Source organism: Anopheles marshallii, chromosome 2, assembly GCF_943734725.1.
Source record: "Anopheles marshallii chromosome 2, idAnoMarsDA_429_01, whole genome shotgun sequence".
In the NCBI taxonomy this organism is placed as follows: domain Eukaryota; kingdom Metazoa; phylum Arthropoda; class Insecta; order Diptera; family Culicidae; genus Anopheles; species Anopheles marshallii.
In genome coordinates this window covers 56242494-56314582 of record NC_071326.1, presented here as the reverse complement: position 1 = coordinate 56314582, position 72089 = coordinate 56242494, and the positions used below count along the sequence as shown (strand labels likewise).

The 72089-nt window shown below is 41.8% G+C and overlaps 1 protein-coding gene and 1 pseudogene across 1 annotated transcript; one reads left to right on the top strand and one right to left on the bottom strand.

The window, feature by feature from the left end:
- Positions 1–33808: 33808 nt before the first annotated feature.
- LOC128718199 (uncharacterized) lies at positions 33809–38941 on the bottom strand. Its single transcript, XM_053811868.1, has one exon. The coding sequence runs from the start codon at positions 38939–38941 to the stop codon at positions 33809–33811; it is 5133 nt and encodes a 1710-aa protein (XP_053667843.1).
- A 7069-nt stretch (positions 38942–46010) lies between these two features.
- LOC128718198 (uncharacterized protein K02A2.6-like) lies at positions 46011–47897 on the top strand (annotated as a pseudogene).
- Positions 47898–72089: the final 24192 nt, after the last annotated feature.

Here is a 72089-nt window from a genome sequence, read left to right as displayed (position 1 = left end):
ATCTTTAATCCAAGGTGCCAACGACGAATCAACTCAAATGTGTTTGTCGTTGGCAGTTTTTCTTAGAGAATTACCACACGATAGCCGCGTTGAAATAGTTGCGAAAATGCACAAACTACTCACAGATGAAATAAGACGCCAAAAGGAACAGCAAAACAAATCCCAAAAAGATGCCACAACACAAACATCAAATAAAAAATCATCATCCTCAGTGCAGCAACCGACCCGAAATGATCCGCCTAAATTATCGTATTTCAAGGACCTATAAGGTGTTATTAATAAATAAATTTTTATTATTTAATTTAAATAACTTGTAATTCATACGGCAATATTTTTCTAACAAAGTTACCCATACGCGCATGAAAATATGCATTAAAAAAAGAGAAATCCGCGTTGTTCATTCATTTGCAAAAAATTCATTTGCAGAAATAGAATAAAATGTTGTGATAATAGTAAATAAAAAAATAAAAAAAAAAATGAAATTAATGTACATTTATTCAGCAACATTTCCGTTAAAATATTCACAAAATTTTTCTCTTACTGCATTTGCCGAATAACAAGAACTTGGGCCAACCGATGGATGTATTACTTCATTTACACTTGATGACGTAGTTGATATGGTTTGCGAATATTCCGGAGAATGCTTTATCAAGTAATTGTGCAAATAACACGTTGTTAAAACTATTTGTGTACTTTTCTCTGGAGACAGTCGTATGGCTTGACGAAATATTTGAAAACGTTTTGTTGTGTGTCCAAACACACATTCCACTACATTCCGGACCCTGGCAGTTCTGTTGTTATGGATGATTCTTTGCGGTGTCAACGAAGCAGCACTGTAGGGTTTCATCAAATTTGGCGTAAGACGAAATGCTTCGTCTCCGATAAAAACATAAGGCACTACACTGTTCGATCTGGGTAGAGTAGAAGGAAGTGGCAAGTTTAACCGATGATTCTCAAGCAACTGTCCAAAACTGGATTCGCGCATCACACCACCGTCAGAGATTCTCCCATTAGTGCCAACATCCGCCGATAAAAACTCGTAGTTGGAATTTACAACGGCAAGAAGTACGATGCTATAAGTGCCTTTATAGTTGTAATATACTGCTCCGGAATGTGCTGGCTTCTGTATTTGTATATGTTTGCCGTCGATAGCTCCCAAGCAATGCGGAAATTGCCACTTGCTCTCAAACTGCTGTGCTTCTTGTAACCATTCATCTGCAGTTTGAGGTAACTGAAATTTGAAATATAAAAATATGAGTTTTAATATTCCTGACAAACACAATTTCTTTAAAACACTTACCTTTATGTAATCGCTTAAGGCCTCTTGAATAGCCACACAGGTTTCAATCACAATTACTCCTATGCATTGCGGTGATACTCTTGAAGCATATGACAAATCTTTGTAGCTTCTTCCAGTCGCCAGAAAACGTAGAGTTATTACTAAACGAGTATGCGCTGGTACAGCCTTTCTCATCGGAGTATCTTGTTTTGAAATAACACGATGCACTTTTTGATATAGGAGTTCAAATGTCTGTTGATCCATTCGTAAATAATTATAGAAATCAGTGTCATCTTCTTCGTATAACTCTTGCACCATTGTCACTTCTGTTCTTTGAATAGTACGATCTTTAAGCCACTTTTTACTCCACAGTCTTCTTCCTGTATTCACATTTTCATTTTCTTCAGCGCCAGCAAGAAGCATGACTCCTGCTGCAAACAACGATGCTGTATAACTATCCATTTCTTATGCACTGAACGCCAAACGGGTAGATTATGGAAAAATAGACACGAAGTAAAGCAACTTCTTGCATGGAAACTCAGCAACCAAATGATGATCGTAACAGAGTTTTGAAAAATTTTCAATTACGAGCAAATAAGCAAAGCATTTACCGATGCATTATTTAGAAAGAGAAAGCGATTAGCTGTTGGCTCTATCTCTATCTCGATCGCTATGTCTGCGTGTATAGACAACAAAGAACAGAATAACACTTTTTTCTTCTTTGCCAGACTAATTTATACTAATAACTTACACAAATTATTATATATACAAGTTGATAACAGATTGTGTTTGTTGTTGATCGATAAATCATCCCTCGAATTAAATCATCTGAAATACTGTCATATCGTACTATGAAATATTGATTTAGAACAGAAAATATTACGATAAACGGAATTAAACATATTAAAAGTTATGTATTTATTAAAAACAGGAGAATATAAACAGTCAGCATATAAACGTATTCGTTTAGTTCAAAACGCAAAGAAAATGTTTATGAAAGGAACTAGGGGGTAAGATCCTAGATCCTCTCTGAATTTTACGTATGCTTCTATTAGAATGACGCGTACGGAGCATACGGGCTGATCGTGCGATAACCGCTATCTCGCTTGTGCGTACGGTAAAGGATAGGCGTTTATGTTCGGATTTGCACGAAGTTCGATGTGGACGTGGGCAGGACGTGGACGTCCCGTGTGGCTGGGCACACACGTACGTCCACTCGACGTCCAAAATCCTCGAAGTCATACAAAAATTAAAAAAAAATGGGTCCTGCCGTGGACGCGTCCACAAGACGTCCACAAAGCACGAAGTGAAAGTGGAATCGGAAATAATTCTCTCGAGAGCAGATCAGTGGACTGGTTCTTACCCGCTTACGCAGCCTTGATGAAATGTTTAAACAACACACATATAATTATGCGGTTATAGTTATATATTTCGAAACTTCTTCCGATGTTGAAAAGTAATACATTTTTTTTATTATATCAATATTTTTACTATTTCCGATTTTTGTATTATGTAAACGTCCAAAACCTATAATAAAAATATTTTTTATTGAGTTTTTTTAAACTAGGCAACATTTCAGCACATGAAATTGCTCGTTAAAATTGTTTATAATGTGCAAAGCACACTTGTGGTTTTATATTACGGCAGAAATAGAAATTAGGAATTTGCTTATTATCTTAAACCATTCCGAACCAAACATTAGTTTCGTACCATTTTAATACATCTTTGACAAAGAGTACCAGACACACACACCCGCTTTAGAATATGATATGTTCATAAACGCATGCTAACCCTAGAGTGCATCAAATTCTAAAGTGGGTGGGTGTGTGTGTGTGTGTGTATGGTATTCTTTGTATAAAGGGTAACTAAACCACTGGCTTAAAACATATGTGTCCATGCAGAACAGTTCCTACGCATCGCGTACGCCGTATATCGCTGTATACCTGTATATCGATATTGTTCTCTCGTACTTTAGTTTTAGGACACATGCTACCTATAGGTGCACACCTGTTTTTCGGAGTGCAAGTACACGTGCTACCTATAGGTGCACACCTGTTTTTCGGAGTGCAAGTACACATGCTACCTGTAGGTACACACCTGTTTTTCGGAGTGCAAGTACACATGCTACCTGTAGGTGCACAGCTGTTTTTAAGAGTGAAAGTTTCAACATATTAAGAGATCAGATTTGCTCTGATCTTGAAACAGGTACTTCCCTGGGTGACCATTCATAAACATATATGCTAGCCCTAGAGCACATCATACTCTAAAGTGTGGGTTTGGTTTTTCTGCACGGAAAACCCGACTTTTGAATATGCAGTGTTGCTCTTTTTTACTTTTTTGCACGTTCCTATTTAAAAAAAGGGGCGAAAGAAAACGCGTACTTAGCAATATGAAATGGAAAGTTCTAACCAACCTGTTTATGTATGCAAATTCATTGACGAACTCAATTCCAATTGATACGTCAAGTTAACAAGAGCTTCTATGGACTAGGACCCGGAACAAATTGTGGAGTTTATAGAAGTTTGGCGCTCCTATCCCGAACTATGGGATTTAAAACATCCGATGTACACCAACAAGTATGAGAAAGTGCGAGCGCTTAATGCACTATTGTTGGTGTTGAAAAGAAACTATCCAGAGGCAACAATTATGAACGTGAAACAAAAAATGGATCGACTAAGGAAAAATTTCAATCGTGAAAATAGACTGTGCAAAAATTCAGTGCGATCAGGTGCCGGTTTGAGTGATGTTCGAAAGCCCAGACTATGGTATTTTGATCAACTCAGTTTTTTAAAAGATTGTTCCGCAACAACCGTGTCGAGAAATACAAACAATAGAGCTTTAACGCTGCCAACAGAGCCAACAAATGCATCCAACAATCCAACTTCAGCTACTCCATCTCCATCTGCAGTGACAAATAATACGGAATCAACGTTACCATCCACATCATTCACTTCCTCCTTAAGGACGGACACCACCACGAACTGTAGTCAAAATATCAGAAATAGAAACAACGTGAGTATGATTAAAATTGTTGTGAGGTCGTAATTAACATTAAGTAGTTAATAACAAAACATTTTCAATCGCAGATTCATAACTCCAATCTGTCAACGCTCATGAATGAAGTATCATCTTTAATCCAAGGTGCCAACGACGAATCAACTCAAATGTGTTTGTCGTTGGCAGTTTTTCTTAGAGAATTACCACACGATAGCCGCGTTGAAATAGTTGCGAAAATGCACAAACTACTCACAGATGAAATAAGACGCCAAAAGGAACAGCAAAACAAATCCCAAAAAGATGCCACAACACAAACATCAAATAAAAAATCATCATCCTCAGTGCAGCAACCGACCCGAAATGATCCGCCTAAATTATCGTATTTCAAGGACCTATAAGGTGTTATTAATAAATAAATTTTTATTATTTAATTTAAATAACTTGTAATTCATACGGCTATATTTTTCTAACAAAGTTACCCATACGCGCATGAAAATATGCATTAAAAAAAGAGAAATCCGCGTTGTTCATTCATTTGCAAAAAATTCATTTGCAGAAATAGAATAAAATGTTGTGATAATAGTAAATAAAAAAAATAAAAAAACAATGAAATTAATGTACATTTATTCAGCAACATTTCCGTTAAAATATTCACAAAATTTTTCTCTTACTGCATTTGCCGAATAACAAGAACTTGGGCCAACCGATGGATGTATTACTTCATTTACACTTGATGACGTAGTTGATATGGTTTGCGAATATTCCGGAGAATGCTTTATCAAGTAATTGTGCAAATAACACGTTGTTAAAACTATTTGTGTACTTTTCTCTGGAGACAGTCGTATGGCTTGACGAAATATTTGAAAACGTTTTGTTGTGTGTCCAAACACACATTCCACTACATTCCGGACCCTGGCAGTTCTGTTGTTATGGATGATTCTTTGCGGTGTCAACGAAGCAGCACTGTAGGGTTTCATCAAATTTGGCGTAAGACGAAATGCTTCGTCTCCGATAAAAACATAAGGCACTACACTGTTCGATCTGGGTAGAGTAGAAGGAAGTGGCAAGTTTAACCGATGATTCTCAAGCAACTGTCCAAAACTGGATTCGCGCATCACACCACCGTCAGAGATTCTCCCATTAGTGCCAACATCCGCCGATAAAAACTCGTAGTTGGAATTTACAACGGCAAGAAGTACGATGCTATAAGTGCCTTTATAGTTGTAATATACTGCTCCGGAATGTGCTGGCTTCTGTATTTGTATATGTTTGCCGTCGATAGCTCCCAAGCAATGCGGAAATTGCCACTTGTTCTCAAACTGCTGTGCTTCTTGTAACCATTCATCTGCAGTTTGAGGTAACTGAAATTTGAAATATAAAAATATGAGTTTTAATATTCCTGACAAACACAATTTCTTTAAAACACTTACCTTTATGTAATCGCTTAAGGCCTCTTGAATAGCCACACAGGTTTCAATCACAATTACTCCTATGCATTGCGGTGATACTCTTGAAGCATATGACAAATCTTTGTAGCTTCTTCCAGTCGCCAGAAAACGTAGAGTTATTACTAAACGAGTATGCGCTGGTACAGCCTTTCTCATCGGAGTATCTTGTTTTGAAATAACACGATGCACTTTTTGATATAGGAGTTCAAATGTCTGTTGATCCATTCGTAAATAATTATAGAAATCAGTGTCATCTTCTTCGTATAACTCTTGCACCATTGTCACTTCTGTTCTTTGAATAGTACGATCTTTAAGCCACTTTTTACTCCACAGTCTTCTTCCTGTATTCACATTTTCATTTTCTTCAGCGCCAGCAAGAAGCATGACTCCTGCTGCAAACAACGATGCTGTATAACTATCCATTTCTTATGCACTGAACGCCAAACGGGTAGATTATGGAAAAATAGACACGAAGTAAAGCAACTTCTTGCATGGAAACTCAGCAACCAAATGATGATCGTAACAGAGTTTTGAAAAATTTTCAATTACGAGCAAATAAGCAAAGCATTTACCGATGCATTATTTAGAAAGAGAAAGCGATTAGCTGTTGGCTCTATCTCTATCTCGATCGCTATGTCTGCGTGTATAGACAACAAAGAACAGAATAACACTTTTTTCTTCTTTGCCAGACTAATTTATACTAATAACTTACACAAATTATTATATATACAAGTTGATAACAGATTGTGTTTGTTGTTGATCGATAAATCATCCCTCGAATTAAATCATCTGAAATACTGTCATATCGTACTATGAAATATTGATTTAGAACAGAAAATATTACGATAAACGGAATTAAACATATTAAAAGTTATGTATTTATTAAAAACAGGAGAATATAAACAGTCAGCATATAAACGTATTCGTTTAGTTCAAAACGCAAAGAAAATGTTTATGAAAGGAACTAGGGGGTAAGATCCTAGATCCTCTCTGAATTTTACGTATGCTTCTATTAGAATGACGCGTACGGAGCATACGGGCTGATCGTGCGATAACCGCTATCTCGCTTGTGCGTACGGTAAAGGATAGGCGTTTATGTTCGGATTTGCACGAAGTTCGATGTGGACGTGGGCAGGACGTGGACGTCCCGTGTGGCTGGGCACACACGTACGTCCACTCGACGTCCAAAATCCTCGAAGTCATACAAAAATTAAAAAAAAATGGGTCCTGCCGTGGACGCGTCCACAAGACGTCCACAAAGCACGAAGTGAAAGAGGAATCGGAAATAACTATTAGAATGACGCGTACAGACCCAAGGAAAGCAATTGGACCTTTTCCATACAAAATCAGAAAGTGCTCGCTCTAACAGCTATTTCGCTCCTGCTTGCACTCTCGCCGAATCGAGCCCCCCCTCGAAAGCTCTCTCAATCGGAGCGAAATTTCTCGTGATGTTCGCTTCTTCGAAATCGTTCCTTCTCGGTCGTGTCCGTTGCAGGCATACACAAACGTCAACAAACGTACACACACAGTCCACTGTTGCAAAAATGCTTCGTTTTTAACCTCACTTTTTGAATGTGAATTCACTTTGCGCAGAGGGATTCATGGCAAAAAACTCATTTTAAACATTGCAGAGCTGTTTTGTTCGCTCAATGCACACATGTATTTCACTCATAGTGAGATTCTCTACATATTTTAATATCCATAACACTATCCCAGAGGATGTTTGATACTTTACCGGTCATTCCACTAGTACAATTATAGTTACTGAAATCTATTGTAGATTTCGTTAACGCGTGTGATGTTTTGTGGTTTGTTTGTTGTTTGGTCATATGTTGTGACGAACTAGTTTTGTTTGTCTTGATGATTGTAAATATGCCATCCGTGCAATTGTAACGGTAAATGCTACAACAGGATCGAACATCAGGATAGGCAACGCACGAGTTCCTTGCCACATGTGTTTGATTCCAGTCATGTTTCTTCTGTTGTGGCTCAGATTCAGATGGTGTTTAGATTCAGATTTTGTTCACGTTATCAGCTAATTTGTTAGCAAATGCTATCGAAGTTATGTTAGAACAGTTAGCTATTTCTGTGCAACGATGATCCCGGATCGCTAGGGATCACAATCCCCATACAAAGCATCACCTTTTCCATGCAATGATGATCCCGGATGGCTAGCGATCAAAAGCGCTATTCAACAGTGATCCCGGATCATTTGATCCCATATTATAGGATTGGATCAGATTTTTCAAGAATGGATCGGCCCTCTTACTTCTCATCACTAGTTGAAGGACTCATCTTGTTTGTAAACTTTATTATGCGTCAGGTTCTGCTCAGGCCAATCGGATGTCCGCAAATAGGTAGCTCTCTCAAGCAGTGACTTAAGGTTTGGGTATGTTAAAGGATAACATTTTACAGAGAAAAAAGATTCCTCCAAACAGCGCTCACAAGCGATGAACATAACTGTTTACTCCCTAACCTCAGACAGATGATTTATCCAACACGTAGAGACAGTTGGTCGCCATGGCAAAAGACTATCCATAGACTGATACTGACTTTTTAATCGGAATTGCATTGCGAGCAAGACGGCGTAAAAATGGTTCATAGACTTGTAGCGCTACATGAAAAGCTACAGGCTTTTGTATACATTACGCTTTCCAGCAGTACGGTGAGTCGTCCTTTTTAAATCAGTCAATTTTTCATCGGTAGGACGTTACCGATGGATTGATAGGATCACTATTTAGCTGAATCTTATTCCATGCAGAACAGATCCATCAAGCTATCTATGCAAAATATAAAAACATGTTTAAAACTACTAAATCCTTCTGTGCGAATGAAAGGTCCACCAACATGCTTCTGTCTATGCCCCTCGACCACAATCACCTCCTGTTATGATTTCACGAAAGGAAAGAAAACGAACATGGTATGTCACCATACACCTAAAGGCTTCATGACAACAACAACAAACATTGGTTCTAGTAAGACCGAACATACACGCTTTTTCCTCAGCTATGCAATCTGATCGGAATCCAAACAAACTAGCAGTAATAGTTTACTCTCGATATACGATTTGTTAACATCTGCGAAAACTAACTCCATAATCCGTCTAGATCTTCTTTGTGCGGTACTGTACCTTATGCGCATGAGTACCGTTATCTTCGTGCGCACGCATATACATCTTCACACTCATCTTGTTTCAGGCTCAACCAATAACGACTAACACGGTACGCAAATTGGTACCAGCCAGATCGGTCATCGAATTTCATTCGGAGTAAAATGGACAGAAACCATGTTAAACCTGCGGTATCCTTTTTTCCTGAATAATGTTTCGACATCAATCATCAAATATCATCAATAGTTTACTTCCTTGCATCGTAATGCAACTGCAGCACCTATCTGCTTGATGGCATTCAAAACCTATTTCTAGTGCTGTTTTTTGTATCAACATTTTATGAGAGGGAATACGAATGTTCGATTGTCATTGCTTCAACCGTAGGACAATAACAAATCAAAGGGCTTGTTCTCAAACACTGATCCAAACCTTACTGAACACATCCTTTTAAAATCATTACATCATTGAAATATTTACATCTTCTATACGCATCATACTTATTTTTTGCTTAGCGCGTTAAAGCCTACTGCGCATCATGACACATTTGATCAAACGACCGAAATGTATTTTCACCAAAGTTGCATACACTCGACGCACTGACCACATAAAACAAAACTCGACGCGGTTGTGTTCCCTCTGACTAGGATTCCGTGGCAACATCGATTCGACGGCGACTTGAGGTAAATTGTAAACATAAGTTCTCTACTCGTTCTCCCAACAGCTGATCACGAAGGAAAAAAACATCTGCCACACTACTCTACACTCCACACGCACTTCCACCTGCGCCGAAACGTGCAAGAAAAAACAGTACTAACGAGCGCAGCGTTGTTATATTTTGTGTACATAACTCGATGGATCTGTTCTGTATGGAATAAGATTCAGCTAAATAGTGATCCTATCAATCCATCGGTAACGTCCTACCGATGAAAAATTGACTGATTTAAAAAGGACGACCTCACCGTACTGCTGGAAAGCGTAATGTTTACAAAAGCCTGTAGCTTTTCATGTAGCGCTACAAGTCTATGAACCATTTTTACGCCGTCTTGCTCGCAATGCAATTCCGATTAAAAAGTCAGTATCAGTCTATGGATAGTCTTTTGCCATGGCGACCAACTGTCTCTACGTGTTGGATAAATCATCTGTCTGAGGTTAGGGAGTAAACAGTTATGTTCATCGCTTGTGAGCGCTGTTTGGAGGAATCTTTTTTCTCTGTAAAATGTTTTCCTTTAACAGACCCAAACCTTAAGTCACTGCTTGAGAGAGCTACCTATTTGCGGACATCCGATTGGCCTGAGCAGAACCTGACGCATAATAAAGTTTACAAACAAGATGAGTCCTTCAACTAGTGATGAGAAGTAAGAGGGCCGATCCATTCTTGAAAAATCTGATCCAATCCTATAATATGGGATCAAATGATCCGGGATCACTGTTGAATAGCGCTTTTGATCGCTAGCCATCCGGGATCATCATTGCATGGAAAAGGTGATGCTTTGTATGGGGATTGTGATCCCTAGCGATCCGGGATCATCGTTGCATAGAAATAGCTAACTGTTCTAACATAACTTCGATAGCATTTGCTAACAAATTAGCTGATAACGTGAACAAAATCTGAATCTAAACACCATCTGAATCTGAGCCACAACAGAAGAAACATGACTGGAATCAAACACATGTGGCAAGGAACTCGTGCGTTGCCTATCCTGATGTTCGATCCTGTTGTAGCATTTACCGTTACAATTGCACGGATGGCATATTTACAATCATCAAGACAAACAAAACTAGTTCGTCACAACATATGACCAAACAACAAACAAACCACAAAACATCACACGCGTTAACGAAATCTACAATAGATTTCAGTAACTATAATTGTACTAGTGGAATGACCGGTAAAGTATCAAACATCCTCTGGGATAGTGTTATGGATATTAAAATATGTAGAGAATCTCACTATGAGTGAAATACATGTGTGCATTGAGCGAACAAAACAGCTCTGCAATGTTTAAAATGAGTTTTTTGCCATGAATCCCTCTGCGCAAAGTGAATTCACATTCAAAAAGTGAGGTTAAAAACGAAGCATTTTTGCAACAGTGGACTGTGTGTGTACGTTTGTTGACGTTTGTGTATGCCTGCAACGGACACGACCGAGAAGGAACGATTTCGAAGAAGCGAACATCACGAGAAATTTCGCTCCGATTGAGAGAGCTTTCGAGGGGGGGCTCGATTCGGCGAGAGTGCAAGCAGGAGCGAAATAGCTGTTAGAGCGAGCACTTTCTGATTTTGTATGGAAAAGGTCCAATTGCTTTCCTTGGGTATCATATCGAGGATAGAAAATTTGTACGGGATAATGGTGCAAAAGGGAAGCAATACGGACTGGCCATTTTTGAAGAAATAAAAAAAAATGGTGCAAGAGACGAGTGAGCCACTTAAAAGTTGTTGAGGGCATTTTTTTTAAATCGCCTATTAGAGTAGACGTAATGATGGCCCTCTCCCTCCCCCACACACTTCCACGTTTCCACTTTTATGTGTAGTTATGAGGTTCCGAATTGCATTGTACAGGGTTTGGTGCCCCAGTTTCCCCTGTAGCAGCTATGTCGCAAACTAATCTTGGAAAGGTGACATATGATACATTACGCTTGTGATCGTCATTTGGTGAAGTAAGCTGTGATCTGTGCCAAGTGCTTTGTAGTGTGTTTTTTTTGCTCTAACAAGCCAAGCTTTTTACTCTATCATTTTAAATTTTAGTTAGTTTTGCTTTCAGGGTTTACTTTTTACTGTTTCTTTATTAAAATACTTTTTACTTTTTATTCTTAGTTTTTAAGTTTTAAGTAAACTATTAGTGTTGTGTAAATTATTACGCTTTGGATCGGTCATTGTAAACGCATACGTCAAACTCGTCGATCGCATGACGTAAACGGGTTTAGAGCCAAAGGGCTAACAGTTACAGGAAAAATAAAGGATCAGTTGCGAACAATCCAGAAGACCACGAGGTTTAAACTTTCTTCAAACATAGTGCTAGTTGAGAAAACCCGTGTTCTACACTACATTTGGTCCTTCGAACCGGATTTAGGCAACCATGAAGACGCTTTTATTGAAACGCGTGTTGTTAGACGAACGGGTGCAGCAGATAAAAGAAGCAACACAAGTACTAATAGCGACCGAGTACGACGGTGTGAAAGTGAGCGTCAACCTACAAAGGGTGGATGACCTCTGGGAGCGATATGAGCAGCTGCAGGAGCAGATCGTAGAAAAGTGTGCTACGGAAGATGAACGGAGCGATTTAATTTCGCACCAAGCGGCGTTTGAAGAAACGATTGTGGCGGTAAAAACAGCTTTACTAACTGTTCAAAATCGTTTTAGCTCACCGCTACATGGTGCTCCAAACGGCGTACAAAATGGTGCGGACGCCATTCAATTATTGGCTGAGCAGCAAGCTGAGTTTTTACGCGTGGTTTCCACCACATTTCAACCACACGCAGAATCGACTTCTGTCGGCAACAGTCTTCCACGGATCGATTTAAAGCTGCCTCGAATGAACCTTCCGACGTTTGATGGAGATATACTGAAATGGGCTTCATTTCATGATCTGTTCGACAGTGCGATTCATCGAAACGTATCGCTACAAGATAGCCAGAAACTATACTTCCTCAAGACGAATTTATCAGGAGAAGCAGCTGCATTGATATCACACCTTAAGATCGAAGATGGTAATTACGAGCCTGCTTTAGAAAAGCTGAAACAACGGTATAATAAGCCACTGGAAGCTGCTGCTAAACATATCGATCGCTTCTTAAACCAGACGCCAATGAATAGACCATCCGCAGACGGCTTACGGCTGTTACATGATGTATCGGATGAGGTGATACGCGCATTGGGTGCATTGCAACAGGACAGTCGAGACATTTGGCTGATACACATACTAGTGAGCAAATTAGATTCGGAAACGAAGCAACTGTGGTGTCAAAAGCGAGCTGAGTGCAATGAGGATGAATTGACGCTAGTAAGATTTTTGAAATTCATCGATGATCAAAGCTCTGCTTTGTTAATGGCAAAGAGGGACCGTACTAATTCCCGATTTGAGAAGGAAGCACCAAGATCTAAAGGAGTAGCTCTTGTTACCAATGTGCACAACAATCTAGCCCGACGATGTGACATCTGTCAGGAAGCACATACCGTTTCTAACTGTGTTAAATTTGGATCTATGACCGTAGCAGATCGGGTTAATGTGGTGAAGTCGTTAGGTTTGTGCTTTAATTGTTTGTTGAAAGGACATCGCTTGTCAGACTGTAAGTCGATGTATAATTGCCGGTCATGTCGGAAAAGACACCATTCACTCTTGCATAAACCTGTTACTGATCCAATATCAACATTGATAACTGATACAGAACACCACGACATGTATATAGAAACAAAACCCCAAAGTGAGCTCAACCACACTAGTGGAATCGAGAAAGCGACTCTGCATGCATCTCAATCTGCTAATAATGTTAGGAATCAAGTGCTATTGTCTACTGCAATAGTCAAGATATGCGACAAAAACGGTAACTCGTATTTAAGTAGAGCGCTCTTAGATTCGGGATCACAGATGAGTTTCATGACAACGCGGTTAGCTGATCTCATGAGTCAACAGAGACAAAATGTCGATTTTGTTGTGAGTGGCTTTAACGGAACGCAAGTTAAGATTAACCAAGCAATGGACGTGAAGATAGCTTCTTGTGTTAAAAATTATGAGTTTGATGTCAACGTACTGATCACTCCAAAGATTTCTACCGACTTACCACAGAGTACATTTGATGTCACGAATTGGCACATTCCAGAGAATATCGAATTAGCGGATGCGACATTCAACATCAGAGGAAAGATAGATTTGCTGATCGGAGCGGAATGGTTTTGGCAGTTGATTGAACAAGATCAGTTGAAATTGGGAGACAATCTGCCAATGTTGACAAAAACTATGTTGGGGTGGACAGCAGGAGGAGTTATCAGCACTGGTGTCCAAGTAATTGCGAAGACATTTTGTGAAACTAATGATGATATACTAGCTGATTTACTATCGAAGTTTTACAAGATAGAAGCGTGTGATGCAGAGGTTCCAACACGAGATGACGATGAAACTATGGCCCATTTTCAAAGTACACACTATCGAGATACTGATGGTAGATTTTTGGTACATCTTCCATTTAAACCCAATCGTGAAACGTTAGGCGATTCAAAAGAGATGGCCACGAAGCGGCTAAACACCACAGAAAGACGCCTAACAAGACACCCAGAATTATACGATCAGTACTCCAGATTCATGCGTGAATACATTCAATTGGGTCATATGAGAAAAATTCCGCATTTGGAAGAAGATAACGGAAAGGAATCATACTACATACCACATCATTGTGTCTTGAAACCATCTAGCACAACCACCAAGCTACGAGTAGTGTTCGACGGATCAGCACCTACATCGAATGGCATAGCACTCAACGATATTTTACGAAAGGGTCCAACAGTACAACGTGAACTGTTTTCAATATTGTTAGACTCCAGAAGCTATAGATATGCCATCACTGCTGATATTCCAAAGATGTATCGCCAAATTCGAGTTGCACCATCAGACACACAATTTCAGAAGATTTTGTGGCGTTTTTCAACGGAATATCCGATCGACGTGTATGAGTTGCAAACGGTGACTTATGGTTTAACGTCTTCACCATTCCTTGCAACTGTATCGTTGATGCAAACCGCAATGGACCATAAGGATGAATTTCCGCAAGCAGCACATGTTCTTCAATATAATACCTACGTCGATGATATCATCACGGGCGCTAATGAGTTAGTGGAAGCCTGCAAATTACAAGCTGACATCCAAAAAATATTGAAAAGGGCTTGCTTTGGTGCGCACAAGTGGTGCTCGAACAACAGTGAAGTGTTAAAAAACATTCCGGAAAGGGATCGAGGTTGTGAATTAGACGTTAGTGATAAGACCATTGCAACAACGGTGAAATTACTTGGAGTAATTTGGAATCCTAGTCAGGATTGGTACTCGTTTTCGGTTTGTCCAAGTGATGAAGAAGTGAATACTCGACGGAAGCTAGTGAGTGAGGTTGCCAAACTGTACGACTTGCTTGGACTGGTTGGTCCAGTCATAACGTGTGCGAAAATAATATTGAGAGAGGTCAATGAACTAAAGGGAGGTTGGGATGATACAGTGCCAGCAGAGATAAGTAAAAAATGGAAACGTTTCAAAGGTGAACTTGCGTGCCTCAATAAGTTACAAATACCCAGATGGATTTTCACATCAGATGCTTACATCGTGGAGTTGCACGGATTTTCAGACGCTTCTGATGACGCATATGGCGCATGCATGTACAGTCGTTGTATTAGTGAAACAGGAAGTATAACAGTGAATCTCATATGCAGCAAATCGCGAATCCTTCCAAGCAAATCGGGAAAGAAAAAAGCAATTACTACTCCTCGTGCAGAATTGCTTGCAGCACGTCTTTTAGCTAGACTCACGGACAAGGTGGTGAGCGCAATAGATTGTCAGTTCAATCGTGTATGTCTATGGACTGATTCTCAGATTGTAGAGTGCTGGATACGCCGTTCACCCGAACAATTGCAATTGTATGTAGCAAATCGAGTTCGTGAAATACAAACGTTGACCCATGGATATATATGGCGATATATATCCACAAAGGAGAATCCAGCAGACATAATTTCACGAGGTGAAATACCGAAACGTCTTCTGCTAAATCAATTATGGTGGAGTGGGCCAGACTTCTTACGAAACAGTAGCGAAGAGGAAATTAGTGTTGTGTCATATGAAGAAGTGGACATTCCAGAACTGAAGATTGGAACAATGTTATCTGTGGTGAAAGGTGTGAAATTAGATTTTTCATCGATAAGCGACTTTAATAAGTTGGTAAGAGTGATGAGCTACGTAGCGCGTTTTGCAAAATTCGTTATATCTAAAAGGACAGTGATTGCGAAAGGACAATTATCGGTGAATGAGTTAGATGTTGGTTTGAAATTGGTAATACGGCACATTCAACAAGAGTCATTTCCTGACATTTTCAAAGCCGTAGATGAAGTATCCTCTAAACATAAATTGGCTAATTTAAAACCGTTTGTTGATTCTGTTGATGGTATAATAAGAGTCGGTGGCAGAATTAAAAGAGCGTGCATTCCGTATGATAGTCGCCATCAAATTTTGTTGCCAGCACATCATCCTGTGGTCGAAATGCTTGTGAGATATTTGCATAACACCAATTTGCATCTCGGACAAAGAGGACTTTTGGCAGTGATAAGACAGCGTTACTGGCCATTGAGAGTGAAATCAACAATTCGTAAGGTGATAGCTAAGTGTGTTACGTGTTTTAGAGCGAATCCAGTCAGCACTGCACAATTGATGGGTGATTTGCCATCATATCGGGTGCAACCTGCACCAACCTTTCATCACACTGGTATTGATTTTGCTGGGCCATTTGGGGTGAAATCATACACATCTGCAAGGAAACCGTTGATTACGAAGGCATATGTTAGCTTGTTTGTGTGCATGAGTACTCGTGCAATCCACATCGAACTCGTGTCCGATCTATCTACAGATGCATTTTTAGCGGCGTTGCGCCGATTCATCAGTCGAAGAGGGTTACCTGTTAGAATATTTTCAGATAACGCCACAAATTTTGTTGGAGCCAGGAACGAGTTGGAAGACTTGGCCAATATGTTTACCAATGAAGCCAACGCACAGATGATCATCAACGAATGTAACAACCATGGGATCCAGTGGTCATTCATTCCTCCGAGGAGTCCTCATTTCGGTGGAATTTGGGAGGCAGGTGTCAAACAAGTGAAGCATCACTTGATTCGAGTTGTCGGTGGACATCAACTGTCTTACGAAGAACTGTACACCACTCTTACGCAGATTGAAGCGGTGCTTAATTCGAGACCTCTAGTACCGTGTTCAGATGACCCTAATGATTTCTCAACTATCACTCCAGCGCATTTTTTAATTGGTAGAGAAATACGTTCTATAGCAGAACCTTCGTTCTTAAATTTGAAATTATCCACGTTGTCTAGATGGCAGTTAGTTCAAAGTATGTTACAACAATTTTGGAAACAGTGGTCGTCAGAATATTTACCAGAACTTCAAAATAGATCAAAGTGGAACGGTAAAACCCAAATCAATGAAGGAGCATTGGTCTTAGTAAGAGAACAGAACTGCCCACCATTTCAATGGCCGTTAGGTAGAATTGTGCAAAAACACCCTGGGCAAGATAGAATTACCAGAGTAGTTACCGTCAGAACAAAGCGAGGAGAGTACAAACGAGCTATCTCAGAAATTTGTTTATTACCTATATCGTAAAAATTGAAATGATCATTTCAACGCGGGGAATATGTTGTGTAAATTATTACGCTTTGGATCGGTCATTGTAAACGCATACGTCAAACTCGTCGATCGCATGACGTAAACGGGTTTAGAGCCAAAGGGCTAACAGTTACAGGAAAAATAAAGGATCAGTTGCGAACAATCCAGAAGACCACGAGGTTTAAACTTTCTTCAAACATAGTGCTAGTTGAGAAAACCCGTGTTCTACACTACAATTAGTAATAAGTTTTTTTCTTCACATATTTTACAATGTTTCATACTTATTATTACTTATATTTACTTGCATTACTACTAACAACGAATTACTACTTTACTAATTTACTATTATTACTATAACTAAAACAACTACTACCACAACATCATGAAACGCTACCAGAGTGGCGCCGAGAAGCGCAAAAGAATAAAAAAAGATCAGGAGTTTGTTCAATCGCAAAAAAATGCGTTCGATAAGTTTGTTGTCGTGCAAGATAAAGCTGAAACAACAAAAACAGATATTTTGCCTAGTTGCGACCACGTTAGCCACGAGGAAAGTAGAATAATTGCACCCATCCGTAATGATGTATCACACGATACAAACGAAACAGGTTCAACGAACTCTACTGTCCCAAAAGATATTTCACTGTGGAAACGTCCTTTTTCAGAGGGGTTTGTTGACTTTATTGTGTAACGCTGTATAAGGACAATGAGCATGTATATTACAGAAGCCTGACACAAGACCATTTTAATTGAAAAAAAAGCAATGGGGTTTTGGAAGAGAGAACTTGGCTCGTATTTTCCTCAACCAATAAATGTGTCTATTGTTATCCTTGCGTGCTTTTTTTCTAATTCAAATTCGAAATTTACAACAGGTCGAAGTAACTTGAAGTCTATTACCGCTCTTTTGTCAGGTCATGAAACAACAAAAGAACACATATCATCAATGTGCAGCTTATATAAAAGATCTGGAATGCTTAAAAGGTCGATTCCGCGTTGGAGTTAGAAATGGACAAGGAAGCGAAATATTGGAAAGAAGTTCTTAAGCGAGTAGTCAGTACAATTAAATTATTGAGTCGTTTAGGAATCGCTTTTAGAGGACACAACGAAAGCGAGCAAAGTCAACGAATGGGAAATTATCTGTCCTGCTTAGAATATTTAGCAGAATATGACGAATTTTTAAAACAACATTTAGAAAAATATGGCCATCCTAGTCGTGGAAAAGTGAACTATTTGTCACATCATATTTGCGATGAGTTTTTAGAAATCAACAATGAACAAATTAAAAACAAATTAGTTAAGGAAGTCATATTAGCACAATATTACAGCATCATACATTCTGCCTCCAACCTCGGATGAGAACGGACGCTCTCCTGATTCACTCCCACGTGCTGAAGAATACTTGGATCATGGACTCAGCGCATTTTCATCCCGGCTTGTAATACCTTGATGGTGTTCAGTGTAGTACTGCTTACTAGCAGCGTGTATCCTCAGTTTCGTTTGTGTGAGTGAAAGTTATACGAAGCTAGTGCTTACACAGCACAAGCAACGCTTTGTGTATATAGTTAACCTGGTGTGTAGCGTTTTGTCATCGTAGTCGTATCGTACCGTCACGATCACGATAAGCGATCACGATAAGCGTTTAGATACGATAGCGATAACCGTGCTGTGAGTGTTATTATCTTTGTCCCGTACGCTGCCTTATTCCCTAGCGAACTAGAGTGGAATGATGGAAAAAGAAGAAACAGATGACCCAAGGAGAGCAATTGAACCTTCTCCACACAAAATCAGAAAGTGCTCGCTCTAACAGCTACTTCGTTCCTGCTTGCACTCTCGTCGAATCGAGCCCCCCCTCGAAAGCTCTCTCAATCGGAGCGAAATTTCTCTTGCTGTTCGTTTCTTCGAAGTCGTTCCTTCTCGGTCGCGTCCGTTGCAGGCATACACAAACGTCAACAAACGTACACACACAGTCCACTGTTGCAAAAATGCTTCGTTTTTAACCTCACTTTTTGAATGTGAATTCACTTTGCGCAGAGGGATTCATGGCAAAAAAACTCATTTGAAACATTGTAGAGCTGTTTTGTTCACTCAATGCACGCATGTATTTCGCTCATAGTGAGATTCTCTACATATTTTAATATCCATAACACTATCCCAGAGGATGTTTGGTACTTTACTGGTCATTCCACTAGTACAATTATAGTTGCTAAAATCTTTTGTAGATTCACGTGTGATGTTTTGTGGTTTGTTTGTTGTTTGTCTGGTCATATGTTGTGACGAACTAGTTTTGTTTGTCATGAGTATAAATATGTCATCCGTGCAATTGTAACGGTAAATGCTACAACAGGATCGAACAACAGGATAAGCAACGCACGAGTTCCTTGCCACATGTGTTTGATTCCAGTCATGTTTCTTCTGTTGTAGCTCAGATTAAGATTTTGTTCACGTTATCAGCTAATTTGTTAGGCAAATGCTATCGAAGTTATGTTAGAACAGATAGCAAAAGTAAAAGATGGCAATCGAAATCAAAGTGATCCCTCCGTTCTTTCTGTTGGTTGAAGGAAGTGATGGGAAATGATCCCAAAGTTGGGATCGGATCGTGTAAATTTACTCGATACCGGAATAGGATGGGATCGAATGATCCCTGATCTCTTGTGGAATGGTTGGCGGGGTGGAGGGGGGGAAGAGGAGGAGAGCTATTTCCGTGCAACGATGTTCCCGGATCGCTGTGGATCACAATCCCCATACAAGGCATCACCTTTTCCATGCAACGATGATCCCGGATGGCTAGCGATCAAAAGCGCTATTCAACAGTGATCCCATATAATAGGATTGGATCAGATTTTTCAAGCCTGGATCGGCCCTCTAACTTCTCATCACTAGTTAAAGGACTCATCTTGTTTGTAAACTTTATTATGCGTCAGGTTCTGCTCAGGCCAATCGGATGTGCGCAAATAGGTAGCTCTCTCAAGCAGTGACTGAAGGTTTGGGTCTGTTAAAGGATAACATTTTACAGAGAAAAAAGATTCCTCCAAACAGCGCTCACAAGCGATGAACATAACTGTATACTCCTTAACCTCAGACGGATGATCTATCCAACACGTAGAGACAGTTGATCGCCAAGGCAAAAGACTATCCATAGACTGATACTGACTTTTTAATCGGAATTGCATTGCGAGCAAGACGGCGCAAATTGGTTCATAGACTTGTAGCGCTACATGAAAAGCAACAGGCTTTTGTATACATTACGCTTTCCAGCAGTACGGTGAGGTCGGCCTTTTTAAATCAGTCAATTTTTCATCGGTAGGACGTTACCGATGGATTGATAGGATCACTATTTAGCTGAATCTTATTCCATACAGAACAGATCCATCGAGTTATGTACACAAAATATAACAACGCTGCGCTCATTAGTACTGTTTTTTCTTGCACGTTTCGGCGCAGGTGGAAGTGCGTGTGGAGTGTAGAGTAGTGTGGCAGATGTTTTTTTCCTTCGTGATCAGCTGTTGGGAGAACGAGTAGAGAACTTATGTTTACAATTTACCTCAAGTCGCAGTCGAATCGATGTTGCCACGGAATCCTAGTCAGAGGGAACACAACCGCGTCGAGTTTTGTTTTATGTGGTCAGTGCGTCGAGTGTATGCAACTTTGGTGAAAATACATTTCGGTCGTTTGATCAAATGTGTCATGATGCGCAGTAGGCTTTAACGCGCTAAGCAAAAAATAAGTATGATGCGTATAGAAGATGTAAATATTTCAATGATGTAATGATTTTAGAAGGATGTGTTCAGTAAAGTTTGGGTCAGTGTTTGAGAACAAGCCCTTTGATTTGTTATTGTCCTACGGTTGAAGCAATGACAATCGAACATTCGTATTCCCTCTCATAAAATGTTGATACAAGAAACAGTACTAGAAACAGGATTTGAATGTCATCATGCAGATAGGTTACGATGCAAGGAAGTAAACTATTGATGATGTTTGATGATTGATGTCGAAGCATCATTCAGGAAAAAGAGACTACTTCAGGTTTAACATGGTTTCTTTCCATTTTACTACGAATGAGATTCGATGACCGATCTGGCTGGTACCAATTTGCGTACCGTGTTAGTCGTTATTGGTTGAGTCTGAAACAAACGTGTGAAGATGTATATGCGTGCGCACGAAGATAACGGAACTTATGCGCACAAGGTACAGTACCGCACAAAGAAGGTCAAGATGGTTCATGGAGTTAGTTTTCGCAGATGTTAACAAATCGTATATCGAGAGTAAACTATTACTGCTAGTTTGTTCGGATTCCGATCAGATAGCATAGCTGAGGCAAAAACGTGTATGTTCGGTCTTACTAGAACCAACGTTTTTTGTTGTTGTCATGAAGCCTTTAGGTGTATGGTGACATACCATGTTCGTTTTCTTTCCTTTCGTGAAATCATAACAGGAGGTGATTGTAGGTGAGGGGCATAGACAGGAGCATGTTGGTGTACCTTTCATTGGCACATGTTGTTTTAAACATGTTATATTTGTGTACATAACTCGATGGATCTGTTCTGCATAGAATAAGATTAAGCTAAATAGTGATCCTATCAATCCATCAGTAACGTCCTACCGATGAAAAATTGACTGATTTAAAAAGGCCGACCTCACCGTACTGCTGGAAGGCGTAATGTATACAAAAGCCTGTTGCTTTTCATGTAGCGCTACAAGTCTATGAACCAATTTGCGCCGTCTTGCTCGCAATGCAATTCCGATTTAAAAGTCAGTATCAGTCTATGGATAGTCTTTTGCCTTGGCGATCAACTGTCTCTACGTGTTGGATAGATCATCCGTCTGAGGTTAAGGAGTATACAGTTATGTTCATCGCTTGTGAGCGCTGTTTGGAGGAATCTTTTTTCTCTGTAAAATGTTATCCTTTAACAGACCCAAACCTTCAGTCACTGCTTGAGAGAGCTACCTATTTGCGCACATCCGATTGGCCTGAGCAGAACCTGACGCATAATAAAGTTTACAAACAAGATGAGTCCTTTAACTAGTGATGAGAAGTTAGAGGGCCGATCCAGGCTTGAAAAATCTGATCCAATCCTATTATATGGGATCACTGTTGAATAGCGCTTTTGATCGCTAGCCATCCGGGATCATCGTTGCATGGAAAAGGTGATGCCTTGTATGGGGATTGTGATCCACAGCGATCCGGGAACATCGTTGCACGGAAATAGCTCTCCTCCCCTTCCCCCCCTCCACCTCGCCAACCATTCCACAAGAGATCAGGGATCATTCGATCCCATCCTATTCCGGTATCGAGTAAATTTACACGATCCGATCCCAACTTTGGGATCATTTCCCATCACTTCCTTCAACCAACAGAAAGAACGGAGGGATCACTTTGATTTCGATTGCCATCTTTTACTTTTGCTATCTGTTCTAACATAACTTCGATAGCATTTGCCTAACAAATTAGCTGATAACGTGAACAAAATCTTAATCTGAGCTACAACAGAAGAAACATGACTGGAATCAAACACATGTGGCAAGGAACTCGTGCGTTGCTTATCCTGTTGTTCGATCCTGTTGTAGCATTTACCGTTACAATTGCACGGATGGCATATTTACAATCATCAAGACAAACAAAACTAGTTCGTCACAACATATGACCAAACAACAAACAAACCACAAAACATCACACGCGTTAACGAAATCTACAATAGATTTCAGTAACTATAATTGTACTAGTGGAATGACCGGTAAAGTATCAAACATCCTCTGGGATAGTGTTATGGATATTAAAATATGTAGAGAATCTCACTATGAGCGAAATACATGCGTGCATTGAGTGAACAAAACAGCTCTACAAAGTTTCAAATGAGTTTTTTTGCCATGAATCCCTCTGCGCAAAGTGAATTCACATTCAAAAAGTGAGGTTAAAAACGAAGCATTTTTGCAACAGTGGACTGTGTGTGTACGTTTGTTGACGTTTGTGTATGCCTGCAACGGACGCGACCGAGAAGGAACGACTTCGAAGAAACGAACAGCAAGAGAAATTTCGCTCCGATTGAGAGAGCTTTCGAGGGGGGGCTCGATTCGACGAGAGTGCAAGCAGGAACGAAGTAGCTGTTAGAGCGAGCACTTTCTGATTTTGTATGGAGAAGGTCCAATTGCTCTCCTTGGGCGAATAGTCAAATGAGACAAACTCATCGTCCGCGTGCATACCCGCCGTCTTGGGAGGGACGATTGGATATTTTCTTCGGGAAAAACCAATGGACATAAGGGTAATAACCAAGGCAATTTTTAAGAAATATAAAGACATTTTTGATGTTTTTCGGGTACGGATGAACAAAATAAGACTAACGGCTAAGGATAGAACACAAGCAAACGCAATTGCCTCGGATCCAGAATTTACGGAACACTACCGAGTTTACATCCCCGGTAGTTCGGTTGAAGTGGTAGGAGTAGTTGAGAACTTTGACTATCCGATCGAAGACATTGCCAAATACGGGAAAGAAGCTTTCCATACCCCTAACATCCCTTTCGTGAAAGTCCTCAAAGCAAATGAATTATTTGCTTCAGTGCTATCTGAAGGAATCAAAACGTACCGCGAAACAACATCGGTACGGATAACATTCGAAGGTACTATTTTGCCGAAGTACCTTATAATTGAGGGGCTTCGGGTACCAGTAACGCGACCGTACATACCTAGGGTGTCCACTTGCACTAGATGCAGTCGAATCGGCCATTCGGAACCATTTTGCTCCAATAAAATTACGTGTGGCAAATGTAAAGGATCACATCTAACGGTTTGTCAAGCTCCAGAGCAGAGATGTCCTCACTGCAAGGAGTCGTGGCATGAAGTATCCTTATGCCCAGTATACCAACTGATAAGCAAAGAACAAAAAAAGACAATTAATGAAAGAACAAGGGGCTCTTATGCTGATGCCCTTAAAGAGACAGACATCAACCATTTTCAGGCCCTTACGGACATGGAAGCAGTAACTTCCTCCATAGCAGGGCCCTCTTCAATACGGGCTCCTTTGCGAGTGGACAGGAAAATTTACCGCACAAGGAGAGGCCTTTCACGAAAACTAATGGGAAAAACTACTCTAAAAAATAAATCACAGAAACTAGCATCATCCCCACTTGCTACCCAATGTAAGACCCTCCCTTTGCAAAACCAATCCCCAGAGCCCAGAATTCAAACCAATCCCCAAAAGCCAAAACATCGTAGATCTAATGAAACTAGATCAAATTTGGCTTTTTCTGATGAACTCCGAGATTACACCCAGCACCACATTCCATCTCTTACAGAGATACTTGTAGCTTTGTTGGAATCGTCTTTCAAGGGGTGGAGGAGTGTAAATTGGGATAAAAAGGAGTCACACCTTCTCCCGAATAACAACCCCTGAACAGGACAACGTGGAAAACGTCGCAATTAAGGCAAACATAGGCGGTCTTGAAATTTCCATTGCATCGATATATATCCCGCCGATAGCCAGGGATGAACGAAGAATGATGGAAAAGATCAAAAAGGATCTTGAAAATCTTGCTTCGGTTTTGCCTGAACCTTTTCTAATACTAGGGGACTTCAACTCTCATGGTATTGTTTGGGGTGGAGACAAAGATGATGTCCGAGCACCAATTATTCAACAGTTTTGCGACGATTTGGACCTAAAAATATTAAACTCTGGAGAGCCAACTAGGGTATCAACGCCTATGACACGACCAAGTGCTCTGGATTTGTCTCTATGTACATCGTCATTAGCCTTTAACAACAATTTAAAATGGAAGGTTATACAAGATCCTATTGGCAATGATCATCTACCGATTTTGATCTCGATCACCAAAGGCATTCACCGAGTCCACACGTTTTCTGCTAAATGTGACTTAGCACGAAACATCGACTGGAAGAGATACGGCGAACTAGTGGCTGCTTCGCTATTACTTACTACTCTCCCTTAGAGGAGTACCAAAACCTCGCTTCGTGTATAAACGAGTGCGCCCTTGAGGCCCAAACAAGGAGCACCCACCAAGCAAGGACTTATAAAAAACCTCCCACTCCTTGGTGGAACAAGGATTGTCAAGCAGCCTTTAAAGCAAAAAGGAAGGCATTTTTAGAATATAGAAACATGGGCTCTAGACATCTTTATGAAAAATATAGAGGTCTTGAATAACATGCAAAAACTTGTCAAAAGCGAAAAAACGTGGATATTGGCGTAAATTAGTTATTAACCTTAATCCTTCCTTTTCGCTTAGTTTGCTATGGAAAACGGCTAAAAGGATGCGAAACTGTAACGTAGAAAATGAGGACGAACATTTTTCTGGTGATTGGCTTGAGAAATTTGCTCACAAATTCTGCCCTGACTTTGTCCCTGCGGATAAGTTGGAACAAAATTCGCTTGGAACTGTTCCTGAATTGGACACATCATTCACCATGGTTGAACTATCGCTGGCCCTCCTATCTTGCAGAAACTCTGCACCAGGGGTAGATCTAATCAATAATAAATTGATTCTAAATCTACCGGACATGGCAAAGAAGCATCTATTGAGTCTCTACAATAGGTTGCTTGAACACAATATCATTCCGCCAGAGTGGAGGGAAGTAAAAGTAGTAACCATCTTGATACCGGACAAACCGGCATCAGATCATCAGTCATATCGACCAATAGTTTTGCTCTCATGTCTTCGAAAGCCCTTCGAAAAGATGATTCTTCTGCGTTTAGAGAAGTGGTTAGAAACAAACAACCTCCTCTCAAGTATGGTTTTCGTAAAGGCAAAGGTACGAATGACTTAGCGTTGCTAGTTACGAAAATTGAACTGGCACATGAACTAAAACAGAATATGAGTTCCGTATTCTAAGATATACAGGGGGCTTTTGACTCAGTCTCTCCTCACATACTGTGTCATAAATTAGAAAATGCTGGAATAAGCCCAAAATTAAATAACGTGTTATTCAACTTAATATCGGAAAAGGCAATGAATTTTGATAACGGTCACGTTCAACTGAGGCAGACCAGTTTTCACGGACTAGCACAAGGGTCCTGTTTGAGCCCCTGTTATACAATTTCTACGTAAGTGACATAAACTCGTGTCTTACACCCAATTGTAGTCTAAGGCAACTAGCGGATGACGGCGTTTTATCAATCGCAAGCAGGGACGCCGATGAAATCCAAGATTCCTTACAAACCACGCTTAACAATTTGTCAGTATGGTCTCATAACCTAGGTATCGAATTTTCTGCAGATAAAACTAAAATGGTTACCTTTTCCTTCTTTAGTGATACTGCGAAAAACAGAGAGAAAAAATTATATAAGCCCGATATCACTATTTTTCTCTATGATAAAAAGATAGACATTGCCGAAGATTTTAGATACCTAGGGGTTTGGTTCAATTCCCGACTTAATTGGAATAAGCACATACGATATTTAGTACTAAAGTGCACGAGAAGAATGAATTTCTTGAGAACAATTACTGGTTTCTGGTGGGGAGCACATCCAACTGATGTATTACGTTTATATAAAACCACAATACGATCCGTTTTGGAATATGGAAGTATATGTTTCCACTGGGCGTCTAAAACACATCTAATAACATTAGAAAGAATCCAGTACCGAAGCTTGAGAATCACCATGGGCAGTATGAAATCAACTCATAACATGTCCTTGGAAGTGATGTCCGGCGTGATGCCCCTAAAACTACGGTTTTTGTACCTTTCGCTCCGACTTCTTATCCGTTTTTCCGTATCAAATCCTTTGGTGATACAGAATTTCAAATCGTTACTAGAGACACAATCCAAAAGCAAAATCATGGATTTATACCATGATTTTGTTTCATTACAGGCACATCCTAGCGCTTTAACAACATCTAATCGTGTCGCGCTTCCAGAGACCTACAATTCCCTTTTAAACATCGATTCCTCAATGACAGAGGAAACTAGGGCTGTCCCGGATAGTCTTCGCTGGATGAAAATTCCCAGCATCTTTGTGGACAAGTATGGTTATATAGACAATCATAAACAGTATTTTACTGATGGTTCATCCTCAGAGAATGGTACTGGTTTCGGTGTTTTTAACGCAACCACGGAAGTTTTTCACAAATTGAGGCAACCGTGCTCAATTTATATTGCTGAGCTAGCAGCAATATTTTTTGCACTACTGCTTATTAGTGCCAGACCGCCAGATGAGTATTTTATCTTCACAGACAGCCTCAGCGCTGTTGAAGCACTCAAAACAGTGAAGTCTGTTAAGAGCCCAGACTATTTTGTACAAAAAATTCTAGAGGTCCTAAGCTCCTTGTTTGATAAAGCGTATCGTATTTCGCTTGTATGGATTCCTTCTCGTTCAGGCATCACTGGCAATGAGAAAGCGGATAAATTGGCAAAAAGAGGTGCTATTGAAGGTGACCTCTATGATAGACCGATCCTCGTTAATGAATATACCCATTCTCCTCAGGAATTCTGTATAGCCCGTTGGCAGAATCTATGGGATACAGATGATCTCGGGAGGTTTTAATACTCGGTTTCACCAAAAATTTTCTTACGACCCTGGTTTGACGGGCTCTTTGAAGGTACAGCTTTCATCCGCATGATGTCAAGACTCATGGCTAATCATTTTGCTTTGAAGGCTCACCTTCAGCGTATAAACCTGGCACCAACGAAGGTTTGCGTTTGCGAGAAAGGCCATCACGATATAGACCATCTACTATGGTCTTGTAAAGACTTCGCCGATGCCAGAAGCTCGCTACTGACGGTTGTTGCGGCAAATAATAGGAAACCAAATGTTCCAATAAGGGACATTCTGGCGTCAAGAGACCTGCCGTACATGAAAATTATTTAAAGATTCGCTAGAGAATACGGGTTGGATGTGTAAATGTCTACCTTGCCTTCTCCTTGGTCTTCCATGTAGTAAGTGTTGTATCGTTTGTTTGTATTATGTAAGTAGTTCTGCACGTAGCGCATAGAAGTATAACAAGCACGAAAGGAGAGACGACTTCAGACAAGACCCCAAAGATACGTCAACAATCGACTGGACTGGACCCCGACCAACATAAAGAAGAACTCTAAAAACCGAGCATGCCCGGGATAAGGCAGTTTGGTAGAAGGAAATGCCTACCAATAAATTAAATGTTTGTAAACCCCAGTTGAGACCCCGCTCGACAATACGGCAACAGACCATAATACTTGAAATAAATAAATAAATGAAATAAATAAATAAATAAATTACAGCATCATAATAGATTCTACCCCGGACGTAGCTCACACCGATCAACTAACTTTTGTAATACGGTATGTTGCTCCTTATGGGAAAATATTCGAACGTTTTCTGGGATTTATTCCAATAGATAGACATAACGCATCTTATCGAGAACAAGAAGTGTTGAATAAATTAAATAAATTAGTTTGAATGTTTCAAACTGCCGTGGTCAGTCATTCGATAATGCGGCAAATATGTCAGGGAAATACTCGGGATTACAAGCACGCATTAGACAACACAGTTCGAGTGCCGTATTTATTCCTTGCGCTAATCATTCTTTGAATCTAGTAGCAAATTTTGCAGCTGAAAATTGCAAAATAGCTGTACTCGTAGGCAAGGGCCCTCCTCGATTCGGGCTCTATATCAAACTTCATCTGTGATTCGCTGGCTCGGAAGCTTCTGGGAACCTCGGAACAACGTTCATGTATCGATCCTGGGCATCGGAAAGGGCTCAATCTTTGCAACTGTGGAATCCCGAAACCTTACACATGCTTCTCAGTTGGAGCTACTCATCTTGGATTCTCCGTTTATGGAAATCCCAACGGCGCCCATTGATGCATCGTCGTGGAAGCTTCCGGAATTGCCACTTGCAGACCCATCGTTTTTTGTTCCTGGCAAGATCGACATCATCATTGGCGGAGGTACGTACTGGGAGCTTCATTCCGGTAGAAAACGTTCGCTCGGCAGAGGAAGACCATGGCTAGTGGAGACGTCATTCGGTTGGGTCATCGCTGGAAACACGTCATCGGGTGCTTCGCATGGTTCGCAGTTGTGTCACCTGGCTGCCAATGAAACGCCTTCATTGGAATCGGTTATGGAGCGTTTCTGGGATACCGAGACAATTGGCGATGATACTGCCTTATCTGCGGAAGAGGATGCCTGTGAGAAGCATTTCGTGGCCACCACAACCAGAGAGGCATCCAGCAGGTATGTTGTTTGTTTGCCGCAAAATGATAATCCCAGTATCGTTTTAGGAGAATCAAAGGCGATTGCTGATCGTCGGCTCCTTGCAGTGAATTCCTCGGGATTTACCATAAACGACAAAATATTGGTGGGACCGGTGATCCAAGATGACCTGTTTTCGATCATTGTACGTTTTCGGTCACATTCCATCGCCCTATCAGCGGACATCGAAAAATGTACCTTAAAATTGTACACGATGATCGCGACCAACGGTACCTTCGCATATGATACAGAGAAGATCCAACAGAGCCCATTCAAATTTACCAGCTACGAACGGTTACATATGGAACTGCGTCCGCTCCGTTCCTGGCAACTAGAACACTGAAGCAAATAGCTCAAGATCATCAAATACAGTACCCCCTAGCAGTTAACGCAGTACTGAACGACTTCTACGTAGACGACTTATTATCGGGAACAGAAGAAATATCGGATGCAATCGAGATGCGTAGGCAGATCACAGGGATGCTCAAGTCGGCTAGCTTTTCCTTAAAAAAATGGGCATCCAACGTTCCATATTCTTTAATGGGCATTCCATCAGAAAAATTGGCAGTTCTCCCGACGCGTGAGTGACAAGATCCTCAATTAGTATCAACGTTAGGACTAGTTTGAGAACCAGCGGTTGATATGTTTAGGTTCCGGATTGACCTACCTCCTCCTGCGACAGTATTGACAAAAAGATTAACTTTGTCCTACATCGCCAAATTCTTCAACCCACTAGGCTTGCTTAGCCCAACTGTCCTCATCGCCAAGCTCTTTATGCAGCAATTATGGTCCTTGAAGGCAAGCGGAGAGCCTTAGGACTGGGATAGTGAGCTACAATCACATCTCCAAAGGGAATGGACGGCGTTTCATTCCAAATTACACTTGCTTGGTGAAGTATGCATTCCTCGATTCGCATCACTCAAAGGAGCAATAAGAGTGCAGCTGCACGTGTTCGCAGATGCTTTGCAACTGGCATACGGTGCTTGTTGTTGCATCAGGGCAGAAACTCATGCAGGGATCGCGGTGCAGCTTTTGGCAGCAAAATCAAAGGTTGTATCATTGTACAACACCAATTCGATCCTCAGGCTAGAGCTGTGTGCGGTAAGATTGACAATACAACTGTTCCGAAAAGTCAATCGATCTCTCAATGGGACATACGAAGCTTACGGTTGAAGTGACTCAATGACAGCTTTATACTGGCTAAAATCTCCACCACGGCGCTGGAAGCCATTCGTTGCCAACAGAGTGGCACAAATTCAAGCACCAAACCAAAATCTGCTGGAATCATGTTCCTGGCGTGGACAATCCGACAGACGATGTATCGCGCGGTCTACTACCTGAAGAAGAACGAGTTATACAACCGCAAGTTGCTGCGATGACAACCACGATCGAATTTCAGCACGTTTAAAAAAAGCGTTTAAGGACGGGCAAATCATCAGCAAACAATACGCATGCCATTATTATTCAACTCATCGCATCAGTGCCACCCCTAACAAGCAAGGAGTTACAGGAATCTGAGCTGCAGTTGTGTTGCTTAGCAGGATTCTTTTTCGGAGGATCGTTATCATATCGCAAGCGGCAAGGATGTGCCGCGTAATTCGAGGCTGAAATGGTTATCGCCCTTCATCGACCAGGCGGGAATCATGCATGTTGGTGGCCGGCTACGGAACGTACAACTCTCAGATTCTGCGAAACATCCAATTCTACTCGCCTCCAAACACCAACTGTCTTCATTGTTGGCAGAAGCCTACCACCAACAATTTTTACATGCGGGCCCGGAACTATTGTTATCCATACTGTGTCAACGGTTCTGGATAATCGGTGGACGCAATCTGACGAAATCTGTTTTCCATCTATGTCACTGATGCTTCAGGGCCAAACCCACACTAGTGAAACAGTCCGTAGCTGATCTTCCTGTTTCAAGGGTTTCACCAACACCAGAAGAGTTTCACCAAGCCATTCGCGGTGAGTGGCATCGACTACTGTGGGCCGGTTTTCCTCAAATCAACGGTGCGGTGTGCCACGAAAGCATACATCGCTATTTTCGTGTGCTTTGCAACCAGGGTGGTCCACATCGAACTCGTGAGTGATCTCACCACTGCTGCTTTCCTGGATGCACTTCGGCGTTTTGTGTCTCGCAAAGGTAAAATCGTAGAACTCCATACCTTTTACATCCAGGAAAGGACGGTGTAGTTAGGGTCGTAACACTACGTACAGGTGCGGGAAAGGAAATCGTTCGAGCGTCAGCTAGAATTGCAATTTTGCCTGATCCTAATACTTTTTCCGCCGAAGAGTGCTAGGTAGGTGCGACACGACACTTACAAAAGTAGGTTTCAAGAATATAAAGAAGTTCCTTCTTTGGTGGCCGGGAATGTGGAAAATTAAAGGGAATAATTTCCAAGAATGGGAAGCAAGAATCTCTTCTTCTTCTTCTTTGGCCCGCTCTTATTGTTGAGCACGTCGTGCTGACATGGCCTGGTCACCAATACGTTTCCAGGAAACTCGATCCAGGGCTGCCGCTCTCCATCCTCTGCTGCACCCGATCTCCGATAGGTTCTGCTCCACCTGATCCAGCCAACGGGCTCGCTGCGCTCCTCTGCGTCTCGTGCCGAACGGGTCGCCGACGAGGACCTTTTTGGTGGGGCACGAGTCCGGCATCCTGATGACGTGCCCCAACCAGCGTATCCTTCCGGCCTTCGCCACCGTGAGGATGTCAGGTCCCCCAAACAGCTCAGCAAGCTCGTGGTTCATTCTCCTCCTCCACCCGTCGTGCTCCAAGATACCGCCAAAGATCGTCCTTAGCACACGGCGTTCGAAAACACCGAGTGCATTGGCATCCTCTGTGAGCATGGTCCAAGACTCATGACCATAGAGGACAGCCGGCCGTATCAATGTACGGTATATTGTGCATTTCGTGCGCAGGAGAAGGTTTCTGGATCGTAGGAGTTTGTGGAGCCCGTAGTAGGCACGATTCCCCTGAACAATGCGCCTTCGGATTTCGCTGCTTACGTTGTTGTCCGAAGTTATGATCGTACCGAGGTAGCAGAACTCCTCTACTACCTCGAGATCATCGCCGTCGACCGATACGCTGCTTCCCAGCATGGCCCTATTACGGTCAGAGCCTCCGGCAAGTAGGTACTTTGTCTTCGTCGCATTGATCAGTAATCCAATCCTTGAGGCTTCGCGCTTCAGTCTGGTGTACGCCTCGCACACCGCCGCAGATGTCCTTCCGATGATGTCGATGTCATCCGCGAAGCCAAGGAATTGGATGGAACGGGTGAAAAAAGCAACCTCAGAACGGTGGGAAGCAAGAATAGTTTCATTAAATTGATTGCACTTATAGTTAGGAAAACGTTTCATGAAATATTTTTTAACTAAGAACTGAACTAGACACTTTGGACAATCGATACCGAGCAATGTAAAAAGAACTATGTATATGAACTCTCCTGACAAGCGAATAAACAGTAGCAAACAGAACGGCGCCCAAGAAAGACAGTTTTTTGTGAAATCAACGATATCGGAAAGTCCGTATCCCAGCCAGTGTTTACGTGAGAAACTCTCATAGCGGGTGATTTGGTTGCCATAAAGCGTACCCAGTTCATAGCTGGTAAGAAATTAGCAAGCGAACTCTTAAGGCCGTACGAAGTAATACAGGTTAACAGAAATGGTCGGTATAAAGTTCGGAAAGTGGCCGAGGGTGAAGGACCATCTAAGGAATACTACAACTAGTGTTGATAACAAGAAATTATGGACAAAGGGCCAACCAGGAAACAGAATCATTGGATGATGAAGATAAAGGAAAGGAAAATTGGGCCTTGTAGGGGACTGTAAACAAGGCGTCAGGAAAAGCCGAATGTAAGGAGGATTTTTGGCAGGTGTAACGCTGCATTAGAACCACTGTACAAAAGTTAGAGAGAGTAGGAGAAAGAGAAGCGACGATAATGAAGATAATGAAGGATAATGAAGAGGAGTCGCGATCACGTAGCGGTAGCAAGACGTTCGTTGTCCGGTTGTCGTTATTCCATCACTAAGATCCAAAACTTTACATTTATAGCAGGACAACTTTTAGGAACCATTGACAAACCTTATTTGTTGGGTGAATTTAGCTTGACAACACCAAGACAATCCTTATGGCACTAGCAAACATTACATGTTACAAGTTCCCGCACACATTACGGCTATAATGCTCCTCCTAAAGCCATGATCCGCCATTTTATTGATCATTCGGATAAATTTTATTTTTACATGTCTCTAAGTCATCAAAGTTCAGTCTATTTTTAATTGCATAAATTATTTTTTATTTAAATTTTACTTATATCTCTTAGCTATCTGTTTTGTTTTCCATCTTTTCATTACTTTTGTAAGACAGGTAGATATATTATTTTCATTTCGTTCAATAAATCTCACATAAGATTTTGAAATTAACACAAGGATACATCATATACTTCATATTACTGGTACTCGTTGACGAATTGTGCTGTAGAGTTCCATCCACGGAATATCTCCATATTGAAACAAGTATTTAAAATATTCCAGAACGATGTCTAATTTATGCAAATCCACAAGTCTGCTCACGGTATTTAGCACAAAAGACAGCCCCGATGATGTTGTGGGATCTATTAGCGTTCGTTCTATCATTTCTTTTGCCATGTCAAAATTGATGTTCAGTATTGCAATTTCATACACACTATTGTCGGCTATGTCTACAGTATCGAAGCGTTCGGTACTCTCTATTGACTTAAAGTACTGATACAATTTCAATGCCCGATTTGTGTAATTTGATTCGCTGGATGCAATATAATGGAATACGTTCCATAGATTTCTTTCGTTGATCAGTGTGCGGTTAAGTCTAGTTTCGATGATGCACAGTACCATGAAATAGCAGCCGTTTTGAATGGTCATGTGTAACAAATTTCGTCCCTCTGCATCAATACTGTCCAGATCGTTTGTTTTTTCCAGCAGATATTTAAAGGCTCGAACGGATTGTTTATGAAGCATACGCTTCCCCTTGGGCAATAATCGCATGACCGTTACAATAGTTCTATTAGTAATGTGCTTTTGAAACTTTTGTATGATGTGACTCATCATGTGAACATGACCCATGTGTGCTGCTTGTGCGAGTAGCGTCTCAAAAAGGTGATCTTTGACCACAACATTTCCACAGTCGTACTCTGGCAATGTCAATAACACATTATTACACTTTCGTATACAACAGCTCTTTGGAAATTGATCATCGAATTCGGCCAACGATGCAGTGTTACTGTTTATGAAGGAATCCTCAACAACAATCATTGTGTCATCGGCAAAGTCGATATTAAGTCGGAAACACAACTGATCGAGAAACATCTGGAATGATTTTATTCGATCCATTTCGATGGCCGATTTTAAAGCCGCAAACAAAGTGGAGGTATTTTTGAATTGCGGAGGATTCAAATTGAATTCATCAACAAGAAAACATACAATATTGTACGCGTTTTTAGCGAACGCTGCTTGAAATAGTTGGTTTGCCATTGTACTTAAATAGCTCATTGGGTTATCTAGGTGTAAAATAAACTGTTTGAATAATTCATATGTTTTTTGCGAAATGCAATACTCAATCATGGTTAAATTCTTTAACTGTTCACGAGGAACATTTATGTCAACTCGCCTTTTATTGTATAAATAAATAACTGTGTTCTTTGCGAACATCTCAGTTTCTTCAACAGACGTCAAATTATTGATGTAATGACATGCTTGGATCAACAGATTATCGTTATCGTTTGACAACAATTGCTCTAGAAGGGCGTCTAAGCTGAGGCTTGCTCCGAGTTCTAATAGAAATTTAATTGCGGATTTGTTGGATGTGACAAATGCGTAGTCGATTGCACTCCAACCAAAAATATCATCCTTTGCATTAATCGAATGGATGGACATCTTTTCCAACAGAAGGCGCATTATCTGATGATTGTCATGTTGCAAAGCTAAATGCAGAGGAGTTCGACCACCAACATCTTTGACAGTTACGCAAGAAGGATTCTCTAAAAGTATAGCCTTAACTTGTTCAAAAGATTTATTCAACACGGCCAAATGAAGGTCTTTTCTAGGATGTTCTCTAACGATTATGTGGTTGAAAAAGTCGCGCGTTCTATCTAATCCATGAATCCAAAACAACTGCGATTTGAAATAGTTGTGAGTTTGAAGTGTTTTCTTATTGTAATACATCCAAGCAGCCGCGAAATATTCTGCAAAAATCCTATGAACAAACAATGGAATGTCGTTTTTGATTCGGACTATGATTCCAGTTTTTTCTTCCCCTTGGATAATATTTTTCTTAATATCAATTAGTTCCTGGCTTGATGGAATGAGCTTTATAAAACTTTTATCGAACATAACTGAAATCGCCATAAGAGCATGTTGTCGTTCAAAATGTTGCATAAATAATTTATGTGTGCGCAAAGCAACCACCGTCTTTAACGAAGTGTCGGTCGATCCTGACTTATCTGTTGTTAAAATTTCCAATTTTTTTTGCACAAAAGATTGAACAATTTCAAATGTATTAAAATGTTCGTTCGAAAAACAAGTTCCAGATATATTTTTTGAGGAAAAGTTTATATGTTGCTCCATGATTGGTAAAAATTGGGCAATTGCCATGTGTAGAAATTGTGGACATGTGATCAAATCTTCCAAACGATTATTTAAAATGGCATAAACAACACCTAGCACAACTGTTTTGTGACTTTCTTCGCAGTGAGAATACTGTGTCACCTCGTTCAAAAAATGTTTGTGTATCGAAAGTATTTGATGGTGACGTGCAAAAGGTTTCAATTGAAAAATATCACAATTTTTAAATGTTGTTTTAACTCTACCTTGAAAATCGGAAGGACGACTGGATAAATATATGAAACGTATTCCATCAAACTTTGCGAACCATTCGAAACATTTGATCACTACATCCGAGTACTCAGGGACGATTTCATCATAAGCATCTAATAACAATATCAGTTGCTGTTCGTTGAATTTGTTGCAGAACAGACGCAATTCAAGTATTTGTTCGAATGTAAGTCCTTTTGTCTTATGGTTATCTAGCCAGACTTGTCCTTTAGAAAAGTTCAACAAATTTGCGCACAACTCTTTCTTTTCGAAGGATGATCGTTTGTAGATATTTGATTCATAAAGAAATATAGATATAAACTGGAATAGTATTCTTACCACGTCTGTATCATCAAGCTGATTTGGCATTTTCTTCAACCGATAAAACTCGGAAGAATATTCAATGGCATGCAGTTTAATGATGAATCGCGATGGCTGTTCGTTCGCTAAATGCCAAGCGAGCCATGTAAAGTAAGTGGACTTACCAAAACCAGCTTCGTCCAGGAAAATTTTAAATTTGCTTGTACTGTTGTTATCAAGAAAGGCAGAGGTTTTACGTTGATCTTCTGATTTTAAAAGGGCTGATTGTACTAAAGAATAAATTGGCCGTGCATTAGGATTTTGGGCTATTTCTTCAAAACTGCAGAATTCATGGGAAAACAAATCTTTAAAATATTTTTTAATATCCCGATTCGTAAGATCATCCGGAGTCATACACGTACCATAAGTCTGAATGTCACGTAGTACATACATCTTTTTAATCTTCTCGTAGTTGTTCAAATTTATGTTTGAACATTCCGTCGGTTTGTCGTTGAATTTCAAAACATTGAATAAAAAGGCCAAATCGTCGGATTCTTGCACTATGTTTTGTAAAGAAATAGTCGTACCAAAGAAACGTAACTGCTCGTTTTCTTTATATAGCTTGTTTCGCGCTTCCTCTGTAAGATCACGCACGAGCAAACACTTTTCTGACCGTGCCTCCGAATTTTCGTTCGTTAATATTATAAGCCTGCGCTGATAACTAGGGTGCAGATTTTTCAATGATTCAGCTGTGGCAGATTCGAATTCATCCAAAACTACTATTATACAGTGTGTCAAGTCTTTAACAACATTTAAGTATTCAAAGACATTATTAAGAACTGTTTGTAATGATTTGGTCGGGGGGAATTTAGTTCCATCGATAAATAAACATTCAATTGCACACAACGTCAGAGTTTGTAGAAGAACGATTGAACTGACATTCAAATCAACGGAACTACAATAATAGTAAATCCCATTGAAAGAGTTAGTGGTAAGATGTTCATAAAAGATGGAATTTTTCAAGCACTCCTGCTTGATGAGATGTTTACCATATAACTTGGTTAAAGACTTGATATATTCCTTGCTTAACTCTTTTAGTTGTGCGTAAGTTGTGTTGCGTTTTACCTTTCTAAACGTGTCGTTTAAAAAGTTGCCGTTAATGTGTAAGGTTTTATTTGTTTTCATAACATTACATACCGAGTTATACAGGCTGTTATAAGTGGCCTCAGGTTCAGCGTCGGTTAATTTGGAAATAAGTTGTTTAGCATTATTACGAAGTATTTCTTCGTTTGGAGTACAAACGAATCTAAACTTGTCGTAAAATTCACCTATTTTCTCATCAATCTTTGAGTATACAGAGCTTGGGTTGTTCATTAAGTTGAAGGCATCGTTCATTGCCGATACTGTAAAATGCCACTCTATTTTGATACCTTTTTCAATAACGTCTTTCCAAACGTCCTTCTTTGTGTGGTCTTTTTTCAAGAGCTGTGTGTACTCAATAATAAATTGCCTACGAAGATCACACATTGCCGAAGACTGTAATGAGTTATTGTTCGCATTTATAAAATCTTGTTTGAACTTGTAGTTGCATGATTGCTGGTTTGATATTGACACTGTCGTTACGTCTTGGGTTGACGGTTCGATAATGTTCATGATTAGGACAGCGTATGCATGATGCAGCTGATTCGTTAGGGTTATCATATACTGATGATAGATGGATTGAGCTAAAGATTTTCCTAGACAGCTGAGACTAGCATTTCTAAGTTTTTCTTCTAGAGATACCCATCGTATTAGCTTGTTGAGTTGATATAAAGTTCTTCCAAAGTTTCTGTAACATGATAATATAAAGGTAGTACTAGGCATTTCTTCCATAAAGTATTGTTTTACTTCATCGTCGATTTCAGCATTGGTACATAACACATAGAGATTTGTCCCCGATTCACTATGATTACTTTCAAGAAATGAAATAAAACATAGACAAATGGAATATGGTTGTGTAGAATTCCAAGGAGCTAGTAAAGCAGATTCAACTATTGTGGGTATTGCTTTCTGTTTTTTGTTTTGATCATTTTGTGTTTTGGAAATAGTAAAATTTTGCGCTGTGTCATATTTGCATTGCATATACACTGCAATGTTTTGTGTAGGACATCGAAGCACTATATCGTCAAACTTGCCTCCTTGTTGATCCTCTAGTGTGATTGTAAAGTTGAACTGCTTATCGTTCTGTTGCTTTTCATAGGCACCAAGCAAGACCAGAAAGGTACAATCGACTTGATACGAATTGTTATGGCGTTCGAATCTATCCTTGGGAACATTTAAGTTTAGGTCCTCTTCGCGATTGGTGGTCGATGTAGAAATTTGCACTCCAATTTTCCTTTTTCCATGCCGTTTCGTATTTTCAAGTTCCACATTTTGGCCGTCCTCTTCCATTTTCATTCCTAAGACAAAGTATAATAACATAGTTGAAAGATGAAAGATAAATATTTGTAGCTATAGTAGCATAGTTGAAAGATAAATATTTTTATAATAATAGAACAAAATATACCTGGCAATACGGCCGTTAATTATCATGAAGTCATGATTTAACAGTTATCATGTTATTTTTTTTTGTCGTTATAACGGCCTGGCCGTATCGACTTATTTTACCACGTAGCCGGATAGTCAGTCCTTGCTACGAGGGATTGGCCCGGATGGGATTTTGGCCCGGTCCGTTCGTGTGAAGACCGGCGCCGCTACCATCATGCTCCCCTGTTATCATGTTATCATGTTATTTATATCAATTAAAAAGTTGTTCAGTATAACATACATACATGAACAAAAATAGAACTCTCCGTTTTAGTGGCACAACAAACTTTGGAGGTCTAGAGGCCTGATTTCTCTGAATTTCATTCACCCTCTCCTCTAAACTTTTTACTTTATTTGAAATATTACAAACACTATATAAACATCATTAAACATTTGTACATTCAAATTACATTTACACAAATTTGCAAATTAACATGAAAACAAACAAAATTTTATGATGCAAATTGAGCTTAATACACATCTCATTTAGTCTTGTTACTCCATATAACATATATACAATATATGCAAACATTAAATCATAATGACATATACAAATTCGCTGCTCAAAATGTTGTGAATTTCTTTCCATACAAACGGGATCAATCGACTGCGTGTATAACATGTTCTTATCGATGTTTAAAGTTTGAATAGTGTTTAAAATAAAATGAATGATATCAAGTATGATGACACGTATTTAAGGAGATAGAAACAGGTAGATAGAGACAGTGTAGAAAAAGAGAAGCTGTCAAAAATAGATTAAAAAAATCTAAGATGACTCAAGTTATGTATATATTTCTGCCATTAGTGATAGCTGGTAATTAGGTAGACTTTTATTGGTTTTTACAGCTGTGAGCAAACAATGTCGAAAAACAAACGCAAATAAAAGTTTACTGAACGTGCTCATTTATTCATTACTATTTCAGTGGATTCTAAGAGAGTCAAAATTAAGATTAAACTAGCAAAAACTAAGAAGGTAGTAAGATATCAAAAATCAAACGCAGAGTGACTTTCTCATTTATTCGTATAACTTTGTCTATCTGAGATTGCCGACAACGCGAAAGAGAAGGAAATTGAAACGCAAAACTAAGTCGCGCAAACTCCACAGTCTTGGCATTACAATTAAAACTCTGTTCTACTAAAGTGCGACGTGTGCTCGTCGACGTCGATACACCGAAATTTCATTAATTTTCTTCACTTGTGCTTTTATAAATGTTCTGTTATTTTCTTTTCAAATTCTTGATTTTACCTTTAATTATCCTTTAACTTTCACTCTTTTTATACTTTTAACTCGTTTCTTTACTTTTTTTAATTTCAAGCCAAATATGTGTAATACTTGACAATCGCCTGGACAGCTCGAAGAAGTATTACTACTTACCTATTCGATCCCCTGGTTTCATTCTACACACTACCTCTATCATTAGTGATGCACGCTGTTAAGGAACTTTGTATTGCAGTTTAATACGTACAGTACTAGTATATGCTAATAGTGTTTGGAATCCTGCTAGTATTGAGGGCTGCTTTTGAATTGAAAGCATTCAACGCTATTTCAATTTGCTTCACTTTAATCGACTGGCCAATCAGGCAACTCTGTTCATTTATTGCGTAGAGTTAGTTCAGAGTATATTTCTACTGGAGCCTGCTAAAAAGTATTCCATCTGCTGCTGTAAAATATTGTATTTATTGCGTGTATAACGACCTCCCTGATGGTGTATACAATGTGTTTGGAAGAAAGTTATTCTTTTAGAATTTTACTCAATGTTAAACATTTTTTAATAACAATTCATAATTAACATTACAATGCACATTATTTTTCCATTTTGTCCTCATTGATGTTTCTTAGCACATTATCAATGTTGCAATCGTCAATATTCCCAACCTCGTCATAACTATCTGCATAAGTTGCAACATCCTCAGTGTCAGAATCGAAAAGTTACTACCCATGAATAACGACCCCCTTAATCTGACTTTGATCATTATTTAACTAAAATACGGTATATGTCTATGCCTTCTAAAAGTATACCATCCGATTTGGATCTTGAGTAAGATAATATCGCTATTTGTTAATTTCATTATATCTTAATATCATGTTCCAATGTGACGGCATTTGTGTTTTAACTGTTAACACCATTTACGAGAGATACAAAATATTAGAAGAATTTGCTTTTGCGATTGGACAAAACCCAGCAAAATCTATTTTTAAATTTGAGATTGGTATTTCTTATCAGTCTGCACATAACACTTCAAAATGCATACAATAAACTGTATAGGTAATAGTCCCCTTTGTAAGTAATGTAAAAGTTTACAATACACGTATTCACGTGGTTTATGTGTGTATGTAACGTATGAAGGTTAAACATAAACTGAAAGGTCAAGAAAAAGAGTATTAAAGCGACGGAAGCAAAAAAGATAAAAATAATGAATACCCTGTAATTTTTGTACGTTCGATGATAATGCTTATCAGTTTACTGATAACAACTTACCGTAGAGCCAAAAAAATCGACACTCGTCAAATGCAAAAGTACGCTTTGTACTCCTATAGGCTGACGCAATCAACTCTGTGAAAGTGGTGAATGTGTTGGCAGAAGTAACATTGGAATATTCTAAAACGAAAATTCTTCGTGAGCATTGCACTTGTCAATTTTACATTGCGGTTGTTGGGTGTTACGAAGTGTCCACTTACCCAGTGTAATGAGTTAATGAGATTTTTTGACGGTGCTGCCCTGTGGAATCTGTGGTTGCCTTATATACCTGGACCCTTCACTTAGAATAACCCTTCAACCCTTCACTAAGAATAAATCCAGTATTCAACAGTAACAGGTATTCAGCAAGAAGGTTTTCTAAACCTAACATAAGAACTTCTTTTGCAAAAACAACTAGCGAATTTACTTTAATATGGATGATCGAACGCACTCACGATGTGTTATGACCTGCGGTCTGTATACAAATGAAACATATATGTGAATTAAATTCGTTCACAGTTACGCCTAGGATCTTATCTTATCTTGTTTTTTTAAATACTCAGTAGTTGTCGTTGTGTTCGAGAATGCTTGACATGCATGCATGTTATGTTTATGATTATTTTTTTTTTTTCATTAATTAATGTTTATTATTATTATTACTTATTGTTAAAGTTTTATTGCCTATAGTAACCTAATTAACTATAATTAATCGATCAACATGTCAACTGTCGATCTTAACATCAGTTCCATGAATTTACAATTTTTAAGAGGGGTCGTTAGAGCCAAATTCTGTTGATCTAAATTCGGTTCTAAAAAGTGGACGTGCTATAGGTACTATGTCGTCATTCGTCTATGTGTAAGTGATTCAAGCCCAAAAAGACATCTTGCACGGTAATATATGTTGCATTATGGGACCAAGGCAAACGACAAAAGAGTAATCTTTCTTGCAAACTTGTAAACTTTCTGTTAGGTTTAGTATGAGTAGTTTTAAATGTTGTTAGTTGATTGGATAGAGCGCGTTGATTTGCACTGTGCAAATCTGTTAAAATTATACACAACCTAGGAATCATCCGAAGTAGAGATGTGCATAATGAGTCAGAATGAATGAATGAATCGAATCTTATTAGTGAGTGAGTTAACTTGAATCATGACAAAGAGTTGTTTTAACTCATTAGTAATACAAATTGCTCGCATAGTTACCAATGTTGTCCTTTTACATGCCCATAAAAAGCAATACGGCATAAACGTTCTGCATGCCTAAAAACCCTGTAAAAATATCCATATATAGGTGGGTTGGTTACATCGAGCAACATCTTTAACACGACATATCACAACACTCTGTGCAACACATTTTCGATAGTCATCAGTTATAACACTTTGTATCGACTATCAACTCATGCATGTGTGGGTAATGAATGTAATGACTCACACTCGTGGGTGAGTTGTTGTTTAACACATGACACTTTGCGGCGACTATCCACTCATTCGTGTGAGTGAGTTGTTACACTCAAGTGCGAATCATGTTAGGCAGTGGTCTAACTTGGTTGCGGGCAACACAGTTCCGCAACATGTTGCTGGCAGGGTGGTCTATGAAATAGAGATGTGCACGATGAGTAAGAGTGAGTGAGTGATTTGAAACCTTCGACAGAGTGAATGAGTATGAATCAACACAAGGAGTTTTTATGACTCCGTTAACCACTCTTTTGCGTTTATACTCATTCTTACTCTCTGTGCCTAATACTCTTTTACTCACTCTTACAGAGTGATTATAATCCAAAGAGTGATAAAACAGTTTTACTCACTCCTGAGTGAGTTTCTAGTCGGCACAGAGAGTGAGAGTGAGTATAAACGCAAAAGAGTGGTAAAAACATAAATGCAGTGAAATATTTTTTAATGAATCTTAAAAGAGCGAGTAAAGGTTTCACATCTTTAAACCCACTCTTTGACTCTGATTCAAATCATTGAAAAGAGTGATTATTCTCATCTCTACTATGAAAGTTGCTGGCAACTTTTAGGATAAGGCAATGGACTAACTTGGTTGCGGGCAACATGTTTCTGGCGAAATGTATGGGATTTGACAGCTTCGGCAACATGTTGCCGAAGAAATTCAATTCAATCTGTTTTTTCCTGTCACACCATTGGCAACATTTTTCTATTCATCTTGGTATGACGTTTCTCAGTGTTGAAATTGTGTTGCTCGTGTACAAAGATAGTATTGCCGTGAAAAATAGATTCAGGCGCTAAATTTAAACAATTGTACGCAATTCCTGCTAATTTTGTTTAAACAAGGGCAGTCAACATCATCATGCCAAAACACAAATTAAGAGGTGAGCGATTGCAGCCCATCGGATTTGATGTCTTATCCTAAAAGTTGCCAGCAACTTTCATAGACCACCCTGCCAGCAACATGTTGCGGAACTGTGTTGCCCGCAACCAAGTTAGAGAACTGCCTATGTCGTGAAAGTTGATGGATCCGATAACGGCTTCAATAATAATGAATTCTTCTTTTTAACAAACTATTAACACTTAGTTATACAAGTTGTAATTACTAATTACTCTCGAATCTATAAAATTTTGATGATGTAATAAATTAAGATTTTAACGGAAGGTGTGCTTCGCACGAGCTTGCAATCACGAATGACCGCGTTGACCGTTTATTTTTTGACATTACTCTTTGTGACAGTTAAGATAAACAGACTATAGTATGACACGTTATTAAATTTGAATTTCTAACTATCTACAAAATCAACCTTGACAACGTTTTCGGTATTTTGGTTATCTTTTGTTTCGGCTTCGTTCGTCGGCGTTCGTACTTTAATGTTGTGTAAGGTGTTTGTTGGCGCTAACGCTTGCACCTACGCCTGTAAACGTGGGTGGGATGGTAAAACGTCAGGACACGCATCCGGTTAAGGAAATGTGCGTGCGCTGCGTCAAGCGATCGTTCTCTTTTCTATCCAACCACCGAGGAGACAGGACGAGTTTTAGTGCTCGCATCACCCCGCTCACACTCAAAACACCTGTCGCAGTAATAAACGTAACAGTGTTCTATACACCGTGGGCGCGCAGCGTTACTTGCCGTTACTCGGTCCTGTTGTAGCATATCTGTAGAAAAACATATGCTAACAGTTAAAAGTAACGGCATACCCATCAGGCGACCTAAAACTTGCAAATAACATAGGAACCAAAATAAACCACAAGCCCGACCTACAGCAACGAAAAAAGGGCAAAACATGTAACACAAACCTAACGCAAAAACAAGCGATGCAAGCATTACATTGCGTAACCCATGCATCGCTAAAAGCCAGAAAGCGACGCATTCGCAAAACATGCGTTTGACCAATTGCAAGCATTTTCCCGAGGACAACTTTCTCCTAGTAAGAACAACTTCCTCCAGAACCATGATATAAATGAAGAATCCAGAAATGGTCAGTCAGTCAGTCCGAATCAGAGCACGAGAGTAAATCTGTGACCGACGCTGTCTGAGTCAAGACATGTAAATCGAGTCTCTTATTTCGCGTCTTTAGAACTATCAAAGTCCCCCTACCCAAGGTAAGGCTCGATAGCTTCCAACCGAAAACGCTGTGTCCGAAGGTTGAAACCTCTCCACCTCGTCCGTAACAGAATTGCACCCATGCAATATGTACGTATCGTTTCGGCGCGACAGTGACACATATCGGAAGGTAACGGAATTCCGCTGACGTATTGTATCAAAAGTGAGGCACTGCTTGCCCCATTACTAGAACCCCTGCAAAGAACACCACACTGTCATCGTGTTGACACGTGACAGCTACCGATGTATGCATTTTCGTTCGGCTACCTTCGGCTGCACGCGCCTCCATTTATGTAAGCTCTTTTCTAACGCGGCCCCCCTAGCGGGCAGACGTGTTCTGTAACGTCCTGACGTCCTGTGATAGTGTAATATATCTGTCATAAATTTTATGTGTTAAATTTAATTTTATATAATTTTATGTTTATTTTATTTTATGTTTATGTTAATGTGTTCTTATATTACGAATGACTGACTCGTCTTATGAGTATGTAGCGACCAGGACGCCACCTGGCGCACAACACGCGTAGCAGGCAAAAAAGATCCTTGGGGAGTTAGGAGACAGGGACAGCAGAAATACTTAGAATAGTACAGCTAGGGGGTGCACGTTGCACTGTGCGTATAAAAGCGTTGGCGTGCTCAACCAAGCACTCTCTCTGCTTCTTCCCACGTTCGAACTCGCCGCTACTATTGTACATACCACTTCGCACCGCGTGTTACCGCTGAGGTAAAAAATAAGGTAGAAATATACGTTTCAAGTAAACCCTAAAAGTATTTTACCATCCAACGCAAAACACAAAAGTGGCGACGAGGACTAAAAGTGATAACTAAAGTTTTTAGTGAACATACAGTGAAAAACGCGGTGCAAAGATTCCGTTTCCGCGGTTGTAAGCGGCGTCGTAAGAACACGAGCCTGAAGGACGCAGAAATGGAAGAGGATCAGCGTCATCTCTCGCAGCTATTTGATGTTCCGGGTGCCGCGCATCTACAGCCCGGGTATGGTCAGCCGTTCCAGCCGAACGGTGCAACGTTGGATCAGCATGCGGGAGCCCCTATATCGCCAAGCCAGAATCCGCCATCGCTCTCGACGGCGTCTTCGCCGTAATGCTGCAGTTATTACGATTAATGCAGCAGGTTATGGCTAGGTTTGAGCAGCAACCGGTATCACAACCGCAAGTGGCATCACAGCAGCATCAGCCGGTATCACAACCGCAAGTGGCATCGCAGCAGCAGCAGCAGCAGCTCCCCTCAATCCTGAGCAAATTCTGGATTCATTGGTCAGAAACATCACCGAATTCCGCTTCGAGCCCGACGGAGGTGTAACGTTCGAGAAGTGGTATTCGCGATACGAGGACCTATTCATCAGGGATGCGGCCAGGATTGAAGATGCGGCGAAAGTGCGTTTGCTTTTGCGGAAGCTGGGCCCCTTAGAGCACGAAAGGTACGTGAATTATATATTACCCCGAAATCCCCGTGAATATACGCCCGAATCAACGGTTACTAAGTTGAAATCAGTTTTCGGAAAGACAGAATCCTTGCTAACAAAGCGTTATAAGTGTATGCAGCTTATCAAGAATAAGAGCGAAGATTTTTTGATATACGCATGCCGGGTCAATCGGGCCTGCGTAGATTTCGAGCTGGGTCGGATGAACGAGGTTGAGTTGCTCTCAAGTGTTTAGTTTTCGTCTGTGGGCTGAAGGAGGAGACTGATAGGGATTTTCGAGTGAAGCTGCTCACTCGCATTGAAGAGCGCCCCGATAGCACTCACGAGCAAATATCGGCGGAATGCAACCGTATTGCAAACCTTAAGAGTGAAAATGCGATGATAACTGGTGGGGCAGAAGAGCGTGTGGCAATAGAAAATGGCGAACGGAACCATCTTAAATTTTCCGGTAGGGGATCGCGCTCGCATCGCACGTTGCGTGATGATTGATCAAAGAGCGATAAGCCAAGTAACGCTTGCTGGCTATGCGGTGGTTGGCATTGGGTGAAGGATCGTCCGAAATCCATCCATAAGTGTAAAGTGTGTGGTGAAACGGGTCATCGGGAAGAACGTTGTCGCAAGCGGAAGAGTCACGCTGGTCGGGGAAGCTACCGACCCCCACGGTCTATTAAAACCGTCAGAGTACGCAGCGTACGAGCCAGCCGTAAGTTAGTGGAAGTTTCCATCAATGGAACGAACATTCGTTTCCAGTTGGACACGGGTTCAGACATATCGATCATAGGTCGGACTGCATGGGAGAGTTTGGGGAAACCATCATTGGTAACGCCGTCCGCGTGTGCGAAAACTGCCTCAAATGAGAAACTAAAGCTGCTGGGCGTGTTTACTGTATGTCGCGTCACCAAGCCGGCGATCATTCGTGTGGTTCAGGTTGATCTGCTCTTGCTGGGAGCAGATTTGGTGGATCGTTTTGCCCTTGGCTCCGTCCCTATGGACAAGTTCTGTGCTAACATCTCAACGAATACGCGCGTTCCAAAAACGTTGCAAGGCAGTTTTCCCGAAGTGTTTCGTGGTACAGGGCTTTGTACAAAAGCGCAGATCAAGCTGCAGCTTAAGGAAAATTGCAGTCCAGTTTTCCGTCCAAGACGGCCCGTGGCGTATGCTATGCAGGCCACTGTTGAGGAAGAGCTTGACCGATTGGTCAATATCAACGTGATCACTCCCATCGATTACTCTGATTGGGTAGCCCCAATCATGGTCGTAAGTAAGAGCAACGGCAGTATTCGAATCTGCGGAGATTATTCGACGGGGCTGAATGCTGCGCAGCAGCCTCATGAGTATCCGTTGTCGTTGCCTGATGACATTTTTGGATAGGACTGAAAGAGAGCACGATGAGAATGTCAGCAAGGTGCTTCAGCGTGTAAAAGATTTCGGGTTTACAATCAAGGCCGAGAAATGTGCATTCAAGATGCATCAAATAGAATACCTCGGGCACATCATTGACAGAGTAGGTTTAAGGCCGAACCCAAAGAAAATCGATGCCATAATAAACTTTACAGCGCCATCAAAGTTAAATGAAGTCCGTTCGTTTTTGGTCGCGATCAACTATTATGGCAAATTTGTTCGCAGGATGCGGGATTTGAGGTACCCCCTGGACGATTTATTGAAAAATGAGAGCCAGTTTGTGTGGACGAAGCGGTACGAAAACGCATTCAACAGGTTGAAGGAGATTTTGAAATCAGATCGGATCCTAACCCACAGTGACCCGAAAGCCGAAATCATCGTAGCCGCGGACGTATCTTCAGTTGGACTCGGAGCCACCATTAGCCACAAATTTGCAGACGGATCAATAAAAGTGGTACAGCACGCGTCGCGGACTTTAACAAAAGCAGAGGCAGGGTGGTATAGTCAGATAGACCGCGAAGGATTGGCCATTTTCTTTGCCGTAACTCGTTTTCACAAAATGCTGTATGGCAGGCATTTTAAACTCCAAACAGACCATAGGCCACTGCTTCAGATCTTTGGCTCAAGGAAGGGCATTCCTGTATATACTGCTAATCGGCTGCAACGGTTCGCGCTAATGCTGCAGCTATACGACTTCGAGATAGAGTATATACCGACGGACAAATTCGGGAATGCGGACCTACTATCGCGGCTTATCAACAAGCATGCGAAGCCGGAGTACATGATCGCAAGCTTTGAACTGGAGAAGGTTGTAAGTTGCGTAGCCATAGAATCACTAAAACCATTTCCGATTCGTTTTAGAGAAGTTGCAACAGCTACAGGAAATGATGTTCTGCTATGCCAAGTTTGCGAGTACATCCAAGCGGTCAAAACATGGTTTATGGTGCGGCCCGTTTTCATAGGAGAAAAGATGCGCTTACGACCGTTTAAGGATGCATTCTTTTCCGAGAACCCTCTCTCCGTGGGCCCGCTGTTTAGCAGAAAAGATGCCTGAACCAGTTACATCAGGGACATCCAGACATCCAGCGGATGAAGGCGATCGTGAGCAGTTTCGTTTATTGGCCATCACAGGACAACGATGTCGCCGATGTTGTCGCTACTTGTGGGGCGTGTCAAGTCGCAGCCAAATCCCCTCAAGCGGAGGCACCATCATTTTGGCCAAAATCGTCCGGTCCTTGGCATCGGGTACTCATCGACTACACCGGTCCGGTGGATGGAGTATATTTCCTGGTTGTGGTAGACGCCTTCTCTAAGTGGCCAGAGATCGTAAAAACGGCAATTATTACTTTTATGTTCTTTCGTCAGTTGAACACAAATTTAAGTAAAGTCGCAAACATTTGTTATTTACACTTTTAATTAAAATAAAGAACTAACATAAAACCTGAGCCTAGCCTAACCGCACGCACCCTGCTGATCGCTTGCCTGCTTGTCGCCGTGTGTGCTCATCCGCACACGCGATCGTAAATATGGCTGCGCCCTGACGTCGCACGTGGACCGATGACAGCCTAAGGTCTGACGGTTGTCAATTGTAGCGACAACCCAGAGTGGCATGTCGCGCGACGTTCTGTCCACAACAATTACCTCATCGTCTACAATTACCATCTTGCGAGGAATATTGTTAGCACCAGCATGCACCCAAGACCAGCAAAGACATCGACGCCATCTCTACTACGAATTTATATTTTTCAGCTCATTGAAAAATCTGTGTTTTGACATTATCACATATCACGTAAAATGAATTTACTATAAATTTTTCTCGTACTGAAAATAGACATTCATTATCCCCAAATTTCAATGAAACAATTTTTGCTTTTAAACTCGTATTTCTGCTGAAAACAATGAATACAAGCCAGAAAATTCTTTAGCTTCTTCTTCAATTTTTGCAAAATCTCCTCGAAAACTTTCTATGAATGTAATGAATGAATTTAGTAATGCTGCTCCTTTTAATAGTTCACATTCAACAGTCTGGAGTGATTTACTTGTAGCATTAATCCTTTGAAGAAGTTGGTTCCATAAAGCAGTCATTAAAGTCGGTTTCTGGTTTTTTCATTTGCTTCTGAAAAGAATTTGCTTCATCCGATGTCGCCAACTTTCATTTCTATCATTGCATATTTCAAACAATGCATTCTAAATAATTTTAAAACCCACTTTTAAAGCGAACACTGAATCTGCTCTTGCTGACCACCTGGTAACTGAACATCTTTTCAAGAATAAAGGTGGTTGATTTTCATTTTTCTTCAAGCACTCGGTTAAAACTTTCCATCGGTGGGTTGAAGACGAGAAATATGTGTATATTACAAAAGTTTCTGTATGAAACTGGAATAGTGTACAGCTGTTTTGCAATGCTTCAGCAAACAGCTTTCAGCTGCTAGTAGCTAATTACTAGATTCAAAGAATGATTAACGCAAGGAATAAATACGGCACTCGAACTGTGTTGTCTAATGCGTGCTTGTAATCTCGAGTATTTCCCTGACATATTTGCCGCATTATCGAATGACTGACTACGGTTCAATTCAAACCTAATTTATTTAATTTATTCAACATTTCTTGTTCTCGATAATATGCGTAATGTCTATCTATCGGAATAAATCCCAAAAAAAACGTTCAAATATTTTCCCATAAGGAGCAACATACCGTATTACAAAAGTTAGTTGATCGATGTGAGCTACTTCCGGGGTAGAATCTATTATGATGCTGTAATATTGTGCTAATATGACTTTCTTAACTATTTTGTTTTTAATTTGCTCATTAATAATTCTTAAAAACTCATCGCAAATATGATGTGACAAATAGTTCACTTTTCCACGACCAGGATGGCTATATTTTTCTAAATGTTGTTTTAAAAATTCGTCATATTCTGCTAAATATTCTAAGCAGGATAGATAGTTTCCCTTTCGATGGCTTTCCTCAGTTTCGTCATGTCCTCTTAATGCGATTCCTAAACGACTCAATAATTTAATAGTACTGATTACACGCTTAAGAACTTCTTCCCAATATTTCTCTTCCTTTTCCATTTCTAACACTAACGCGGTATCGACACCATTAAGTAAACCAGAACTTATATAAGCTGCACACTGTAGTTATGTGTTCTATTGATGATTCATAACCTGACAAAAGAACGGTAATAGACTTCCAGTTATTGAAAGCTGCTGTAAATTTCGAATTTGAATTAGAAAAAAAGCACGCAAGGATAACAATAGACACATTTATTGGTTGAGGAAAATACGAGCCAAGTTCTCTCTACCAAAACCCTGTAGTGTAGACGCGCCTTAATTAGTTTCGTTAAGTTTTTGATATGTCAAAATTAATTAGATGTGATTAACCTGAAACATGTAAGTGTTAAGATTAGTGTTAAGTGTTAATGTTAGTGATAAGTGAAAGATATAAAAACCAGGTAATAAAACCCAACGGGCCTCTTTTTCCGTTTGGACGTTCAAGCACATTTATCGTCCCGTACTTAATACATAACATGGCGATCCTACCAGCGACGACTAAATCAAGTAAAAAGAAAAGAAAAACCACGTAAAAAAACGGAAGTGGTATCCTACGAGTGTCATTACAAGCCTCATGTGACCGACAATACCACCAAAGAGAAGAAGAAATACAGCGAGTGCCGTTACCATCCTCGCATCGTGTTACGTGCAACACTAGCTCATCATACGGGGAACGGCCGCAAGCACACCGTGATGTATGACAACCGGACAACCGATGACCGGAGACGACCCTGTTAAAGAAAGGTCATCCAGGAGACGATAATAAGCGGAGCGGTGAACAACGAACAGTTTGCAACTAGCAAAACGAGCAAGGCGAACAACGAACGCTGAGATCAACGTAAGCAACGCAAGGTGCTGTAGAAACAAAGCGGAAAAAAGGTCGGTACACAAGGTCAGTTCAAAGCATTTATAGCTATAACAAAAAACACACACACACACACATACAAATTTTACAAACCCTTCATATTTCAAAGTTTATTCTTTTAAAATTTTATATTCTCGAAAAAAAAAACATATTGTTTTTCGTGATTCGGTATCTTCTTTGTAAGTGCGTGTGCAAAGTGCTCTTCATAATCAGAATGTGACAAACCGCGTGTGGCAATATAACCTAAAATTCGCGAGCGACTCATCCATTCGTCAGAGTCTATGTGTGAAACCCTAACCTAAAATCCTTGCACAACTTCTCATCTTTCATCAGAGACTTAATACATATTCTCATGTCAAAACCCCTTAAATTGGCTACATTAAAAGCTGTTCCACCTAAAAGCATAACCCGAAGTTCCAAAAAGGAGATAGACGATATAAAAACTGAAATGGCCAAAACGCTAGATTTGAACCTTGCATTAAAAATCGTAAAACCTTTTTCAGGTTTAGCAACAGACCTCCCTAGCTACATTGAAAACATCGAGCAGTTAAAAGATTATTCGGAAAACGCAAGTGAGAGTGAGCTAATTCGGTTTGTGAAATTGACGCTGACAGGTGCTGCACATGGTACAATTGATGATACAAATACCTTAGAGCAAGCGTTTCATAAACTTAAATTGCGATTCTCTATTAAAGTTTCACCTTCGGCAGTGGAAAATGAAATGAAATTTACTAGGCAAGGGTCGAAATCTGTGACAGATTACGGTTTGGTAATAGAAAATTTATCCGTAAAATTAGCTGCAGCCCATGTTTCAAAAGGAACATTTGGTACAGAGTCAGCTGCAGTGAATGTCGTAGAACCAGTGGCGTTTCGATCTTTCATCGAAGGGCTTGAAAATAACACTACAACACTTTACTTAAAAGCACGTAATCCCCAAACGTTAACGCAAGCTATTTCTGATGCGTTAGAGCAGGGGTCTCCAAACTTTTCAGCCCGCGGGCCGCATTGGTTGAAATAATGATAGCGTGGGGGCCACTTACACATTACAGGGTTTTACATTAGATAGGACATGGCGAATCCAACTCGCACAAACAAATAAGGTAGACACGAATATCGATATTCTAAAACAAGTTTACACTAACACAAGTAACAAATAAAACAAGTAACATTGTTTACTGAATCGCTGAAACTTGATATGGAATCACGTGCACAACTTGGTGAAAGTTAAATCCGGCCGGTCTATTTACGTACAAGCGGATTCAAGCGTTGAACTAAAGAATTAAGTTGGAAATTAATCACAAGTATTTATCACCATTGAACATTATTTTAAACCGATATTTTGCGCAACCTTCGTTTGACATTTTGTACATTAATTATTTATATTATATCTCAACTCTTGAATCCGCCAGGTACGTAAACAGCCCGACCGGATATGACATCCACTAAATTGTGCCACTAAATCCCGAAGCACTAAAATTGTAAATTTTCCCGTACGTAGGACTGACTATCCAGCTTCGGGTAAATGTCTCAGAAAGCCAGAAATGGTAGACCTAGACCTTCTGAGATTGTTGTACCGAAAAAGAAGAAGAAGATAAATTGTGCTCGTGACTCCAAATCCAGCATTTGCGATTCAGTAAAATGTGTTGTGTTTGGAGACCCCTGCGTTAGAGTGTAGTGAATCGGACACTGAACAAATGCCCATGAGTTGTAGTGCGATGATGGGATCATATTCTCCACGATATAACTATGGTAATTACTACCCACGCGAACACAATATTCCTTTCATGCAGCATTCTTACTCGAACCGAGGTTATTTCAAACACGTGGAAGATACTTTCAATACAAACCGACAGAAATGAATTTTAGGCAAAATAGTGACCAAAAATACAACTACAACAATTTCAATGGCTCTCACAAATACCATCAAAGGTACAATAATCGCCCCAATAACTATTTCCAAGAAGGCACTGATTATAATAATAACAACCGTAGAAACAAAAGAAGTAATGTGAACATTGTATTATCGCAACCCGAACCTACAAATAATACAACAAAAGTCGAACCACAAGAAGATTGCGAGGATAATCAATCATTAAATGATTTTTTTCGTTAATCTGAATACTAATAACAATGTTAAATCTGATTTCATTTTTTTTGGTAAACCTTTAAATTGTATCGTAGACAGGGGAGCATCCGTTTGTATTTAGAACCCATTATATCTTCCGAATAATATTTCTATTAACACTTCTATTAAACTCTCAATTAGAGGAATCAATGGAAATTCGAGGACAGCAGGATTTATTGATACATTTGTTAATTACCACTCGCATAGTTACCCAATAAGATTTCACATTTTGAACCAGCTACCACCTGATGTCAAAGGACTGATTGGAACAAATTTTTTGAAACAATGTGGAGCAGTGTTAGATTTTAAAAACGATTCATTAATATTGCAAAAAATTTAAACTTATAATTTAACCATAGATGTACCGCCTAGAAGTGAAATCGTTACATACATTGATACAGTTGAAAATGATTTATGCGTTATTTGGAATCAAGAAATTGTCCCAAAAGTTTTTTTTATCGAATATTATTACTCATCCTTCAAATGGAAAAATTCCTATAAAGATAATCAACCTTCAAAACAGCCTGTAAAAATTAATAATCTTAAACCAACTATAAAGCCAGCATCTGATTATTCTATACTTTCTATCGACACATCCAAATACAATGCTGAGCACGCTAAACAAACTCTAAGTGAAATTAGCTTAAATCATTTGTCTGAGGAGGACAAACAATCAATTGAAACTATTTGCCTCAAATTTAACGATATCTTTTGCATAGAAAATGATACTCTCAGGACTACTAAACTGATGCAAGCCTCTCTAAACTTGAAAGAAAACTCACATCCTTCGTATACAAAGCAATACAGATTGCCGCATTTCCAAAAGCCAGAGATTGAGAATCAAGTCCAGAACATTTTAAAAGAAAAAAGTAATAGAACCAAGCAAATCAGAATGGAATAGTCCTGTTGAGTTTCAGGATTTCTTTTAGTTTATTTTCCCCTACGTTGTGTTTTTACAAAAAGGTTTTCTCTTTGTTGGATCTTGTACAAAGCTTATCGATTTATTTTTATTACTATAATTAAAATGTACAAGGTACAATGATACGACCGACTAGGCTGCTGGCTAGGACGAGACAACGCACGATGCTCCCGCACGCATCACTAGGAGACCGATTACTGTCTCTTAAGAGCGGCACTCACTGCTTCGGTTCCAGGGGCAGGCAACCCTGATTACTGTATACAACATCTCCCCCTTTTAATACCGGCGGTATGGCTCAATCCACTGAGGCGGTCTACGAATCCTCGTAGAGCGACGTAGAGGCTGTACCGGCGTTGACGATCCGCTGTCGGCTGTGGCAAACCCTGGAGATGTCGCAGATCGTTGTTCTGCTGATGACGGCGATGATAAATAATCGGATGACGACGATGGAGATGATGGAACTGAGGACGTTGACAGCGATACTTGTTCAGATGATCCAGCTACCTGCGTGTTGCGTTCGATGGTCTCTTCTCTGCTTGATGTTGTTCCATCTATATTTATGTCACAATCGTCGAGTAGCACGTCCAACATGCGAAACGAACGATTCGTTTTAATCTGCTTTCTCGCTCTATCGTCGGGAACACGCGTTCGCAACTGGTTGATGTGAACGCGCAACAATCGATTACCTTCTGTTATGATCTCATACATCACCGTACCTAACCGTCTCTTTACTGTGCCGGGAACCCACTTCCACTTATTACGGAAATACTGCTTCGCGTACACAATATCGTTTAATTGGTATTCTCTCAAGACTTGACTATCTTTCGCACCTATGCCTAACTTCAACGTTGGTCGCAAAAGTTCCATACACGTACGCATTCTACGACCAAACATCAATTCCGCAGGAGATTGTTTCCGTTCCAACTGCTTGTGTGGTGTACTACGATATGTCATTAGGAAAATATCTAAAACCTCTTGTTCTGTCCTACCTTCCCCCTCCATTTTCCTTAAGGCCCGCTTAAACGTATCTACAAATCTTTCTACCTGCCCGTTTGATTGCGGATGGAAGGGGGCCGTACGCAAATGCTCAATTCCGTTGGTTGTACAAAACATTTCAAAATCCGCACTGGTAAACTGCAACCCATTGTCACTCACTAATACATTCGGCATTCCGAAACGACTGAACAGGCCTCGTAGTATCCTAATGGTTGCATTTGATGTAATAGCCGTGGTCGCCACTATCTCTGGCCATTTAGAAAATGAATCAACTACAAGTAAATAATATGTTCCGTTGATAGGCCCCGCGTAGTCCACATGTACTCGCTGCCATGGAGCAGTTGATTCTGGCCAAGAGGTTGGATTACTATGAGCTGATGTCTTCGCAACTGCTGCACATTGTTGGCATTTCCGGACCTTTTCTTCGACATCACGGTCTATCCCGGGCCAATATACATAGCTTCTTGCAAGCGCCTTCATTTTATCCATGCCGGGATGACCTTTATGTAACTGCTGTAAGCATTTCTGCCTCTGAGGACCAGGAATCACTAACCGCTCGCCAAAAAGTAAACATCCGTTTACTGTGGACAAAGACTCGCTTCTGACTTGAAAGTTTCGCAGTTCTAACTTCTCCAATTTCTTCTTTGGCCAACCGTGTAGAACAAAATCTCGTACTTCTCGTAGTAACAGGTCTTTGTTAGTTTCACGCAAGACATCTTCAAACGTCAGTGGCATTATTTGCGTTATGCTGCCTATCACGGCCCGCACATCCCTTTCTATTTCGACGCTCGCAATCACGTATTCTAGATCCGGTTTCTCATGGTTCGCTATCAAGCGAGACAGTACGTCGGCATTTCCGAATTTCTCAGTTGACACATATTCAATGTTAAAATCATACATCAGCAATGTCAGAGCCCAACGTTGCAATCTATTAGCCGTATAGACTGGAATTCCCGTGCGCGATCCAAAAATTCGCAACAAAGGTGCATGATCCGTTTGCAACGTAAATCGTCGTCCGAAAATCATTCGGTGGAACTTAGTAACCGCATATATTATTGCCAATCCTTCGCGATCTGGTTGGCTATAACCCATTTCCGTCTTCGTTAGGGCGCGGGATGCATGCTGAATTATTTTCATAGTTCCGTTCGACATTTTGTGGCTAATTGTGGCTCCTACACCCACTGACGATGCATCGGCCGCTACAATTATCGGCTTCCTCGGATCGTAGTATGTCAACAAAAGATCTGAGGTCAGTATCCGCTTAAACGTTTCGAAGGCTTGTTGACATTCCGGACTCCATTGCCAATGACCATCTTTCTTAAGCAAGTCATCAAGCGGATAACGCAGATTTCTCATCTGGGGCACAAATTTTCCGCAATAATTGATCGCCCCTAAGAATGAACGTACCTCTGATGGATTCTTCGGTGTGGGCATATTCACGATCGCTTCTATCTTAGCGGGATCCGGGCGTTGACCTTCACGATCTAAAATGTGACCAAGATATTTAATCTGTTTTTGTAAAAATTTACACTTCTCTGGTCTGATTTTGAAACCATACTCCCGCAGCTTTGCTAGCACTGCACGCAGGTTCATCATGTGGGTGTGTTCATCCGCTCCGCCGATGACTATATCATCCAAATACACTGCAACATCCTTTATTCCAGCCAGCATGGTCTCCATTAACTGCTGAAAGGCACCTGGTGCAACCTTCACCCCCGGCGGCAGTCGATTGTACGCATACAATCCTCGATGTGTGTCACCTTGTGACCGCGCGATCGTTTTAAGAACGCTAGAACGCTAGAGTTTAAGTTGCGCTAGCTCCCCGCAGATGGCGCTACTTCGGACGCTTTCGGCCAGGACCCGAAGAATGACGTTCAGGAGGTGTCACTGATAAGGAGCTTCCTTTTTGATCCCGACCGGCCAACGAAGCGGACGAATTTTTAGCGCAGCATATTTGTACGGAGCGTATATATTTCTAAAATAAACGCAAATCAAAAGCTAAAAAAGCCGGAGTATTGTTCTGGTCGGGTCAGTGGACAACATTCTAAAAATTCGTAACTGATTATTAAAACTTTCCTCGTTAATTATCTCGTGCTGACATCGCATCGTGAAACCACGTGGTGACGAACAAAGGACTTGAACTTGGTAAGAGCTACACACATAAGCATACACTTACACAAAGTATCCGAAACGTAGTGCGTAATGGAACAAGTTAGTGAAACGGTTTCAAATGTTACCTGCGCGACGTGCGCAAAGTCTAACGATGAACCAGCAATACAGTGCGACTTTTGCGATAAGTGGTTTCACTACAAGTGCGTGAAATGTGGACAAAATGGCGGAAACGAGGGCATGGTGGTGTCCAGGTTGTGACGCGAAGTGCAAAGTGGCTAACGATGCGACGGAGGACGAATTGACGCGCCTGAGGCAGGACATGGAGACTCTCAAAGCAACTACGGAAAGTGCGGTTAGACTGTTGCGGGAAAAGGATGCGGAACTAGCTCGGCTTCGTAACGGCCGTGAGCGAACCTCGTTTTCGTTAGGGGAACCGCTTCCAAGCTCAACGGCGAAACGGATTTCAGTGACCGACGATTGTGAACTGAGCCAGAGCCAAATAGCAGCCCGCCAAGCTGTAAAATCCGAACTTCCTACGTTCAGTGGAGACCCCGAGGGATGGCCGTTATTCTTATCTACTTTCAGAAGGTCTACCCGAACGTTTGGCTTCAGCGAAGACGAAAACATCCTTCGGCTGCAATCGGCCCTGCGCGGAAAGGCTTTACGCATGGTGCAAAGCCGTCTCCGCCACACGGACCACCTGGATGAAATAATTGACGCGCTGGAAAAGGCTTATGGACGAGCGGACGTGCTCGTTAACACCTTACTTGAACAGATTCGTGAGGCGCCACCGATAAAAACTGAGAAACTTGATAGCTTTATTGAATTCGGTGAGTTGGTAGCAGAAATCTGCGCGACGGTTAAGTCAAGCGGGAACGCTGAACGGCTTTACGACGCGTCGTCCATGCAAGAGCTGGTGGACCGAATGCCGGCTTATCTTCGCTGGAGCTGGGGCATGCATAGTTTGGAGTTAAAGCGCATCACGCTTACAGAGTTCAGCGCCTGGGTTCAAAAGGCAACTGATGGAGCAATGGCGGTCACTCCCCCTCAGCCGAAGAAGAAAGCGTCCACGCGACAGGTTCACGCGCAACACGTGGAGAGCCACGTGGTCCAGAACAGTAAACCTCGTGCATGCATGATTTGCGACAGTGACTCGTGTAACACGATTGCAGAGTGTACGGCGTTCAATAAACTGAGTGTTTCAGCTAGGTGGGACAAGGTACGTAGTCTAAAACTATGCAAAAGGTGTTTAGGCAAGCATTACGGCTCTTGCCACGTACACGACGAATGTGGATTGCAAGGATGTGTTGCAAAGCATCACCGTAAATTGCATCGCGTTACCGGTGAGGAGCGGAAAGCCGAAGTGAACCATCATGGAACGGGAACGGACCACACGCTGTTACGATACGTTCCGGTAAAGCTACATGGAGAGAGGGGTCCGATCTACACTTACGCGCTGCTGGACGAAGGGTCGACGGTGACGCTGATGGAGCAGGGGCTGGCCCGACAAATGGGAGTTCACGGCGTTCCCGATCCAATGTGCTTACAATACAGTGCCGGACAGCGACGAGATGAACGTGAATCGGAAAGAGTGACGGTGAAGGTATCCGGTATTCAAGCAAGTGCGTCTGTCTACCCGATGGCCAACGTGCGTACAGTCGGCAAGCTATCACTGCCTAGCCAATCAGTGAACACGGACGAGCTCAAGCAAAAGTTTGAACACCTGAAGGCGATTCCGGCACCATCATACAAAGATGTTTCACCTCGAATGCTAATTGGTATTGACCATTACAGGTTAACGCGCCCTTTGAAGACGATAGAAGGAAAGTCAGGACAACCGACCGCAACGAAGACGCGACTGGGATGGCTCATTTTCGGTATGTGCACAGATCGTGATAACGAAGCGAATATAGTGCAGCCTGAGTCAAGCTACCACATCTGTGATTGCCAAGGAGTCACATCAAAGGCAGATCGTATGATGGCAGCGTATTTTGAGGTTGAAGGTTATGGTCCTGCAAAACCGCCATTACTCTCAAAGGAGGATCAACGGGCAATGGCGTTACTTAAAACCAGCACTCGACATATCGATGGGCGGTACACGACAGGTTTGCTCTGGCGAGCCGATAACGTATTCATGCCGGAAAATCGCCACATGGCACTGTCTCGACTAAAGTGCCTTGAAAGAAAAATGAATGAGGATAAGCATCTAGCTGAGGAAATTAATAGAATTATCAAGGACTACGTAACGAAGGGTTACGTGCGACAAGTAACGGATGAAGAACTTAAGACGTTTTATCCGAAGAAGTGGTATTTGCCTGTGTTTCCCGTCACTAATCCAAACAAGCCGAAGAAAATCCGATTGGTCTGGGATGCTGCTGCTGAGGTGAGGGGTGTCTCACTTAACAAGAAGTTGCTGACCGGACCAGATCTGCTGACCCCACTGCAAGCTGTGCTGTTTCGCTTTCGTGAATACAAAATCGGCGTGGCAGCTGACATTAGGGAAATGTACCATCAGGTGCAAATCGACGGCGATGACATACATAGCCAGCGTTTTTTGTGGCGATGGGGAAACACCAACGTGGAACCGCAGGAATATGTCATGTTAAGAATGACATTCGGTGCAGCGTGCTCTCCATGTACAGCACAATACGTAAAGAACGAGAATGCCGAGCAGTATCGCTCGCAATATCCTCGAGCAGTACAATGCGTTACGGAGGAACACTACGTGGACGACCTGCTAACGAGTGTGGAAACGGAATCAGAAGCAACCGAACTTGCGCATCAGGTGAGCCACATTCATTCAAATGCCGGTTTTTCCCTGCATAATTGGCTTTCCAACAGCAACCAAGTTGTTATAGCAGTAAAAGGCAATCGGGAAGGTGGAAAGGAGATGGATTTTGAATCGTGCCTAAAACCCGAAAAGGTGCTGGGAATGTGGTGGGACACCACAGCAGACAGTTTTAGTTTCAAGCTATCCCGCGTAAGACACCTTGAATTAGCACGCAGAGATAAACCGTTATCCAAGCGACAAATGCTAAAAACGTTAATGTCGATATACGACCCTCTAGGCCTGATTGCTAGTGTGTTATTTTATTTGAAAGTTCTTCTTCAGGAAGTATGGCGCTGTCAGCTCGGCTGGGACGACGAAGTCCCAAACGAAATTCGGTTTAAATGGGAATCGTGGATGGAAAGACTGCCGGAGCTCGAGAACATCGTAATACCTCGGTGTTATCGACAGGTGCCACTACATGAGTCGTCTCTTCAACTTCACGTGTTCGTTGATGCGGGTTCCGATGGATACGCGGCGGTTGCATATTTCCGCTTTGAGTATAAAGGAAAAATAGAAGTGGTCCTGGTTGGAGCGAAAGCTAGAGTCGCACCCCTGAAATACTTATCGGTACCTAAATTAGAATTACAGGCCGCTGTCATGGGATGCAGGCTAGCTACAGCTATAGCAAATGCTCATCGACAGACGATCCAACGTTATCGTTTCTGGACGGACTCGACCGATGTGATTGACTGGATAAACGCGGACCATCGCAAGTATTCGATTTTCGTCGCACACAGGATTGCTGAAGTGCTGGAGACGACTTCCAAGGACGAATGGCGATGGGTCCCAACCACAATGAATGTAGCCGACGAAGCGACCAAGTGGACCAACCTGAAGAATCATCTAGCATCGAAGCGGTGGTTCCATGGGCCTGAGTTCCTGCACCTACCTGAAGCAGAATGGGACATCCCGCAACGGATGCCATCGGAGACCCGCGAAGAGATGCGGAAGAAAAAGCTACCGAAGCTAGTTGGAACTCAAACAGTGCGTCAGGAGTTCATCGCCTACGAGAGATTTTCACGTTGGACGCGTCTCGTGCGGACAGTCGCCTATGTGTGCCGGTATGTAAACATTGTTACCAACGCTAATCCTCTTGCGATAGGTTCACTCACTCACCAAGAAGTACAAGCGGCCGAAAAGGTGATCGTGCGAGACGTACAGAGAAACGTGTTTCCCGATGAGTACGCACTATTGAAAAAACATAGGGATAATCCTACTGTGACGTCATGGAAGGGTCTGATACCCCGAAACAGCTCCCTATTTAAACGAAACCCTTACATGGACGAGGAGGGCCTGCTGAGGCTATGTGGACGGATCGATCGTTGCCGTTTTGTGGATGCGTCGACGAAGCGTCCTATCATTCTACCCAGGCAGCACTATGTGACAGAGTTGATAGTAGATGATATCCATCGTAAATACAAACACGGTTGCCAGGAAACGGTAGTAAACGAGCTGAGGCAACGATACGATATACCAGCGCTTCGATCGGTGTGTAGACGCGTTCGCTCGCATTGTAGAACTTGCATGTTACTATACACGCAACCGGTAACGCCGCAAATGTGCGAACTGCCCGCTGCCAGACTAGCTGCCTTTTCACAACCTTTCTCTTATACGGGAGTCGATTACTTCGGTCCGCTGTTGGTGACGAACGGTAGAAGAACGGAAAAACGCTGGGGCGTTTTGTTTACGTGTCTGACGGTCCGAGCCGTCCACATCGAGGTGGTGCGATCTTTGTGTACAAGCGATTGTCTAATGGCTGTTCGTAGCTTTATGGCGCGTCGCGGAATACCAACCGAAATCATCTCTGACCGGGGCACAAATTTTGTAGGTGCCGATAGAGAGTTAAAAGAAGCAGCAGAACGTGTTAACACAGCGATCCTCAGCGAATTCGGTCCTCCCGATCCAGCGTGGAAGTTCAACCCTCCGGCAGCCCCACACTTTGGCGGATCCTGGGAGCGAATGATTCAATCGGTCAAGCGAATGCTAGCTCGTACGCTCATGGAGAGGCATCCAACGGAAGCAGTGCTAACGGCTACCCTCATCGAAGTCGAGAATATGTTAAATTCACGGCCGCTCACCCACGTTCCTGTTGATGGTGAGGATGAAGAACCATTAACTCCCAATCATTTCTTGTTAGGCTCTTCCGCAGGAATGAAACCGTTGGTTAAGCACGATGACTCGCCCGCAAACTTGCAACATAATTGGAAGGCTGTGCAGGCAAGGGCTAACGCATATTGGAAGACATGGATCAAGACGTATCTTCCAACGCTAACACGGAGGACAAAATGGTTTGAACCAAGCAAACCGATCGAACCCGGAGACGTTGTCCTAATCGTAGACGAGAACTGCCCACGAAACTGTTGGCCGAGAGGAAGGGTAGAACGAGTCATACCATCAAGGGACGGAGCCGTCCGTCGAGTCATAGTGAAGACAGCGCGAGGAACAACGCTAGAAAGGCCAGTAGTAAAAGTTGTAGTATTAAACGTCGCGCCAAGCAATTCCTTTTAACTACGTCAAAACGCTGGTGGACTGTCACCTTGTGACCGCGCGATCGTTTTAAGAACGCTAGAACGCTAGAGTTTAAGTTGCGCTAGCTCCCCGCAGATGGCGCTACTTCGGACGCTTTCGGCCAGGACCCGAAGAATGACGTTCAGGAGGTGTCACTGATAAGGAGCTTCCTTTTTGATCCCGACCGGCCAACGAAGCGGACGAATTTTTAGCGCAGCATATTTGTACGGAGCGTATATATTTCTAAAATAAACGCAAATCAAAAGCTAAAAAAGCCGGAGTATTGTTCTGGTCGGGTCAGTGGACAACAATGTGTGTTTACTGTAAGCAGCTCTCTGCACTCTTGTTCTACTTCGACCTGAAGAAAAGCATCGGTGAGGTCTATCTGGCTGAACATCGCTGAATTCGCCAACGTTGAGAAAATCTCTTCCGGCAACGGAATTGGATACTGGTGGGGCTGAAGTGCATTATTTAACCCTGTAGAGTAGTCTCCACATATGCGTATACTCCCATTAGCCTTGCGGACTACTACTATAGGCGCCGCCCATGCTGAAAAGTTAACGCGGTTTATGATACCTTCTTTTTCCAGCCGATCTAATTCCTCGTCTATTGCCGGACGCATCGCATAAGAAACTGGTCGTTTCGGCCGAAATACGGGAACAGCTTCTTTCTTCAGCTCCATCCTCACTTTCGCCTTCGTGCAGTGTCCCAAATCATGGGAAAACAGGCTACCGAACTCCCTTCTAACAGATTCCATGCTCTGAGTTGCTACACATACACTATTACACACCGACGCTAGCGGTACATCCCACAACCCGAAAACATCCATCATATCAGCACCTAGCAACATTAATTGTTCCTCAGTAACTCGCACTGTACAATTTTTCGTTTGTTGCTTCTGCACCAGTGTCCACCATCATCTTCACAGATTCGCCATTTAGCATCACGCTCACATGACCTTTGCCTTTGCTCATGACCCTGTTAACTACAACCGTTCGTACTTTGCCATACGTTTTTGATTTCCTGTACCGTTCGGCTGCATTACAATGACCTTCCTTGTGGCCATACTTGTGACATTGCTTGCATCTGTAACCGCCATATGAACACTTCCGAGCAAAATGGCCTTCCCCACAAAGCCAACACTTTATCACAGGTATACTGGCTTTACGCTGTGGTCCTTGTTCAACGCGGTTATTTTGCCACTTTTGAACAATATGGTCTCGTTTCCCGTCCTTCACGACGTTTACATCTTTGTTCTCGCCCTCGATCATTACGGTGTCTCCCTTCAAATCAACAATCTGCTGACATTCCTCGACTAACTGGGGCAATGTGATTGATCCGTTTCCCCTAATCTGCTTAAGCAATCGCAATCTTACTTCGGCGTCGCTATCGTCCTTTAACCCGCACACGAATAGAAAACACTTCAGTTGTTCTTCCGTTAGCACCGCGAGTTCGGATTCCACCACACTTTTATTCATTCGGCAGCTAAATGCCACATAGTCCTCCAGCTTTGTCTTTTGCAGTTGAAGACACTTAAACCGTTTGCTCACCTCCGATTCACGGGGACCAAAAAGTGATTTCAACTTACTCACCGTCTCGGCAAAATTGAAATCCTTAGGCTTACTCGGCAGCACATAGCTCGTGTATCGTTCGTGCTCGGGTAAACCAAGCTTCCTCAGCAGCAATCGCACCTTTCCATCGTCTTCCAGTTTATGCGCATCCTTCTCAAAAAGGTCTTCGTACCGCGAAAACCATCCGGTGAAAGTGACACACTCTTCTGGGTTGAAACGAAAGTCTTTGATCTGGCCCGCCAGCACATCACTTATCTGTTCCACATTCACGGGATCCTTGCAGCGTGCTGTTTGCCAAATTTCTGCTATGAACTTTTCCTGTTGCTTCATAAACGTTTGTTGTTGCTCCTGCATCATAGTTTGCTGTTGTTTGAAAAGTTCATGAATCCAGCCAAATTCAGTTTCTGGCCGACCGACGCTTCCTCGATGGCTGCTGCGCGATGGCGGTCCTTCGGCGCCGTTGCGCGTCTGCTGATTAATTTCTTCGTTGGTATGCATTACTATTTCACTTATGCACGTGTGGTCTGTACGTTAAAATAAGTTAAAACAAAAATCCTCGTCGCCACTGTTGGATCTTGTACAAAGCTTATCGATTTATTTTTATTACTATAATTAAAATGTACAATCAATTCTGCCTCCAGCCTCCGTCGAGAACAGACGTGTTTCAGTCGAGCGCTTGCGTTTCGATTTCGGCAGATAGCGGTCAGTGCCCCGGTTGCGATAGCGATATCGCCGAGAATCTCGTCGTGGCTGTATTGTGCTAATTGGTGTTGCGTTATTCTCCGATATTCGCTAGGAGAAAGTGTTGTTTATGTGTCGATCGTATGCGTAAGGTATCTCACGAGAGTGTCCAATCGTAGCGATCGCAGTTAGTTTTCACCGTAGTGTGTGTGTTAAGTGTTATCTGTGCGTGACGGTAAGTCCCATTCCCTGTCCCCAGTTGACATTTTCTTGGGCTTTATCGTAATGGTAGAGTCAGACCCAGCCACTGACTCCGATTCGGAGTTACGCAGTGGGGCAAAGCGGAAGATCGGACGGAAGAAAGGTGTACCAGCACCCAAAAAACTCGCTTGCGAGGAAAATCCGTCGTCTTCGTCCAATCCTGACCCTCAAGGCCAAGCATCAGCATCGCTGAATAAGGGCTTAACGAGACCGAGAGCTTACCCCGCTTCTTGGCAGGGTAAGCCAATAGTCTATTTCATGCCACGTACGCGCCAATTGGATGTAAGATCGTTCACCTCATCGATCTTAAGCAAGTACCCGGGGGTAACCGATGTTTATCGGATGCGCCCGAACAAGATTAAGGTCACTGCAAAGGACCGGCTTCAAGCCAATGCCATAGCGGCCGACGCTGACTATGCGGAGCTCTACCGGGTGTTTATCCCTGGTGGATCGGTGGAGGTAACCGGCGTGGTCGAAGATTTCGACTATCCGGAGGGGGATATTTTGAAGAATGGTCTCGGAACTTTCCCGTCACCAGATACTCCAAAAGTACGAGTTTTGGAAGTTCAAAAGCTGTTTAAAGCAGTGGTCTCCGAGGAAGGTGGAAAAACCTTCGTCCCAACATCCTCCCTCCGGATCACGTTTGAGGGAACGGTACTCCCACAGGCACTCGTTTGCGAGGGCCTAAGAGTTCCTATTCACCGGCCATACATTCCAAGGGTGGCCACCTGCTCTAAGTGCAGTCGGATAGGCCACTCCGAGGCGTTTTGCACTGGCAAAACAAGCTGCGGCAAATGTAGGGGGCAGCACTCCACCGAGGAATGCAAAACCTTGACCCCTAAATGTTCGCATTGTCGGGACGAGTGGCACGAGGTGGTAGTGTGCCCTGTATATAAAAAGCTCAAAAAAGAGCAGTCAAAAACAATAGCCGAGCGGGCACGCGGCACGTTTAGCGAGGCTCTTAGGAGTGCTCAGAACACTTTTTCAGTGCTGGCCGATGGTGCGACAAATGTAGCAAATCCAACTGCCTCAGAGCGAGTGGTTGTGAGACCAAGAAAAGGAATGAGATTGTCCTACAAAAGGGCTCAAAGGAAGGTCTTAACGAAAAAGATAAATCCTGTGGCACCACAGCGTCGCGCCGAGAAAAAGACACCAAACTCCATTACCACTCGTCCCAGTCGTGGCGCTGATCCTTCTATCCAATCCTCCCAAACTCCCCGGGAGCAGACCAAGAGGAAGCGATCCCCTCGGATCGAGGCTCCTGCAAGCACGCCAGGTTTCACTACTGAAACCAGGAGCTTCCCGAGGGCTCACACCCCTTCCTTGACCGAAATCCTAGAGTCCCTTCTTTTGTCCTTGAATCTCCCAATTCCGCTACAAATGATCGCTACTTGGGCTCTCCCGTACCTAAAGGGGATGATTAAACAGTGGCTGACACAATGGCCATACTTGAGTATGATGGTTCGTCTTGATGACTAAATCAAAATGGCTACCACCATACAATGGAACTGTAGAAGTTTGATTGGAAGCAACCCCTAGACAGGATGTAATAGAAACAGTCGCAATAAAGGCAAAGATAGGCGATCTTCACGTGACTATTGCCTCTATCTATATCCCCCCGATAGCTAAGGATGAAAAGAACAGGGTTGAAAAGATCAAACAGGATCTTGGAAACCTAGCAGTGGTTTTGCCTGGGCCCCCTTTTTTATCCTGGGAGACTTCAATTCCCATGGTTTAGACTGGGGATGTGAAAAGGATGATATCCGCGCGCCCATTATCAAAGAGTTCTGCGACAAACATAATTTTGCAATACTTAACTCAGGGGAGGCAACTAGGATGCAAACAGCAATGAGTAGGGCAAGTGCACTGGACCTGTCCTTATGTTCCTCAGCTTTGTCTTTGGATTTTAATTGGAAGGTGATCCAAGACCCTATCGGCAGTGATCATTTACCGATAGCAATTTCTCACATTAAGGGAGGATACTCAGTAGATAATTCGATCGTTGAATGTGACTTAACGAGAAATATCAAATGGGTGAGATACGGTGAACTTATGACCGCTTCACTCTTCCTTGACAAACCCGATTTATCTCCTGAAAAGGAATATAAAAAACTCGAATCCTTAATAATCGAGTGCGCCCTTGCCGCCCAAACAAGGGGCTCCCACCAAGCAAGGACATTTAAAAAACCTCCCACTCCTTGGTGGGACAAGGATTGTCAAGCGGCATTTAACATGAAGCGGACGGCTTTTAAGGCTTTTAGAGACACTGGCTCCAGAAATTTGTATACTCAATACAAAATTTTGGAGAGAAGGTGCAAAAATCTCCTCAAAGCGAAAAAGAAAGGCTACTGGCGAAATTACGTCAAAAAACTGAAGCCCTCCGTTTCATTAAAGTCACTTTGGAGAAAGGCCAGAAGAATGCGGAGCAGCAAACATATTAATGAGAGCGAAAGTTTTTCCGGCGACTGGTTAAAGGATTTTGCCTACAAGTTCTGCCCTGACTTCGTTCCTGCGCAAAATTTCTCTCAACATGCGCCTGGTAGTGATCCTAGGATGGATTCACCTTTCACCATGGTGGAGTTTTCCCTTGCTCTCTTGTCTAGCAACAATTCTACCCCAGGTTTGGATCAGGTGAAAAGTAAATTGCTTCAGAATCTACCAGACGTGGGAAAGAAACGATTGTTGAAGTTATTTAACCAACTGTGGGAGTTCAACATCGTCCCGCCAGACTGGAGAGAGGTGAAGGTTGCCACCATTCTGAAGCCTGGTAAACCGGCATCAAGACACGAATCGTACCGCCCTATTTCGTTACTTTCGTGTCTGAGAAAACTCTTTGAAAAAATGATTCTTTTTCGTTTAGAAGAATGGCTTGAATCAAACGGCCTTCTTTCAGCTACCCAATTTGGTTTTCGCAAAGCAAAGGGTACAAACGACTGCCTAGCGCTTCTTACAACAGAAATTGAACTTGCTCGTGCTCGCAAGCAAAACATGGGTTGTATCTTTCTGGATATACAGGGGGCTTTTGACTCAGTTTCTCCTTGGAAACTGTGTCAAATGCTAGAAAATGCGGGACTGGGCCCGAAGATGAACAATTTTCTCTTCAATCTTTTGTCGGAAAAAATAATGAATTTTAATAATGGTCACGTAAAAATGAAACGGACTAGCTTCCATGGACTAGCACAAGGGTCCTGTTTGAGCCCCCTGCTATACAATTTTTATGTAAAGGATATAGACACCTGTCTGGCAGCCAACAGCAGCATTAGACAATTGGCAGACGATGGTGTTATTTCAGTCGCGGGCAGAAGCACCATCGATATACAAGAAGCTTTGCAAACCACCTTGGATAATCTCACCAAGTGGGCAGATAGTCTAGGTATCACGTTTTCAGCTTCAAAAACCGAAATGGTAGTCTTCTCTTGTTTTAGCGATACCGTAAATAACAGACAAAGAGGACTATTTGAACCAAAACCTGATGTCTTTTTGTACGGGGAAAAGATATCAATATCCGACAATTTTCGATACCTAGGTGTTTGGTTCAATTCTAGACTGAAATGGAACACACACATCGCCCATCTGGTACAAAAGTGTTCCAAAAGAATCAACTTTTTGAGGACAATCACAGGTTTTTGGTGGGGGGCACACCCATCAGATGTCCTGCGATTGTACAAGACTACGGTGCTATCCGTTTTGGAGTATGGAAGCATATGCTTTCATTGGGCACCCAAAACGTTGATGTTACAACTAGAAAGAATACAGTACCGATGTCTTAGACTCGTACTAGGGAGCATGAAATCCACTCACAACATGTCCCTAGAAGTGATGACCGGAGTGATGCCGCTGAAACTTCGTTTTAAGCTGCTCTCACTTCGTCTTCTGGTCCGATCCTCAGTATCAAATCCCTTGATTATTGAGAATTTTGAAGCACTATTAGGGGCAGGTTCAAAGAGCAAAATCATTGATGTATTTAATGATTTTGTTTCCCTACAAGTACACCCTAGCGCCTCACAAGCAATAAACCGTGCTGCCCTTCCTGAGGCCTACAGTTCTTTTGTATGTACAGATTCCTCGTTGCGAGAGGAAACCAAGACCATACCTAATGATCTTCGCCCGAAGGTCGTTCCGGGCATTTTTAGGAACAAGTTTGGCCATTTAGACCCTTTAAAACAGTTCTACACTGATGGATCGTCTTCTGGGGAGGGTACGGGCTTCGGTGTTTTTGGCATAACAACGGAGGCCGCGTACAAGTTGAGGCAACCATGCAGTGTATACACTGCCGAGTTGGCCGTAATATTTTACGCGCTACTTATCATAGCTGCGAGTCCTTCCGGTCAGTACTTCATCTATACTGATAGTTTAAGCGCAATTGAGGCGCTAAAAACAGAGAAGGCTGTTAAGAGCAAAGACTATTTTATTCACAAAATTTTGGAAGTACTTGGCTCATTGTTTGAGAAAGCATTTCGCATTTCACTAATTTGGGTTCCTTCTCATTGTGGAATTCCCGGCAATGAGAAGGCCGACTCACTGGCCAAAAAAGGCGCAACCGAAGGCGCATTTTACGACCGCCCTATCTCAACCCATGAGTACCTACGCTCCCCACAGCAACTTTATCTGTCTCGCTGGCAGAGCATGTGGGAAGCGGATGAACTTGGGCGATTCTTTTTCTCGATCTCTCCGCAAGTGTCCCTGCGGCCCTGGTTTGGTGGGCTCTCTGTGGATCGTGCGTTCATACGTATGATGTCTCGGCTTATGTCGAACCATTTTGCACTTGATGCACATCTACAGCGCATAAACCTGTCGGACACGAAGGTATGTGGCTGCGGTGTAGGATTCCACGATGTGGATCACCTTCTGTGGCACTGCGTGGAATTCGAGACCGCCCGACCTGACTTGCTGAGAGCAATCCGGGGGATCGGGCTACAACCGGGTGCGCCGATCCGCGACGTGCTAGCCAATAAGGACTTGAGGTATATGATGATTATATACCGCTTCTGCCGAGAAAATGGTCTTATCCTTTGATTCCTTTCCTTAAATTTCTTGCCATCCTTCCATCCTTCCAATTGATCCATTAATTGTTAAATGTTGTCCTACGTCATATTCGTATTGTGCCACATAGATTCCGACACCAACGCGACCCCACCTCGCGACACGGCTGCATCTCCGAACATCCACGGAGGCAGAATAAAAAACAATGTGCACGGTTGTATCGTTCCTATCTGTAACTAGTATATGTTACACTAATTCTTCGTGCCTGTTTTATGTCACCGGTCCATAGCACAACTACAACAATAGACCTGCAACAAAATCGATAGCCCAGCATAACATCACAAACAGTCACAACAACCAATATCCACCAACCGACCAACCAACCAGAATCAGCATCACCAGAAACGAGTCCATCACCGCCACCATAATCGCCACCACCACCATAATCGCCACCACCACCACCTCAACCCGCAATACCACCACTAAATCCGCATCAATAGCCACTACTTCACATCACCATCCGCCACTACAAACCATAGTTATAAGTTAGTTTATAAGACAACCGAGCAAGCCCGGGATAAGGCTCATAACTGGGAGGAAATGCCCGTAGCTGTTTAATTTCGGCAAACTTTGTCGACCATACGGCCTTTGGCCGTCATAATGGAAATAAATAAAATAAAAAATAAAATGTACAAGGTACAATGATACGACCGACTAGGCTGCTGGCTAGGACGAGACAACGCACGATGCTCCCGCACGCATCACTAGGAGACCGATTACTGTCTCTTAATAGCGGCACTCACTGCTTCGGTTCCAGGGGCAGGCAACCCTGATTACTGTATACAACACTCTTAATTCCATGTGTCTATCTGGCCTGAGCTCAAAATTGAAACTGATTCCTCCTGGTCCGGATCAACCGGTTTAACGAAAACGAAATACCGATCAACCGTTTTAACGAAAACTAGTTACAGATCCGTTCCGGACGATCTGTCAAACTAAACTATTTAACTAAGTTAACAATCCGTTAACTCAAATTCAAAAGATTGAAACCAAACATGGCGCCCACCTAAATTTAGGTATAAATTTATCTCTCAATTGGCAATACACAAATCTTCGCGGTGGGTCGCGTATATATTCCTCTGTTAGTACGCACTTTTACAACTCGTACAACATTGTCTGAGCCCTTAAAAATCTCTACTACCCTTCCTAAAGTTCCACCATTCGCAAACTGGTGTATTATCCTCCTTTAAAATAACCA

Bases quoted from the DNA above. Each gene is read 5' to 3' on its own strand.
- LOC128718199 (XM_053811868.1), bottom strand. From the start codon at position 38,941: ATGGAAGAGGACGGCCAAAATGTGGAACTTGAAAATACGAAACGGCAT.